The 72,089-nt window shown below is 42.4% G+C and overlaps 3 protein-coding genes across 6 annotated transcripts; 2 read left to right on the forward strand and 1 right to left on the reverse strand.

The window, feature by feature from the left end:
- Positions 1-318: 318 nt before the first annotated feature.
- On the reverse strand, positions 319-17,623 carry G3BP1 (G3BP stress granule assembly factor 1). 2 transcript variants are annotated; one of them, XM_072145544.1, is made up of 12 exons: positions 17,483-17,623; positions 4,984-5,097; positions 4,772-4,853; positions 4,515-4,688; positions 4,334-4,424; positions 3,906-3,999; positions 2,793-3,006; positions 2,596-2,697; positions 2,159-2,273; positions 1,461-1,586; positions 1,262-1,371; positions 319-1,126 (listed from the first exon to the last, which is right to left on the reverse strand). In XM_072145544.1, exons 1-12 carry the CDS (start codon positions 17,560-17,562, stop codon positions 917-919), a joined length of 1,512 nt encoding a protein of 503 aa, XP_072001645.1. In that variant the 5' UTR covers positions 17,563-17,623; the 3' UTR covers positions 319-916. The 2 variants fall into 2 exon arrangements, with proteins under 2 accessions (XP_072001645.1, XP_072001644.1); XM_072145543.1 differs by lacking the exon at positions 17,483-17,623 and adding an exon at positions 9,788-9,940.
- ATOX1 (antioxidant 1 copper chaperone) lies at positions 17,542-32,297 on the forward strand. 2 transcript variants are annotated; one of them, XM_072145545.1, is made up of 4 exons: positions 17,542-17,705; positions 23,994-24,069; positions 29,546-29,708; positions 32,032-32,297. In XM_072145545.1, the coding sequence occupies exons 1-3, from the start codon at positions 17,547-17,549 to the stop codon at positions 29,671-29,673; spliced, it is 363 nt and encodes a 120-aa protein (XP_072001646.1). In that variant the 5' UTR covers positions 17,542-17,546; the 3' UTR covers positions 29,674-29,708; positions 32,032-32,297. The 2 variants fall into 2 exon arrangements, with proteins under 2 accessions (XP_072001646.1, XP_072001647.1); XM_072145546.1 differs by lacking the exon at positions 17,542-17,705 and adding an exon at positions 18,979-19,060.
- A 22,068-nt stretch (positions 32,298-54,365) lies between these two features.
- Positions 54,366-70,658, forward strand: SPARC (secreted protein acidic and cysteine rich). 2 transcript variants are annotated; one of them, XM_072145547.1, is made up of 10 exons: positions 54,366-54,491; positions 63,283-63,352; positions 63,982-64,038; positions 64,119-64,215; positions 65,058-65,179; positions 65,823-65,943; positions 68,349-68,482; positions 69,042-69,190; positions 69,272-69,420; positions 69,861-70,658. In XM_072145547.1, exons 2-10 carry the CDS (start codon positions 63,296-63,298, stop codon positions 69,887-69,889), a joined length of 915 nt encoding a protein of 304 aa, XP_072001648.1. In that variant the 5' UTR covers positions 54,366-54,491; positions 63,283-63,295; the 3' UTR covers positions 69,890-70,658. The 2 variants fall into 2 exon arrangements, with proteins under 2 accessions (XP_072001648.1, XP_072001649.1); XM_072145548.1 differs by having other exon boundaries at positions 63,985-64,038.
- The last annotated feature ends 1,431 nt before the right edge of the window (positions 70,659-72,089 follow it).

Genomic DNA, 72,089 nt, shown 5'->3' on the forward strand with positions numbered 1-72,089 from the left:
TTTGCCGAGACTGGAATGAGAGATAAATAGAAGGCACAACAATTTTGCTCTTTTTTGAAAAGTTTTGTTTTTTTACAAATACAAACTAAAAACCATGAAAAAGGGAAAAAAAAAAATTCCCTATGGAAGAAAAAAAAAAAATATTTCACAAATCCAAAATTTGTTTTAAAGTCAAATAGATAGACAATTAAAACTTATCCCAAAATTTGAAAATTTGAGTGGTAAAAACCAGTAGTTTCCATAATTTACTATGTTCTCGTTTCCATGATGGCGCCGTATTTATATTCATAAAAAAAAAAAAAATTTGTTGTTAGTATGGAAATTCCAATGAACACCCTTTATTCTTATGAAGTAAAACAGCAAGGATGGAGAGCGGAGGCAGCTGCTCTGAGCCACTCGAGTCTTCATCACTACTCACAGCTTGGAAGGATATTTACTACTCATAATACCTGAATACTGTGCCAATGGGCTACTGCCTTTTTCTACAAAGGGCATCGAGTCAATTGTCAATTTTATTCCCCCATCATTCAGAAACCCAGATGCTAGACCCAGCGTTCGTGATTACACCGGAGGATTTGCCTAAAAATCAGGTAAATGTTCCATTGTATCTGACTCCCGAAAACAGGAATATGTTTAAATCCCCTAAAAAGAAATTGTCCAACAAATGCCGGATTCTGGAATAGAGGATCAAGGGGGCGGCGGAGGGAAGAGGGGGAAAAAAAAAAAAAAAAAATCTGTAAAATTACAACATATTTGGGATGGGACAGGTGAAGTGTAGCAGTCCGTCAGGTTGGGACAATAGGCCAGACATCCGAGACCCAAGTTTCAGAAGGCTGCAGGACAGGAGAGGGCTGTACCCAAAATTTTGATGTTAGAAGCCACTCAAAAGAAAAAACAAAAATAATAAAGAACAAAATCACTGGCGTGGACCTTGAACACCTCTTCCAGCCCCAAAACCAGGTTTCTGTGACATTGCACCACGTGGCGGTCCTCTCAGACCACCTCCGAGACCTCCACGTGGTCCTCCAGGGCCACGGGTCCTCTCTCCACGACGGTCGCCCTCTCTAGCTGCACGAGTTTTCTTTTCTTCCACATTGAGGCGGACGTCCCCACGGAACATGATTGGCTGTGGAAAACATTTAGAGAATTCAGAACTAACGTCAGATTTATACAACCATTTTAAATCTACCTCAAAATATAGTTTTAACCTCAAAAAACAAAACTTCAGATTGTTGAGTGAAAAGGGACCCAAAATACTTACTCGGCTGCTGAGGATTTTCTGGACCGGTTCTGCATCATCAAATACCACAAAGCCAAAGTTGGGAAGTTTTCCGCCGCTGTTTATACGTAGCTCAACAACATTGCCGTAAGCTGAAGAACAGAAAAATGGAAGATTAACATCGCTGCACTTCACTACCACTAGAATTACTGCACAGTGTGTACAGGACACAGACACTTACTCTGGAAGAACTCCTTCAGCTCGTTTTTGTCCACGTCGTGGGGCAGATTGCCTACAAACAACTGGTGGCTGTCTGGGTATCTGTTTATGCGTCGTGTTTCCAATTCTCCTTGTTCACCTTCTCGCACTAAAAGGGGGGAATAGAAAACCACATACACATCAGTATATAAAATTTTTTTAATATGGGACATAATAAGTCACCAAATTCAAGTGTGAAGAAAGTCTTAGCTCATTGATAGCGATCAGTACAGTTACTGCTAAAGCGAACCTATGAGGGGGAAACTTACTGCACCAATAACACCCACCACCATAACTACTCTGTACTGTGCCAAATATGAGGGTGACAAGGCCGATCCCATGATCCAGCATGATAAAGGTCTAGAACAGTGGTTCTCAACCTTTGGTTCGAGACCCCAGCGGGGGTCAAATGACCAAAACCGGGGGTCGCCTAAAGCCATCGGAGCTGCAATTTTACTGTGTTTTTACTGCGAGTTGCATGGTTTGGGGTCACCACAGCATGAGGAACTGTATTGCGGGGTCACAGCATTAGAAAGGTTGAGAACCACTGGTCTAGAAAGATGCAAGGAAAGGAATCATTTGAGAAAAGGAAGGCGCTGTTCCTGTGAATTGTCATAGCCCTACTGTAGAATAAGGGGCAAGTCCATATGACATGGGTAAACATGACAATATTACACTCACCAGGTCTTGGCCCACTTCGAGGAGGAGCTGTTGTAGTCCTCTGTTCTCTGATCCGTGGATCTCTCTGTGGTGGTCTCTGTGAGGTCTGGTTTTCAGATTTAATTTCGGGCCGGGGCTAAAAAAAGGTAAGAAGTGCACTCAATACTTGAAGCTTAGAAAAGCAATTGTTTTAAGCAATTATACTCAAAGCCAGCAATGTCAGAACATTTTATAAAAAGGATAACTTAACACATCGGAACATACAATTCTGAAGTAATGTTTGGATTGCAATATATTCGATCAAGGTCATTTTCCTTTACAGAGGGAAAGTGATGTCAACCCAATGCACGCATACCATTTACAATACTACACTTTTATTAACTAAAGGTTTAGATAAAATTGCAATTCGGCACCAGCTGTCTGGACTGTGCTGAGAGCATGAGATTTACACTACTTACCTGTGATGGTTGAACTTTGACAACATGTGGTGGGATTCCTGACACTGGGACAGCTCCGCTGGGAGGAAGATTTTTGCTGGTTACAGACGCCCATGAGAACGCCTATATGTATGTAAATAAATGGGATATCGTTAGAGACTCCAGCAAATAACATGACGGCAGCTCCAATATCTTACATTCATTAGAAGACTACTCACCCTTGAGTCTTCTTGTACGGCTGGTGCAGGATCTGCAGGGAGGGGAGAAGGGCTTTTTTCCACAGGCTCTTCCTCTTCTGGAGCAGGTTCCTCAGACACAGGTTCACATTTTTCATCAGTTACTTCGGGCTCAGGCTCCTGCTCTGGTTCAGGTTCTGGCTCGGGTTCAGGCTCTACAATCTGCTCTTCCAGTGGTTCATCCAAGTCATTATTACTAAAACAAAAAAAAAAGTGATCAATTGAACAATAAGAATTAACGGCCCCAGTTATAGAAGATCTGTCACCAGATTTTGGCCACCCTGACTAACAATGCCTACTGATAAAAGGGTTACAATTACTCCGCATATCACCCAAAATTAGCAACCAGTGAGGCCCTGTACCTTACACATTCTTCTGATATGCAAATTAGTTTTTCTGACTCATGCCTGGTAGCTGTGAACCTTCTCTCCCCCAGGCTGGCAGTGAGCCACACCCCATTATTGGGACTGACAGCTCTGTCTCTTTAAATCCCTGCTCTGCCTCCTTGTACTTAGGGACTGTCTGCTAATATTCATCTACAGACATATAAAGCTCTATGTACAGATGGGAAATATGTGTGTTTTTTTTGTTTTTTTTTAACAGTGTCTTGTGTTACATTCATGACATTGCAGGTCCTTTAGCCTTCTAAAAATAGCAAACTGTGCACCATGTATGCGATTACATGAAATCACAGCAACCTCCATGGAGGATGGAGAGGAGTAGAAGTTCATGGAGGCTGCTGACTTCATGTGGTCAGACACACGCATGGTGGTGCAGCTTGCTATTGTTATGAGGCTAATGGATCCGAGATTATGTCACTGTGGTAACATCACATGAACTGTGACCAGAAAGGAGGCATAAGGCATGGGGAGTACAAGGTGGGAGGGGCTGGATGAAGAGGACTCGTCCCCCTCTGATGCCAGGGAATATAAGATAAAAGGCGATTTGTGGATGCAAGCGAAAATTTTTAGCTAAAAGAAGGCTGTCAGTTAGTGAATAGGGCTCTATAGAAACCTGTCAGTGCTTGTATATGTGCAGCTGGGGTGACAGGTTCCCTTGAAGCCGAATGACTACAGAAAAGAGAACCACACTTACTTGCCAGTTTGGTCGTAGTACGCGCCGTCATCGGTGGCAACTACTTCTGGAGTTTGCTGCCTCTCTTCAGGTTCATCTACTTCCTCATCTGATTCTGCAAAAGAAAATATAGAATTGAAATACCTCAACCACCACATGTACAATTGAAGAAATATCTTAGCCTCAAAATCCGTTAACAGTCTCACAATACAATGAAAGCAGCAGAGGACGACATATGGCAACGCAAGGCGAGTCTACAACTCAAACCAAGGCACTACATGGACAATCTGTTCTTATAATGTTGTGTCTGCTGAAGAGGAAGAGTATTGCAGCCATAACTCTCATGCATTATTTCTGGAATGGCTTATGATACTGGAAACCAGAAAAATAGAGTCCCCTCAAGGTGAAAGCATTTAACCTATGTACACATGGAAGACGTATATACATACCTTCAGGAGGTTCTGTGTCAGAGTCACCAAAAACTTCATCCTGGTAACGGAATATGTCATTGTGGACATAAAACTTGTTTGCCACAGATCCCTGAAACAAAAGAGTTTACATATTAAATCTCACATCTTAGAAGCATCGAGAAGATTCATTCATTCATTCCAACAGAAGCAATAAACTTACCTCCGGTGCCAACACAAAGGTCTGCATGAAGCGCCGCATGGGTTGCCTGTTGTTGGAAAGCTCACCCATAACTTGTACCACAACCCCATCGTTCAGAGTGGCATGGGCATCGACGTGCCGGATTTTTGTCCGGCAATCCTTGAAGTTCAAGGACATTACTTTCTTATGGATGTCCTGGAGGAGAAGACACATTTTAATCTTCTGTGTTTCAAAAAGCAACAAAGAGCAAATGTGCAAAACACTGAGTAAAAACTTACAGTTTGCCCATAGACAGCATCTTCAGGTTTTCCATTGCTGTCCAAGCCACCGTGAACATAGGAAGAACTTTTGCCATAGAACCTGAGAAAAGAAAAATGAAGTCCATGAAATACGACACATTTACTAGGATCAGAAAGTCATCAATTAAACCTTACACTCTGCAGCAGTACTAGGATCAAACAGATCACAATAGGACATTACGCCCCCTTACCTGTGCAGAAAGTCTGGTGCCTGGTTGAGCAGGGTGTAATACTGCCTCACAAACTCCCGCCCGACAAGCAGGGGACTTGGCTTCTCCATCACCATTTCTTTGGTCAACTGAAATCTAAGATAAAAAAAAAAAACAAAGAAAACCAGATTAGACTAAAGAATAACATTCACTTGTGATCAAGTGTAACAGCCTGTGAAGCTGCAGCACAGAGTAACAACCCCAGAAGCCTTTTTTGTCTCATTAGCATCATTTTAAAAGTTTATTTTATAAGGAAGGAGGCCATGGATAACAAATACAAGAAGAATAACACAGTCACAGTTCCTGAATATAGAGTCACTGGTTTATCATGATGGTAGAGTTCATTGAAAGGAGTTAATCCCCTAATAAAAGGCTCAAATTTATTCCCACAGAACAAGAATGTACCCCGTGACCGGAGCATGGTTGGACTGCCCCATGTCACTGGTAGGAGAGGTGTGCAGATATATTAAGCAGAATTTATTACCACCTGACTGGCCATCGCAGAAAAACACAGAAATGTGGTGGTAGGGTAAAGTTTACCAGGGTACAGGGACCATATTAGGGAATTGTTCATGTTCTGATAAACTTTGTAGAACTTGTGGCCAACCCCTTTAAACAGTCAAACAATTGTTACCCCCCCCCCCTCACCCATTTCACTTGGTATTAGAGGGGCAGCTATATTTGACAGAGGTTTTTACCAAACGAAAGCCCATCCCGCTATCCAGACAAAATCCACTTTCTCCAAAGACTATTGTCTGAATGCCAATTGGTGTGGATGTCTTATTACTGCAAGTAATATGTGCTGTGCCATGCGACCATTGGTTCAGCCAGAAAGATGACACTAAATCCCAAACGCATCATCGTCCACAAACTGCTTGGAGAATCTATTCAACATTCACATACGGAATATGTAGAGAATTCTACACGGGGAAGACACCAGTCATTTCTCTATGATTCAAGCAGAAGATTAATCTTTCCTCACGTCTACATCTCGGTCTTAGAAGACAGGACATAGATGCCCATCTGCTCTAAGGCTGCACCTGCTCTAGCACTTGCCATCTGTTCTTCCTCCGGAGAGCTGGCACCTTTTAACCCCGGAGTAGGCCGAGCTCCTGGTAATCAAAGTGGCTGGATTTAGAAGGTGACATTCTTTCGGTTTGTAACGTTTATATTCGCAACCACCTCTACACACCCAGAGTCCAAAACACAGCGGCTGCTAAGCAACACTTCGAGGGCACGTACATGGGAAACAATGCTGGAGGAGAGGAATAGTCTAAAGCACAAGAAATACAGGAGCAGGATACAACCAGCAGCCACTCATATAAATGGTGTCCAGTGTAATATTCATCAGATATCATTCCTGAGCCTTGTATCAGCCCATGTCCCAGAATAGAAACTAAGAAGACAACATCAATAAAGTGAAACCTGAAAACCTCCCCCAGGGGGGTCAAAGCAGAACAAGAAACAACATTTGCATTTACATCAGCAGGTAAGCGCATGGTTATTATCATGCAAATGCCATCACACCAGCAGGAGGAGAGGAAACCGGTCATAAAAAGCAAAACCTGTTTAATATGGGAGGATAACGGGGCGACCATTACACACCCCGCTCACCCAACTTTCCCGGTCCCTTTGCAAAAAACGATCAGGAATCTAGGGAAGATGAGTGACCCCCCGTATTGAAACGATAAAGTGAATTTGTAAGCGACAACCATTGATCATATAAATAGTAGCACGAGCCGTCTATAGAGACTAGCAAGTGGCTGCTGGTGGGGCTTCATTTTCAGCTGCGGCTATTTATGGCAACTGGAAATAACTTGTACTCACGTTACTTAAGCCGCTCCTCTACTCACAGCAACGAGAGAGCGAGGACCGGACGCGACGTTCACGTGGAAGCCGTGGCAGGACGAGAGGGAGGAAGAAGTGATAGCCACGGCCCTAGTGCCCAATAACAGACTTATGTTCCAGCAACACAACAGAGACGCGTCCTCAGAAACCACTGCTGCCGTATCTAGGAAGAACCAATAGAGCCTTCCCCCACCCTCACAGGGGGCACCCTACATTATGACACCCAAAACACTTATTCTGGCCAAATTTTGTAAATAGATCTGTATCCACCAAATCTTTATGCAAATGAGCTCCACAGAGCGCTAGGGGAGTGGCCATGACTACCAGTGCACCTGCTTTATTATACTAACGGCACCGAAACGCAACATTTTCTCTAAAATGGGAAAGACAAAAGGTTTGTGTTTGAGAAACTTGTGAAGTGTCCTACATAAAGCAGTTTTACTTGTGAGACAACCAAGGAGCTTCTAGATGCATCTAAAGATCCAGTTTAGGTCTTTTTCACACTGACATATATAGCCTAAAATGTGAACCGGATGTGAACCTGATCGGACACCATCACAAGTTATATATACGATGCTACAAGTCCTTTCAACATCCCACAAGACATAGCGCCACACTGTAGCGGTGCCTTTGCGAATACAGTACCCTAGTAAAGGGATGAAGGGACCAGTAGCTCCATAGTTTATGGTCGCCACAATGATGATTTCATTAGAAAACAATGGGGTCCCATTGCTTCACACTGGTGTCTTGAGTTTCTTTGCATCTGGAATTGGGATGTGGTTTTCTTTCTTAAAGGAAATCTACCACCAGGATGAAGGATTGTAAACCAAGTACACTTACACGCGGGTGTGTGCCCCCCTCTGTCAGGATCCGCTATTTTAGCTTTTATGCCCTTGTTCTTACACAATAAAATAAAAATATATGCAAATGAGCCTCAGGGGCTCCACTAACATCTATGGAACCAGGAGCCTATTGGGCTCATTTGCATTTTTTTTTCTTTTTTTTATAAAACCAGGGTATAAGAAGCCAAAAGGAAAGCGTATCCTGCCAGAGGCGGCACACACCAGTATGCAAGTGTGCTTGGTTAACAATCCTTCATCCTGGTGGTCCTTTAAATGCACAACACATCCAACCAGATAGTATCAGGGCTTCATTCACAGGCCATGACGCCGGGCTTAAGAGAGGGTAAGCCATTTTTTTTTTTTTAATATTTGTAACATCACATAGGCATATAAGATGTGGGTTCCGCATCCATCCCGAGAACAATGGTAGGGGAAGGAGGGGGGCAGAACGTCATTTAGGTGCAGACTATATGCTGGGCATCCCCACAGACCATGGTCAGCGGGCCCTAATTCTTAAGAGCAAGTCATCCTTTTGGCGAGCATAACCCTACAAGTCTCTATAAAAAAAAAACTAACGCACAGGGTACCACCCAGTTTCTATACCATTGTTTTGTGAGGTCCGTGTATACACCGATGACCATAGAAAAGGACTCATGGTCCGGACAATTGGCTTAGGCACTGATCCATGAAAACTAGAACCCTGCATATGAGCCCATATAGAGGCATTCGTTCTCACACTAGCTACTGAATCAAAATATAGACGTAGAGAAGCTCTACGTTTATTGTGTGTAGTCATTAGGACACCCTAAGGTTCCTAGCGCTACAGGTTACAGAACCCGGATCCCGCTTTAACAGTCACATACACGTCCACCATCTACGGGACATTCCCATTCAGTTTGGGATTCACAGTGTTACTTCAGCCGCTCCCACACTTACCCTAAGCGTGCGTTCACACTTTCAGTTTTTAAGGCCAAAAATAGGTGTGGACCATAAATGGTTAAGAACCTACCATTGAGGAGAGTTACTCTTTTGTTCACTCCACTCATGCTTTGAATATCAAAAACTGCATCCAAAAAAAAACCTGAACGTGTGAATGCAACCTCTAGGCCAGTGATGGCGAACCTTTTAGAGACCGAGCGCCCAAACTTCAACAAAGTCCCGCTTATTTATCGCAAAGTGCCAACACAGAAATGTAATTTGTGATTTATACTCCCTTCTCTGTCACAGTTTTCATTGATACCAGCACCTGAGGCACCAATAAAGCAGAAAATAGTCCCAGGTACAGCTGTCACTTTAAAATACCTCTTTGCACAGCAAGTCCTGGGGTATCTGGGACTGCAGGAAGATACCTGGAGTCATCTCTGGTGATGGCCTGAGTGCCCACAGAAAGGGCTCCGAGTGCCACCTCTGGCACCAGTGCCATAGGTTAGCCATCACTGCTCTAGGCCATGTACACACTTGCACTCTGAAACACATTGCATAAACTACTCCCCAAATACGAGCTTCGTCCAAAATGAATACAACTGATTGGAGGTGCGCGTATCCCCCCCACCCCCCAATTAAAACATGTTGCAACTTAACAGACGACTATGGGGGGGATAACAAAAGTGTGAACGCGGCTCTAGCTCACAGGTTGCTGCATACAGAGGCTCTAGGTAGCAGCCACTATACATAATCTCACCTATAGGTCGCCATTAATTTGGTTTCTATGAAACCTACAATTACTACAAGAGGACGGGACTAAAAAAACCTGATACATTGTAGCAGAGCTGCTCCTCATACATATAATTAAAGGGGTCGACTAGATTTTCTAGTCACTTTGTCTCAATTAAAGGGGAGGCCGATACTGAGCTCCCACAGCAGCCGCCGGGCAAAGAGACAAAGCCGGGGAGGATCTATAAGCCGCGGCCATGTCCTCCCCGACGCCGCACGTAAAGCGAGGCGCGCCGGGGGATAATGGCGTAGGCCGCACGCAGCCGGGTAAAAGCGCGGACGCTCAAGGAGAAAGAGGATGCGGCCGAGAGACCGAGACTAAAGCCCGCGCTTTTTTCTGACCGGGATGAGAGAGATGTAAGAAGACTAGAGCGGGGTCTTACCTGCTGAAGGTCCGGCTTGGGGCGGGCTCTGCGCTCCGGAGCAGCCTTGGTTTACCACACACAGTATCGGCACAAGCAACGGCGTGCTCAGCTGCCGGGTACATATACTAAGCATACAACCTACCCCACTACTCCACTTTGACCAATCTCTAAGGCCGATTCTACAGCTCGCAAACCCCATTGGACGCTAGACGTCTAGTAGGCGGGCTAATGAGATGACCGACGGCTTTACCAACTAATGAGACTCGAGAATGATTTCCGTGAAACGCAACGGGTAGCCTATGGAGATTGAGGACACATCGCTGTGGGCGGGGGCACAGAGCGAGGCCTATAACAAAGGAAAAAGCTTGGTCGTGGTTGGCGTAGTTTACACCAAGCTAGTGTGGTTGTAGGGAAATAGAGGCCCCTGTGATATTGGGCGGTAAACCCTGTGCGATCATAAAGAGAGGCGGGGGAAAAGCAAACGCTGGCCAATTAGAAGGAGAAAGTGGAATGATTGACAGGACAGGACAGTGGGGAAAATATGGCCGGAATCTTAAAGCTATAGCACCCTATTAGTGGTCATACAGCAGTGTGGTGCCTCCCCCCCCCACTGGAGATAGAGGAAGGGGCGAGGGTGTCAATATTTTCCTATTAGAAAGTGATATAAACTAAACCCTCAATTATCACCTCAGTAATAATGTTCTGAGGTAAAAAGTGAAGTAAACAATGGAAAAATTAGCAATAATGAACATAAGTGTCACGTAACACAGAAATATTTCATCAAAATAAAATCTGTAAACGTAAAAAACCTATATTACATGCGTAAAAGGGTTTATTCACATGATGAGCGCACATACAAAAAAACCTGTTTTAAAACAAAAAAAATGGGTATTTTTTGGCGCACAATAGCAATAATGTGGTAAAAACACACAATTTTGGTTGTTGGCTACTTAGCCGCATGGTGGTTTTCAAATGTTTGCTTGCGTTTATAAAAACGCAACGCTTGATGTGCTTAATTGCATGCAGTCGTGTCTTCTAAAAACGCAGCGATCTTCTCCCTGCTATTTGTGCATGTAATCACATGGGTTTCTAAACGCAGACCACAAACGCATGCATTTTCAAAAGCGCAAACGCTTTGAAAAAAAATTACAAGAGGTGCCCTCAAGGCACCCTGCTAATTACAACCTGCTACTAAAGCCCCCCAACATGTTTCGCCGAGTACACGGCTTCATCAGGGGTAATGGGTCATTTTTGAAAATAGCCTGCCAAGTAGAGATCCCCCTTTTTTATTTTCCGCTTTGAAAAACACACCTCAAAAAATGCAGACAAAAAAACGCAGGGGAGAAAATGCCAAGTTAAGACACTATAACCTGAGGGCGCGTTCACACGTTGCGTTTTGGTTGCGTTTTCATTGCGTTTGAAACGCATATACAACAGCTGATGTGAGGCAATTTGCCTAATTACATTACCGTTTACGTTTGTAAACGCAATGTTAACGCATGCGTTAACAAAACGCATGCGTTAACGCTTTGTTAACGCATGCGTTAACATCGCGTTTACGATGCGTTTTGTAAACGGAAGCGTTAACAGTGATGTAATTAGGCAAATCACCTCTCCTCAGCTGTTGTATATGCGTTTCAAACGCAATGAAAACGCAGGTCAAAACGCAACGTGTGAACGCGCCCTGAGGGCGCGTTCACACGTTCCGCTATCATAACGCGACGCTAGCGCACAGTGGGTGGGGCTCGGGATCGATTAATAACCCGATCGCATGCGTTTCTCTGGAAACTAATATGCGATCGCCCCAAACTCCGCCCCCTGTGCGCTAGCGTCGCGTTATGAACCTGCGTTTTCATCGCGTTTGAAACGCATATACAGCAGCTGAGGAGAGGTGATTTGCCTAATTATATCACTGTTAACATTTCCATTTACAAAACGCATGCGTTAACATTGCGTTAAGAAACGTAAACGGTTATGTAATTGGGCAAATTACCTCTCATCAGCTGTTGTATATGTGTTTCAAATGCAATGAAAACGCGACCAAAACGCAACGTGTAAACGCGCCCTAAAACCCATTGAAAAAGCCAATATGAAAATGATTTCAAGGATGCAAAAACGCAATGAGAAAAAGGCAGCAGTCCGTTAAAAAACACATGCGTTTTTTGAAAAAGCATCCTTTTTGACCAGTTTTAATTAAGATAATTGGTAAAACCTGTCAAAAACGTATGCGTTTTTTAACGTATGCGTTTTTAAATGGACTGCTTAAAAACGAACCAAAAACGGGTTAAAACGTGATGTGTGGCATCACCCTTATAGCTCCAGCTGCTAGCCTTTATATGTAGAGAGGAGGGTCGAGCAGCGCTCACCTCTCTCTTGCATCAGGCTGTGCATGATGCCTCAGGGCGCGTTCACACGTTGCGTTTTGGTCGCGTTTTCATTGCGTTTGAAACGCATATACAACAGCTGATGTGAGGTAATTTGCCTAATTACATTACCGTTTACGTTTGTAAACGCAATGTTAACGCATGCGTTAACAAAACGCATGTGTTAACGCATTGTTAACACATGCGTTAACATCGCGTTTACGATGCGTTTTGTAAACGGAAATGTTAGCAGCGATGTAATTAGGCAAATCACCTCTCCTCAGCTGTTGTGTATGCGTTTCAAACGCAATGAAAACACGACCAAAACGCAACGTATGAACGCGCCCTCAGGGCGCGTTCACACGTTCCGCTAGCGCGCGTTTGGGGCCATCGCATATGCGTTTCCAGAGAAACGCATGCGATTGGGTTATTAATTGCATGCGTTTCCCGGGAAACGCATATGCGATCGGCCCGAGCCCCGCCCACTGTGCGCTAGCGTCGCTCTATGAACGCGCCGATAGCGGAACGTGTGAACGCGCCCATAGGGTGCGTTTACACGTTCCGCTGGCGACGCGTTCATAATGCGACGCTAGCGCAATAGGGGCAAGGCCCGGGCCGATCACATATGCGTTTCCTGGGAAACGCATGCGATTGATAAGCCGATCGCATGTGTTTCTCTGGAAACACATATGCGAACGCCGCAAGCCCCGCCCCCTGTACGTTAGCGCCGCGTTATGAACACGTCACTAGCGGAATGTGTGTAGCGCCCTCAAGGCACGTTCACATAAACACATCCAAAACGCAAGTGGGAGGGGGTTGGCGCAGACGCATATGCGTTTCCACTGAAACGCATGCGTTTTGGAATCAGCAACACATATTTTGCATGTCAGGAATTTAAAACATAAGTCTTCCGCTATGGGTCTTCAGTTTTGCGGATTGCTCTCCGGTTATCGGTTTTTCCAGGAATTGCAGACAGGAATTCTGTTCTGAGAAAACCAATGACACATGGAAGACACAAGGGCCTTTTTCACAGAGATTGGCTGCGAAATAAGGCCGGTGCCACACGTAGCGCTTTGTCTGCGCTTGCAAACGCAAAAGCAGACAAAGCTGCGCCAACCGGGGCGGGCCACGGCCCGATCGCATCGGCGTTTCTGCGGAAACACCTGCGATCGGGAACAAGCCGCCGGTGTTTTGCATTATATTAACACTAAGGTTGATGACACATGTAGCGCTTTGTCTGCGCACGCAAACGCAGACAAAGCCGCGCCCACCGGGGCGGGCCTCAGCCCGATCGCATCGGCGTTTCCATAGAAACGCCTGTGATCGTGAACGAGCCGGTGGTCTTTTGCGTTAATTTAATGCCAGCGATCGGGAACGAGCTGCCGGTGTTTTGCGTTAATTTAACGCGAAACACCGGCGGCTCGTTCCCGATTGCAGGCGTTTCCATAGAAGCGCCGATGCGATCGGGCCGAGGCCCGCCCCGGTGGGCGCGACTTTGTCTGCGTTTGCGTTTGCAAGCGCAGACAAAAGCGCCACGTGTGGCGCCGGCCTAAGGCCGCAGTCACACGTACCGCTAGGCGTCCGTCATAACGCGACGCTAGTGCACAGGGGGAGGTCCTCGGCCCGAACGCACATGCGTTTCCAGGGAAACGCATGCGGTTGTTAAGCCGATCGCATGTGTTTCTCTGGAAACGCATGTGCGTTCGGGCCGAGGACCTCCCCCTGTGCGCTAGCGTCGCGTTATGAACAGACGCCTAGCGGTACGTGTGACCGCGGCCTCAGGCTATATTCACACTGGCGTTGCCCGCCCGTACCGTACCGGGCAACGGCAGTGCATGGGGAGAGGAGGAGGAGGTGAGCGCAGCTCACCCCCGCCCCTCTCCATAGGAATTAATGGCGCACGGCGCCGTACTACGGAGAAAGATAGGACATGTCCTATCTTTTTCCGGGGTACGGAGCGGTACGGTGCCACATGTGTGCTGCACCGTACCGCTCCCGTAGGGCGCCGTGCGCCCATTGCTGTCTATGAGGAACGTATATTGGCCGTATATACGTCCCCCATACGGTAGTGTGAATGTAGCCTAAGGGCGCGTTCACACGTTGCGTTTTGACCTGCGTTTTCATTGCGTCTGAAACGCATATACAACAGCTGAGGAGAGGTGATTTGCATAACTACATCACTGTTAACATTTCCGTTTACAAAACGCATTGTAAACGTGATGTTAACACATGCATTAACAAAGCGTTAACACATCGTTTTGTTAATGCATGCGTTAACATTGCGTTTACAAATGTAAACGTTAATGTAATTAGGCAAATCACCTCTCATCAGCTGTTGTATATGTGTTTCAAACGCAATGAAAACGCAACTTGTGAATGCGCCCTAAGGCTGCATTCACACGCACTGTTTACATTGGGTTTGGAGGAGGAGGAGCTTTGCGTGATGGCAGATGTATTTACAATGAAACGCTTGTGATAGGCAATAAACAAAACGTTTTGCATTGTTTACATGGAAAGTAGCAAGAGGCATAAACAATCAGAGCCGGTGTGATGTGACCACTGGGTCTAAAGGGGTTAATCAGAGCTGCCAGGACCCAGTACAGCTCTGACCAACATCAGCAGTCACAGGGGGTCGTTTCGCTCTTATAGATGCCCCAGTTACAGGATAAAAACATGTAAGGGTGCGTTCACACGTTGCGTTTTGACCTGCGTTTTTATTGCGTTTAAAATGCATATACAACAGCTGAGGAGAGGTGATTTGCCTAATTACATCACTGTTAACATTTCCGTTTACAAAACGCATCGTAAACGTGATGTTAACGCATGCGCTAACAACGCGTTTACAAACGTAAACGGTAATGTAATTAGGCAAATCACCTCTCATCAGCTGTTGTATATGCGTTTCAAACGCAATGAAAACGCGACCAAAACGCAACGCGTGAACGCGCCCTCAGGGTGATGCCACACGTTGGCGTTTTTGGTTCCTTTTTTAAGCATGCGTTTTTGACCGTTTACCATGCATTTGGCTGCTTTCAACCGGTTTATCTATTAAGGGCGCGTTCACACGTTGCGTTTTGACCTGCGTTTTCATTGCGTTTGAAACGCATATACAACAGCTGAGGAGAGGTGATTTGCCTAATTACATCACTGTTAACGCTTCCGTTTACAAAACGCATCGTAAACGCGATGTTAACGCATGCGTTAACAAAGCGTTAACGCATGCGTTTTGTTAACGCATGCGTTAACATTGCGTTTACAAACGTAAACGGTAATGTAATTAGGCAAATTGCCTCACATCAGCTGTTGTATATGCGTTTCAAACGCAATGAAAACGCAACCAAAACGCAACGTGTGAACGCGCCCTAAGGGTGCTGTCACACGTCGCGTTTACTGCATGCGTTTAAAAACGCATTGCTACAGCTGAAGGGATATTTCCCTAATTAAACAGCTGTTAACGCTTGCGTTTACAAAACGCATGCGTTAACATCGCGGTTAACGCATGCGTTAACATCCGCATGCGTTAACCGCGATGTTAACGCATGCGTTAACGCTTGCGTTTTGTAAACGCAAGCGTTAACAGCTGTTTAATTAGGGAAATACCCCTTCAGCTGTAGCAATGCGTTTTTAAACGCACGCAGTAAACGCGACGTGTGACCGCACCCTAAGATTAAGCAAAACGCATGGTAAGGGTGCGGTCACACGAGGCGTTTTGAACCAGTTTGCGTTTTTGACCAGATTTCCCAATTATCTTAATCAAAACCATTTAAAAACTGATGCGTTTTCAAAAATTCGAATTAGAATATACAGAGCGTCGCAACAAACCCGGGCGCGTAACGGTGGTGAAAAACATCACAACACAAGTTTTCTTTTCATTAGGCAATGATTTACCGTAATTTTCCTATGACAAGATAAACCCAAAACCATATTATTTCCATACATTGAGGGCGCGTTCACACGTTGCGTTTTGGTTGCGTTTTGATTGCGTTTGAAACGCATATACAACAGCTGATGTGAGATAATTTGCCTAATTACATTACCGTTTGCGTTTGTAAATGCAATGTTAACTCATGTGTTAACACTTTGTTAACACATACGTTAACATCACGTTTACGATCACCTCTCCTCAGCTGTTGTATATGCATTTCAAACGCAATGAAAACGCAGGTCAAAACGTAACGTGTGAACGCGCCCTCAGTCACAAAGTACAAATCGTCCAGGAACACTACCCCCCTCTTCCCCAATCTACCCTCTCCCCTCTGCTCACTACTTTGTGGATCCTCTGGACTCCTCAGCCAGTCATTGCTGTCTCCTGTGACCCACCCCAGCCAAAAAGTGGGAGTGATCCATGACATGTCATTTATTATTTTAATTTATTTTTTACGATTATAATTCATTTTTAATAATCAATTTAATTTATTAAATATTTTAGATTTTACATGACAAATTTTTAATTTATTGTATATTTTATACTCACATTTTATATATTTTTGCATACATCTTATTTTTTATGTATATTATATATATTACATATTTTATGATTATATTTAGATTTATTATTTATTTTATATGTATTATACTTTATATGATTATTTAGATTTAGTATACATTTTATGCGTTGTATATTCCTTTTATATATGTAGCTTTATTATATTTTTTGTGTATTATATATATTTTTTTAAGCTTTTAAGATGATATTTTATATGATTTTTTTTTTTTTTAGATTTATTATATATTTTATGTGACACAGTTTTTAGATTTTTATACGTATGATATATTTTATTTTTTGGATAATTAGGTGTAATATTCATATTCATTATACATGTAAAAATTATAAAATATATATTAAATCTTTTGCAAGCTGCCAAAAAAAAAAATAAAAAAACTTTCCACCCTCTGGAAAACCCACTTTAATTTTGTGATCTGCAACTAGATGATAGTTCAGGGGGATCTAAAAGTGATCTATGCGAGTCCTGGGTCTTAGTTTAGGGTTACAGTCTGGGGGGGGCTAGTATTTTGGCTATGCCCCGCCCATTAGTGCTGCCACCTCCTGCTCCTGTGAACTTTGGGCTGTTGACAACAAGTTGTACAGTCATGTATAGGAAGTCAGCCATGATCCTATACACTACAGGGCTACTACAGGGTGTATGGCGGCTCCTTATACACAGCCCATGTTACTGTACATGTATGTCACACACATTATTAACCCCTCACTCCCCAGCTCTGGAAGAGTTTACAGCAGCCATGCCCAAAGAAAGTTAGGTGTGCCACAAGTCACCGGACAGCAGGAAGGGCTGAGCTGCTGACAGTGCCCCTACCCCAGCAGGACAGGATCAGGGTGGGGGGTACATACTTTGTGCCGGGTTCTCCCATGATGAGAACTGTGTTGTCCTCACTTTGACCATGTACACCAGAAGATGGCAGCAGCATCATGTCCTATGTGCGCCCAGACCTGGAGAGGAAAGGAGGAGGAGGAGGAGGAGGGACAGGAAGCAGGGCCGGGCCTCAGCATTGCTTCCCTTCCAGGAGCTGAGCTGTCACACACCCTGTCAGCAGCCCTGCACACAGCCATGCCGGTAAGTCACCTCCCTGTACTCACCTGAGCCCTGCACACAGCCATGCCGGTAAGTCACCTCCCTGTACTCACCTGAGCCCTGCACACAGCCATGCCGGTAAGTCACCTCCCTGTACTCACCTGAGCCCTGCACACAGCCATGCCGGTAAGTCACCTCCCTGTACTCACCTGAGCCCTGCACACAGCCATGCCGGTAAGTCACCTCCCTGTACTCACCTGAGCCCTGCACACTGCCATGCCGGTAAGTTACCTCTCTGTACTCACCTGAGCCCTGCACACAGCCATGCCGGTAAGTCCCCTCCCTGTACTCACCTGAGCCCTGCACACAGCCATGCCGGTAAGTCACCTCCCTGTACTCACCTGAGCCCTGCACACTGCCATGCCGGTAAGTCACCTCCCTGTACTCACCTGAGCCCTGCACACAGCCATGCCGGTAAGTCACCTCCCTGTACTCACCTGAGCCCTGCACACAGCCATGCCGGTAAGTTACCTCCCTGTACTCACCTGAGCCCTGCACACAGCCATGCCGGTAAGTTACCTCCCTGTACTCACCTGAGCCCTGCACACAGCCATGCCGGTAAGGGCGCGTTCACACGTTGCGTTTTGACCTGCGTTTTCATTGCGTTTGAAACGCATATACAACAGCTGAGGAGAGGTGATTTGCCTAATTTCATCACTGTTAACGCATGCGTTAACAAAACGCATCGTAAACGCAATGTTAACGCATGCGTTAACAAAGCGTTAACGCATGCGTTTTGTTAACGCATGCGTTAACATTGCGTTTACAAACGTAAGGGTGCTGTCACACGTCGCGTTTACCGCATGCGTTTAAAAACGCATTGCAATAGCTGGAGAGTGATTTGCCTAATTAAACAGCTGCTAACACCTGTGTTTACAAAACGCAACCGTTAACGCATTGTTAACGCATGCGTTAACATCGCGGTTAACGCATGCGGTTGTTAACGCATGGTTAACGCATGCGTTAACATCGCGGTTAACGCATGCGTTTTGTAAACACAAGTGTTAAGAGGTGTTTAATTAGGCAAATCACTCTCCAGCTATTCCAATGCGTTTTTAAACGCATGCGGTAAACGCGACGTGTGACCGCACCCTAAACGGTAATGTAATTAGGCAAATTACCTCACATCAGCTGTTGTATATGCGTTCCAAACGCAATGAAAACGCAACCAAAACGCAACGTGTGAACGCGCCCTCAGTCACCTCCCTGTACTCACCTGAGCCCTGCACACAGCCATGCCGGTAAGTCACCTCCCTGTACTCACCTGAGCCCTGCACACAGCCATGCCGGTAAGTCACCTCCCTGTACTCACCTGAGCCCTGCACACAGCCATGCCGGTAAGTCCCCTCACTGTACTCACCTGAGCCCTGCATGCTGACACATAACTCTCTGTTACACAGTGTATCATTGTGCTCAGCTCTGCTACATATGTATAGTATAAATGGTGACAGTTCTGTAACAGAACACATTGTAGCAGATGACATTCCGCCCGTTTAGTCTCTCCCCTGTGCGTTTCGCCTGTATATTGGGCTGCGTTCACATGTCACGTTTTCAATTAAATACGCAACAGGCAAATCCTGGAGCCCAAATGACTCCGGGGGATCACAGTGATATGATACAAGGATCCCCTTCTTCACTGCTGACTGTTATCGGAATTACAGTTTGGCGCCGCTGTTGTGTGGAAAACACACAACACAAATGAAGGTGCACTTCCACAGAAATTCCTGCGATTGGTAATGAGGACTGCGTTATTACATGGTGTCGCATGCATTTAGGGATCAGGTGCCTCTCCGGAATTGCGTTTGAGTGTGAACGCAGCCTCTGGTTCTCTCACTTCATCAATAGCTACATTCCAAAAAATGTAACATATGCTCATATCCGAAAGCTGAGTTTACACACCGCAGCGTCGGTATAATCTCACCTGGATAAATTGGGGGAAATTTTCTATGCCTTCTCCATCTCTGACGTTTCTGAGCCTTTTACGTCCCGCGCCACTTCCTGTCTACATTCGGCATTTGGGTTTGCACCGGACTTATTGCTGGATTGGCGGCCGAACAGCCAATTGGCAAATGAACACTCCTAGATACAAGCCATAGTTATGATTAGGCCGGGAGACCCCACCCTCACGTTTTCCCTCCTCTAATCGCCATAGCTATAAAGTTGATTGATAATGAAGGGTTAGTTTGAGGACCCGTTCACACGTTGCGTATTGAGCTTGAAACACATATACAACAGCTGAAGAGAGGTGATTTGCCTAATTACATTACTGTTAACATTTGTGTTCACAAAACACATTTTTTTTTAACAAATGCGTTAACAAATGTAAACAGTAATTTAAATAGAAAAATCACCTCAGCTGTTGTAATGCGTTTCAAACGCAATGAAACCGCAGGCCAAATACGCAACGTGTCAAATCGCCCCAAATGTGCTGTCATACGGTGCGTTCTTGGACCGTTTTTAAACAGACTGAAAGCGCATGCGTTTTTGTATGTTAACCATGCCTTTGGTTGGCTTCTAGAAGTGTAGGCTGCTGTGAAACTGACGGCACCCTAAGGCTAGAAGCACACAGCTGTAGTTGGCCCGTAAATCACAGAGCGTCCACTAGCCAGATTTCATGAAGCAACCATGTGCCCAGGATGGGACTCCGAGCATCATAGTGATACAAGGAGCCCCTTCTTCACTGCTGACTGTTATCGTAATTGCAGTTTGCCGCTGCTGTTTTGTGGAAAACAAGGGAGTCCTTTCATCGTATAACACTATGTCCCGTCCTCTGTACTGTGGTTGGTCGGTGAATCTGGCCTGTGTGTTGTCTGTCATTCATGGTGTCAGGGTGCTGGGTGTCAAGGACATTAACCCCATTGCCTTCGGAGCAGCAGGGATATCCAGTACCTTGTTTGGATTGTCAGAACCTGTCACATTTCTCATAAAAGAAAGCGGTTTAAGTTTTTATGAGAAAGTTAGACAAACAGCCATAAAGATGTGTATATATTACCGCACCATAACTGCTGTGCCTACAGGCTTCACAGCCCTCTCCATTCATACTTGGGCGCGTTCACGTGAAGCGTTGCGTCACGTTTTTTGGTGCGTTTTTGACTCATTCCAAAAGCTTCGGCCTGGATCACATGCTGAGGTAACATTGCGTTTCCATTGCATTTGCTAAAACACAATGGGGCACATTTACTTACCCGTTCCCGTCGCGATCCAGCGTGGCGTTGTCCAACGAGGATTCGGGTCTGCCGGCATTCACTAAGATCGCGCACCCGATATCCAGCAGGTGTCGCTGCTGCGCCCAAGTCCGCCGGAGTTCACCTTCTTCTTCCTGGTGCATGTAAGCGCTGATCTTGCAACACAAATCGCTTTTTAAATTCCGCAGTTTTTCCGAATCTGTCGGGTTGTCCGATGGCCATGCCCCCAGATTTCTGTTTCGTGAAAGCCGGCGCTGATGCGCCACAATCCCATCGCGTGCACCAAAATCCCGGGGGAATTTGGCGCAAATCGGAAATATTCAGGAAAACCCGACGAAGGTGCGGCATTCGTACCCTTAGTAAATGAGCCCCTATGTTACTTAAGCCTGTGATCAAGGCTGAAGTCTTCCGAATGTGTCAAAAATGCATCATGTGAACGCACCCTCATACATAGACATTGTAAAACCTCCTTCTATCACCCTCGATGTAAGAGCAGAGGTTCCCTTTCACCCCCTAGTGAATACTTGACAAAGTTCATGTAATCTGTAATCATTTAGTTACATTACATGTTTAGGTAGGGAAAGGTCAGGACACCTAAAGTCTAAGTTATCTATATTTGCTGAGTAGTTAAAAATAAGCAATTGTGCTCGGCTATCGGCCATATCAGCCTGACCCTCGCCCCATAATGACTATTTTATTTTACAGATCTTTAGAAATACAAATTCAGATAAAAGTTCCTATTTTTAGAAATCTGATTGAACTGTAATTTATAATACAGTAAAGAATTATACTAAACCCCAACAAACCAAGTGTGCTCTATGGTTGTTCTGTGTAGGAGAGGGTTAATAACATAAACATTAGTTCATGTTATTCCTTTTCAAAATTTAGCTAGTGGGGGGGGGGGGTGATTTGTGCTGGACAGGACTATAACTTTGGATCCCTGGAACCTAATAACAGAAATTTAAACTGTTAAAGTGTCATTGAGAGTGATTTATGTATATAAAAATCACACAAAATTGTCACTTCATATGTGAATATCACATATCCTTATCCATATCCTGCTATTTAGAAACACATTTTAGATTTACTGTATATACTCGAGTATAAGCCGACCCAAGTATAAGCCGAGGCCCCTAATTTTATCACAAAAACCTGGTAAAACCTATATTTTTTTTTACTCGATTAAGAGCTGAGTTTGGGGTTTCAGCCCATTTTTTTTTTGTGCTGAAAAACTAGGCTTATACTCGAGTATATATGGTATAGGAAAACTGAACTTTATAGGAAAACTGAAAATTCTAGGTGCCAGGAATCCAAAGTGACAACCCAGGACGGATCTTATATGTGGTGCCACCTTGTGAGGACATATGAGATACCTCATTGGCAGGGAAAGTATTTAAATTAACCCCTATCTACAGGATAAGGGATAACAAGCTAATTTCTGGGACCCCATCGATCACAAGGATGGAACCACAAACTCTGTGCTTGGCAATTTCCAACAATCCCAAACAATTGAATGGAGAGGCAGGACACTTGTTTGTCCTGCCGTCCCACTTAGTAGTGAGAATGGACCCGCTGCTTATCCGAATTATAATAATAATCTTTGTTCATATAGCGCCATCAAATTCCGCAGCTTTTCATGATTGGTTCAGGTCCAAGTAGTCGAACCTCCGCCTGATATACCCTATCCTATGGATAGAGGATAACTTAAATAGTTGGTACAACCCCTTTAAGTAACACAGATGAGATTGGATCCTTTTTTTTCGAAACAACCTCTTGTTATGAACGTTGTAAGTTTCCTAAGAGAATGTAACATGACAATTACAACACTCATAAGACTTTTTAAAAGGTCTGCAACTTTAAGCCGTAAAATAATAAGTGTTGCCCTTTGTAGAAGTCCATAAATTACCATATATACTCGAGTATAAGCCTAGTTTTTCAGCACAAAAAAAATGTGCTGAAAACCCAAATTCGGCTTTTATTCGAGTAAAAAAAAAGTTTTACCAGGTTTTTGTGGTAAAATTTGGGGCCTCGGCTTATACTTGGGTCGGCTTATACTCGAGTATATACGGTAAGTTTTTTTTTATGGGTGTGTTGTTTCTTCTGTTTTAAGAAGCAGACATTAAAGGGACGGATTTGGTATTTTTGGAGTCCAAAGCAAAGTTCTGTCTGGGGACCCTATAGCATAGTTTCACTCTGAATGGCAGAGCAAGGAGTCGCTCGCTCCCGACTCTGCCATTGCTTTTCACCGTATTGGCATCCTGGATACCTCTGCTCGGCCCCCTGACTCTTTGGGCCCTAAAGAACAGCTATGGCGGCATAATGAGTAAATCCACCACTGGAAGCCATTGTAATAGGATATGAAGCTATGATTCTGTCAAAGAGTCACCCAATTTGTATCTAAGACCAGTCACCATTGTGGCCCGTGGTTGACTGGGGATTTATTGCACTTTGTTTTTCGACCATAGCTGGACACACATGGACCTTTGTATCTGGATTCAGAACTTTGGACTTTCCAGTGATAAGGGGACATTAGTTAAATATCAATACATGACACATATTAAGGGCATTAGGCACTAGGTAGATGGTTTTGTTAGCTTGGTAGGTGGAGAATGGCAGTGCCCTATGAATATGAATAGACCAGGTCTACAGAACAATGCCGGCAGTGAAAACACAAACCTGAAAGATTGCTGTAGAGGTTTGCACTGAAAATCAATTTATCATAGTTGGCTAGGATTTCTGTAAATCTCATCAAATTAGTGGAACTGAATTATAATCTGCTACATGTCAATGCACATAAACTGGTATAAAGACATTGCAATAGCTGGCACCAAACCAAGTAATAAAACTGACAGCCTGCAGCCACCACTAGGGGGAGCTCAGTGCATAGGAATTAATTGTAAAATGTAAGTTGTAAAATGTCTTTGTACTGAGCTCCCCCTAGAGGTGGCTACATTAAAGTGCAGAAAATCAGGACATTCCTCCCCCCCCCCCCCCCCCCAAGGGTGGATGGCCAGTGGACAATAGAATTTCCTTAAATCCCATCCACTTTACCTCGGCTATTATTTTTTCTTGTTGTTTTTTTCAGAAGGAAGAGTTTTTCGTGGACATGACCTGTGAGGGTTGTTCTAATGCCGTGACCCGTGTACTATCTCGGCTTGGAGGTAATGCTGCTCATTTTTCTGGCATCCTGTTTCTAGGTGTCTAGAAATTCACCCCAAATGTAACGGAGAACCCCATTTAAGGCAATCCGCTTTGATCACAGGTTCTCTCAGGTTTCGGCAGTCACATATACTGCTCTCTTAATGCTACTTAATAATATCATGCAAAAGTTTTTTTTAACTGGATAGTATGGGTAATAAATTGTTGCACCGCTACCAATTTTCAGGATAAAATAAACTCTAAACACAACATTTTTTAAAAAGCCTGTACACATCTTGTACAGTATTTTCAAAAACAAATTATTTTTTTTTTTGTCCTGAAACTTTTGCCTCTCCAAATGCTGCATAAGCAGCTCCTTCTATCTCCCTCAGCGGGAAGTCTCAGCACAATCTGAAACAACAATCGGTAAGTTTGTGACGGGGAGCCAATCTGATTTTACACATCTTGTAAACTAAGTGGCAATCACTGATTTTTCACTAATTGTTGTGGCCGCTCTTCATTTTCAAAACATTTCATTCCAAAAAGATGAAAAACCGCAATACTTGTTTCAATTCAACGCGACATGGGGTAACTTTGATGATTATCTAGACCGAAATTGTGTAGGACAGGCACTACCAAGGTATACGAATGTATGTAAGCCAACACACCCCAATAGCTATACAATCCGAACAAAACAAGAAAAAGGTGGGATGCGTACACAAGGCTAGACAGAAATAACAAAAAATGTTTATTGGATAAGTAACAATTTTAAACACAATCAAGACGGGACAACAATAAATATAAAAACACTTAAAAAGTACACCAGAGGGGTGTACAAAGCTGCCAAGTTGCCCTAAAACCCCCTACTACAGTCTGCCAAGAGTAGAACTACAGTAACCATAAGGACCTGAATATGAATAACCATATAGAGCTAAAGTGCAAAAAATGATGGATGAAAAGTGCAATTTGACCAATGTAACAAAGCTCTGATGCATTGATCCCTACATGCCCAACATATACAATACCATGTTGTAGGCCTTGCCTTTGTAACTTTGATGATTATTACTATTGATGAGTAGACTCGATTAAAATTCGGGTTTGGCCAAGTCCAGCTATTATAGCCTACTCATTGTTGACCGTGCTTACCCTAGCAGCTCACTTTTGGCCTGGTTGTCCATGAACAAGCAAGTTCGGTCCAAAAAAAAACACTTTGTGCTTTGCTGAAATTCTCCCAGACTAAACCTCTCACTGCTGGACTGAATGTCTGTGATATGAGGATTGGTCCAGGAAATCCCACCAATGCGCGGAGTGTTTTCTTGGCCTTCAATTGGCTTAGTCTATCCTGTCCCTAGGATAGCTTGTCAACTTCAGATTGATGAGGTCTGAACCAGAACATTCCACCAGATGACACTCCAGAGAGTTGCGATTCCTTTTTACATCCATTGGTCATTCAATATGATATAGGCCGTACACTTGTACAGAGTATTGTTTCAAGTGTCGCAGTAACATCTACATGAGTGCCAGCCAGAACATCACAATGTCTCTGCCAGCTATTCTTCTTCCCCCAGGGTATCCTGCCACTATATTTACTTCAGGTAACTAAAGCAAACATACAGCTATATACACATGATGAAATACAACACAAGTAAACAGGAATCCATCTACCATTGCACCCTGGTGCAGTCCTAGTGCCTGGACGTCCGTGGTTGGTGCTTGTGGTTGCAGACAGGGGTTATTCTTCTCTTACATGGTAGATGTGAGTCCCCCCTCTGGAACCCAAACCTATCCCGATAACGGGGGTCTGCTGGCCGAATACAGAGGGATATTTATCGCATGGTGATCCGTCATAGCCCTGATTGGAGAGCGGACGAGTCACCTCCCTTCATCCCAGACCTTGGGGAAGGGCGTCATCCGACCTCTGTTCTTGAGATAGAAGCAGTTCCTACCACAGGAACCTACATCTATGATGTATTTTTTACTTATCCTGTAAATACTAAAGCTGAATATACCCCTTTAACATGGGGCCTTTGATCAGTCCTTGCATTGTGTGTCCTGACCTTGTTCTATCTTTGTACCAGATGGACTTGCCATGACTCCGCAGACACATTCTTCAGCCTAATTTCATCACTTTTTGTGCCATATGTTTTATGACACGTCCGTTGGATTCCTGAATTGTCCTTACCACGTATGGCACAGACGTATCCCACTGTATGATTATACATCACCCGGGGACCCCCCCACTCCCTCCTGAATGTAGGAGGAGAAGTGACCAATTACTGGCTGCTGCCGATAAACGGGGTGTTTCCCACATGATGTCATTGCCTTAAATAGACAGTGACATCATCGGATCCCCCCTACTCCAGCGAGGCTCTGGATACAATACATCCGCTCCCCATAGCCTTCTATTACCTCCGCTGAGCATATATGTCTCCCAGGAGAAGGGTGCTGGATGGAACGACGTAGCTTGCTATGTATTTCCATCCTGTCTTTTTTACAGTATACATCATATACTCCGACAGAGGCAAAACTCTGCCTCCATCTACCACTATATGTCAATGTGTATGCTCAGCGTATACAAAAAACGTGTATGAATCCAGCCTAAAGCCCTTTGTACGCAGTGGGTGCGTCAATAAGTTATCTTCACTTTGCACCACAACTCGTTCCAACATCTGGGAACTTCCCAAAAGACCTGGAGAGTCTTGGCCAAAGTCGTTTAAGTTTGTCCCTTGTCATCGTCTCTCAGATCCTTACACTCGCCTAATTTCACATTACCTGGAGTCACTTGTCATTGACTTCACCTCTCTGCAGGTTTATCGTTATAGCTGACAGTTTTATAGTTTATGGACCATTATGTAAAACACAATGCAGCTCCGCGCTCCCTGCCAATAGCTAGATGAAAGGACGGCCTGGAAATGACCCTCCACCCATTGTCCCGTAATGATAAAATTATAAGAAAATGGTTTCAGTGTTTTATTAAGCAGAAGAGCGGAAAGTAAAAAAAAAATATATGCATATATCCAACCACTAATGAAAAAGTAGCAACTAGCTATAGAGAATGTTGGGGATACATTAAAGGAAGAATGCAAATAAGTTTCCCAAGGTGTTAAATGGAAAACAATACCTCCTTTTACTACCTTGAAAGGCAGCCCCCTTAACACCAAGTATGACCTACAAGAAGTCCAAAAATATGATGTGGGATTAAGCCAAACCAGTATATCTATTCCATAAGGAACAGACTCCCAGCTGTAGACAGCGCTGTTTCAACCTGATTGGGTCTCCTCAGTACAGTGTAGGGAACTGATTTGGCTATGTGAGAGGCTATTGACTAGGGTCAGACAGTAGGTGTTCTCCTTAAGGAGATACATTAAACAGAGAGGAAGCATCTAGGAAATGTACATATGTCATTGACAAGAAAAAAGGATTATCCTTATGTCCCTTTTAAGTACAGGAAAATTTCATAAAGGGGTTTTTCACAAATCCTAGAAAACCCTGTAGGAGGAGTAGCAACCCCGCCCCCCCCAAAAAAAAAAAAAAAGCGTTTGTACCTACCCTATTCCACTCCCTCGTCACTCTGGTCTGGATATTCCAGAGGGTTACTCGACCCGCTTCAGACATAAGTCCAAGGAGGCCACTTATTGGCCAAAGCCGGTTCCATGCCCCCCTGGAACTTTTGTCTTGACATGAAGACGGAAGCACCAGAGATGAGTTGGAATGGGAAGCAGAAGCAGTGTAAGTACACTTCCGAGAATTCCTGGGAAACCCCTACATGAAAGCAGGGGCTGAAACGGTTTTCCAGTTACCGATATTTATGTCCTCTACAAAGGAGATGAGTTTCAGTTGAATGAAACTGTTCTTCTGACTCCATTCTCGGTGTTGATACTGACACTAGGAGCCGCCGCCATCGGCTAATCGTGGGGATCCCTAATGTTCCTGTTCATCTTTCATTTTCAGTTGGTTTTGGGTCTTTGTTATTCTGGATATGATGCAAAGAGAAGATGATCCTGGCACAACCAAGTTGTCTATGCTCAGAGGGGGCATAACTAATGTACTGCATTGTATTATCTCTTTCTGAGCTTTAAAGGGCATCTACCACCAGGATGAAGGATTGTAAACCAAGCACACTGACATACTGGTTTGTGCCCCCTCTAGCAGGATCTCCTCTTCTTTTAGCTTTTTGTGCCCTGGTTACTAAGAAAAAAGAGCTTTAAAATGATGCAAATGAGCCTGAGGGGCTCCGGGCGCCATAGCTGTTAATGGAGCCCATGAGGCTGATGTGTGCATCATTTTTAAACCCTTTTTTCTTTTTAAATAAGGGCATGAGGAGCTAAAAGATGAGCAGGTCCTGCCAAAGGGGGCACACACCAGTATTTAAGTGGGTTTGGTTTACACATGTTAGATATCCTTTAAATGGGTATTTGGGTCCGATACTTGGCAGTGCTGCGGATCTGGTATTGGAAAAGCCACAGTGCCCTGGAACTAGTAATGATCTGAGAATTTGGGGAAAGGTACTGCAAAGTAAGTCCACTCACACGTGTCCAACTTGCAGCGTGTGCTGGTAGGAACGTCCGGCCCGAACACTGAGCAAACAGAACTGAATTGATATGCTGAGTTCAGTTCCTCTTGGTCAACATTCGGGGCGGATGTTCCAACCAGCACACAATGCAGGCTTCGCCCACTCTCGGGTATACACTGCCTTGTTCCTATTCTAGCAGTAGTACCAGGAGTCTGACCATCTCGGGTCTGGTATCGGCATTTTGCTCCACTTGTCTGGCCATGTAACTTAGCTTTTAGCTCAGGGCTGTTATTCAGGTAATAATAATAATTTATTGTCCCCGAAAGGGGGGAAAAGAAGATGTCACAACCAGTTTGACCAACACAAATTATATATAAAATACAATACAATAAAAGACATTTTGAAAGTGGGGAGGGAAAAATGGAAACGCAAAAAAGAACAAGGGCCTAGTCGTAAAGGGGTTAAACATTCCCATAGACTTATATGGGGATTACGGAACGGAAATACGGGAGAAAATGGGACAATCCCCATTATTTTTTACATAACACTCACGGCACAGTGCGGTCCAGTGAGCAATAGGGGCCGTTTAAATGGGCGACCATATTGCTCATTGTAGTAAATGTGGGTGTGTGAAAATGGTACGGTATGGGTAGCACAAGAGCGTTTTAATACATTTGTGTCAAAGGGCTGAAGTCCTATCCTGCTGTTTGTTGACTATATATTTCATATAGATATGGGGGGGAGATTTATCAGAAGTTTCTGAGGTAAAATTATTCTAGTTACCCATGGCAACCAATCAGAGCTCAGCTTTCATTTAATAAACCGCTGTGGGGAAATGCAAGCTGAGCTCTGATTGTTCGCCATGGGCAACTAGAACAGTTCACCTCTCGGACACTTCTGATGAAGATCCCCTATAAATAATTGTTGCTGTTTGTTCAATGTCTATTGTAAAACGAAATGATTGATCTCTATGGTTTCTCCGTCAGATGTTCAGTATGAGATCGATCTGCCAAACAAGAAGGTGGTGATCCAGTCTGATAGTCATTCTGTGGACCAACTACTGGAGACCCTGAGGAAGACTGGAAAAGAAGCCAAACACTTATGTACTAAATAATGTCCTATATAGAAGGAACGCTATAGAAAGAGATGGTAAATAAATACTGTGCTCTATATATGAATAGATTATATGGTTCCGTTCTTCCCAAATTTTTCCATGTGTAGAACTTCTGCTTCCTTTTGCCATATTTGTGCTCCCGTTATGCATATGATCTTGTATAAGGTCCTGTATGGACTATGACCCTTGGCAGGTAGACCGGGCTACATTTCCAGAGTCCTTTATAGTACCAGTTTCTGCATTTAGTCCTCGAGCAGCCACATCAACCACATAGAGCATGTGAGGCAGTCTCTTCTGCTAGGCCGATTCTTACATGAGGGTCTCTCTGGCTGCAAGAATGACAGTGGGAAAAAAAACTATAGTATAAATGTCGGACATCTAAAAGACCCCTCGCTGTGATCGTGCACGTGCACCCGACTTACATGATTGGATGTTTTTCCAAGACTATGTTCACTTTTATAGGACTTTCACGACAACTATTTACTGTAGTTCAGTAGAAGTGAATGGAGCACTGGTCAAGTATCATGTGGTAATTATATGGAGCACTCGGGGACACAATTGATTAGGTACCATCAGTCAGACCCCCAGTGATCCCCTACACCCTTTTGCGTTTGTATAGGGGATAACTTCTCATTTTGGGAAAACCCCTTTTAAAGGGGTATTCCCACTTCGGCAAATTAATGTTATTCTTAAAATAATACAATTTTCCAATCTACTTTCTGTATCAATTCCTCATGGTTCTTTTTAGATCTCTGCTTGCTGTCATTCTATATGAAGCTTCATTATTTACTTCCAGTGGACAGAAATCTGACCATGGTCACACAGGTGCACGGCTCGTTATATCACACAGCTCTGATTTCTCTGTGACATAACCATCTTTGCACCTGTGTGACATCACATGACCATGGTCACACAGGTGCACGGCTCGTTAGTATCATAGAGAGTAATCGGAGCTGTGTGATATAACGAGCCGTGCACCTGTGTGACCATGGTCATGTGATGTCACACAGGTGCACAGATGGTTATGTCACAGAGTAATCAGAGCTGTGTGATATAACGAGCCGTGCACCTGTGTGACCATGGTCAGATTTCTGTCCACTGGAAATAAACAATGAAGCTTTCTATAGAAGGACAGCAAGCAGAGATCTAGAAAACAGTGAGGAAATGATACAGAAGGTATATTGGAAATTTGTGTAATTACACAAATAATATCAATTAATATCAATTACTTGTTGGGACAACCCCTTTAAGGTTATATTTGAAATTGTTTTAAATACATTACCTTGAAACATTCAAGCCACCAATGGGAAATGCTGTAAAGCGTTCAGTTTTTTGGGCTGAGGGCCACACAGCCATACTGTTAAACTTCACGGTGTCCACAAAAGAGACCGCAACTACCACAGTGCAGCACAGCACAAAATATCATCCTAGAAATTTTAAATTATGCAGCGAAGCACTGAATATTGCTGAGAAACAACTATAAAAACAGATCCCAGACCTATAAAATACATAACCAATTCAGACCCCAGACCAAACATTGAGTAACACATTCCCAGATCAAATATTTTACAATTTACAGTCCCCGGAAGAGAGACAGAACTATAAGAGACTTTCCATTAGGAAATAATTACAGATACCAGACCAAACGGTGAAGAATATTGTCCCCAGACCAAATATTGAATGATACATCCTCAGACCAGATAAAAATGAATAATGCAGACCTCACATCACTTTAAGAGACTTTCCATCAGGAAGTAACTACAGACCCAAGACCATAAAGTGAATGATAATATAGACCACCAGACGAAATATTTGAATAATAATATAGACCCCTCCCCAGACCAAATATTGAATAATATAAACTCCCCAGACCAAAAATGGAATAATATAGACCCTACCCAAACCAAATATTGAATAATAATACAGATGCCCCCACTCTAAATATTGGATAATACAGACTCCCCAGACCAAATATTGGATAATATAGATTCCCTAGACAAAATATTGGATAATATAGATTCCCTAGACAAAATATTGGATAATGTAGACCCCGCAGACCAAATATTCAATAATATAGACCCCCCCGATCAAATATTCAATAATATAGTAAACCCCCCACCCCCCCCCCCCCGACCAAATATTCAATAATAATATAGACCCCCAAAAAATATCCAAACAAAAGTGCAGACAGATTCATTGCTCCTTTGTTCTGAGTCCTGATGCTGGCAAATATCCCCAGCTTCAGGACTGTACCCGGCAGGACACATTAGTACTTACCTCCCCGTGGTCCTCTTCTTCCGCTGAGTGTGTCCATCAGTGATGGAAGGAAACTAAACTATTTTTTTTTTCTCCTTTCAGATCTGAGTGTGACCTTCCCTCCAGTAGCTCTAGGACACTATCGTCCCAATCCTAATGAAGAGGTGGTGGGCATGAGCCGGGGACCTACCTGTAGTTATATCCTATATCAGGATTCTAGATAATCTCATTATATTAGTGCCATTGCGTCATTGGATTTGCTAAGTGCCTCTGTTTTCTGTCTTTGATATTTGTCTCCCAGTTAATAAAATGTACATGTACAATACACCCAGCGCCTGATGTCTGCAGTAATAAAGGTATATAGTATACGTGCTGTGTATGTGTCATATGTTCCTGGAAGGCGGACATCGGGTGGGTTTACTAATTCTGGCGCAAGCACGTCTGTCAGCATCGGAGATCAGTCTTCGGAAAGCACAGCCCGATGTATTAAAGTGGTAGATGGAAATAATCAGTCGTGCGCCTTAAAAATGCTGACATCAGTGAGATGTGCGCCAAAATCTTACATGGACTGTGCCTTAATTTTGCTCTCAGACCATTTTTTTCCTGGTCTATCGTGCGCCAGAATTTGCACCTAAAAATGCCGACAAAATATGCATAAATGTGACGGATAATGTGGAAAAGTTAGGCCACGCCCACTTGTGCCAAAAAAGATGGTGGAGTCGGCATAGTCGTAAAAACATCTGTTCTTTCTGGCGCAAACTCATTATAAATAATCCGCAACAATTCTGCGCCAAAAAAAAAGAAAGATCCCGGCGTTTTTTAGGTTGCAGAGACGATAATACATGTCCCCCATTGTGTTGATGGGAACAGATAGACGTAGTGATCTCCGGTTACATATTTCATAACGTACAGTGCAATGTATGAATCGGTGTCATTGTATACATATATACATAATCCAAACTTTAGTATTGAAGAAAGAGGGACAGAAACATTTTGTATGCCCTAACTCAGCACCATTGTATAATCCCCCCATCCCCCTTCCTTAATAATGAAACTTCCTGTGGTCCCCAGTGTATAATATTCCCCTGTGGACCTTTTGTAATGTGGCACACTTACTAATAACGTCCCCTTCCTTAAGACCCCTCTCATATAATGCACCCTTAGGCCCAGGGTAACTACAGGGGTAGCAGCCATAGCAACCGCTATGGGGCCCACAGTGTCAGGGGGCCCCAGCATCCGACCTAACACACTAATATATCCATATTATGCTGCACATTGTACATCATAATATGTATATAACAAATATGTGATGCATATATGCTTCATCTGTGATGTGTATACGGTGTATGGCGTCTGCATATACTGTATGTGTGTATATATGCTGTGTGTTTGTAAATTTCACTGTATGTGTGTGTATATGCTCTATATGAGTTTAAAAATGTGTGATTGTAACTTGCATGTGTGCGTATGCAAATATGGATAATTTTCAAGTGGGAAGGGGGGCCCCATGCCGAAGCCTGCTACAGGGCCCTCTCCTCCTAGTTATGCCACTGCTTAGGCCCCTCCCATATAATGCACCTTTAGGCCCCTTACACACTTGCAGCTTGTGCTTGCTGGAACGTCAGGCCCAATCTCTGACAACCAGAACTCAGCTGTCAACTTTTGCAAGTTCCAGCTCCGCACATGCTGCAAGTGTGATGCTCATCGGAAGTGTCACACTTGTACGGGACTTCACCAATGTCTTTTTTTTCTACAGCCCCCATATCTATAGTCCCCCAATTTGTGTAGACACCTCCTTACAATACCCCCCTTGTCTGCTGGTAATGATGTGACTTTTCTTTTGCATTGAAGTCTATGGGAATGTGAAAATCGGCATCGAATCTGCATCACGATGCCAATTTGATGCAGATTTTTGCTTAAAATGGCATCAGCTAAAGTAAATACGTATGTGAATCTACGTCAAAAGCGCAACACAAATAACAAAACTCCAATTCCATATAAAACCGCAGATACAAAACTCGTGTTTTTGATACGGATTAACAGACCCCATTGGATAGGGTCATAAATGCACAATTATTAAAATTAATGTAACCATTATTGTGATGTGTAATAAAATGTATTAGAAATAAAACACATGATTCCACAATTACAATAGCCACATAGCAGGGGAGTCACACAAATAAAATGGTATGAGGTCACCAAGTTAATGCAAAGTTTAGTAAGTTTATATAATACAGGGGAGGTAAATACCTCGCACAATATGGGGCAGACTTGTAACTTTTAAGCTGCCGTTCCCACCCCCACTGCTCTCTCCTTCCCTCTGCCTGTATAATCCAGCTACAGCTACAGGTGCAGAGAGGGAGACCTGCTCTGCTCATTGTCACAGCCGATGAAGCTAAACGCTGAGGGGCTCTGGTAATACCCCTTCCTCCCCAGAGCTATTCATGCTTATTAGAATAATTATAAAAGCTGATTTTAGAAGGAAGGAACCATGGAAAACTCTTATAAGAAGATTACCACCTTCACGGTGCCTGGATCTATGAGTAAGTGTCCCTGATTTATCATGATGGATTCTGATGGAAGATTTCCTTTAAGGTCCATTAGGTGGTTTAGTTTCAACCGCGTGGACATTAAGGGGGTTAGCTTTAAAATTGATGATCTATTTTAAAGGACATCTACCAACATATGGTGTTGGACAATATGTCCTTTAAGGAAAGGATTTTAATATTTGATCATGGTGGGGGGACAGGCCCGCCAGAGCTCTGTGTAGTGGCCATAACTGCGGAGAATGAGAACTGACCCTACAACTACAGTGCTCGGGGATTACACTACAGTAACATCATTTTCACGAAAACAACTATTACACAGTAATTTTTTATTATAATTGTTTTCGAAGATGGAAAAGTGCTCTAACTTTCAGGTTGGAAGCACACATGAAGTTTTACTGTGTTTTATGCAGTATCGGAACCAGCATTTAGAGCCTTAGCTATTGCTTAAAATATCTTTAGTAGTTGTGGACAGCTGCTTCTAATTCTCTATAAAGCCTTTATATACTGGGAAACTGCACAGGAATTTCATATAATTACCACTAGTGTAAAAATCTGCAGGAAAAAACTTCTTTAAGAGCATTTTCTAAAACAGCCACCAGGTGGCGCTCATATATAAGTGGTAAAACCGTAATCGTTCTGCTTGTGACTTTGGGATTGTGTTTGTGTTGTCTCTCATCACATTGGGCCACATTTATTAACCCCTTCGCGTCACAGCCTTTTTTCATTAATTTTTTGTTCCCCACCTTCAAAAATCTGTCACTTTTTTTCTTTTTTTCATGTACAAAGCTGTGTAAAATTGTCAAAAAAACTTTTCTTGCGGTCTTATTTTTTACGACTTTCATTGTGCGCTCCAAATTATGCATCATCTTTATTCTTTGGTTCGGTATGATCGCAGTGACACCAAATTTATAAAGGTTTTATTGTGTTTTAATACAAATTTTAACAATGTGTACGAAAAAAAAGTTTCACTAAGAACTTTTTCATACTTTAATCACTTTTTATACAATTTTTTATATGGTGTAAAATGGCGTAAAAGTGGCATTTTAGACATTTGGGCTCTATGGGCACATTTCTCAACCAGGAATAACCGTTTTTATATATTGCCGCTGGCGGCAATCTAAGTGTTGACACCCGTGATCGGTAATGAAAGTGGGAGGGGGTCTCCCCGAAACGCCTGAGTTTCCAATGAAACGGATGCGTTTCATTGCAAACGCATATGCGTTTTGCCCAAACCCCCTCCCACTTTAGTTTTTTGGATGAGTTTAAAAACACGAGAAAAACGCCACGTGGGAAGGCGCCCTCAGTGTATATATACAAAGCCCCAATCCACTCCCAATGTCTATATAGAGTCCTACCCAGGGTCCAAATACAGCCTCCCCTTACCCTCAGGCCGCGGTCACACGTACCGCTAGGCGTCCGTTCATAACGCGACGCTAGCGCACAGGGGGAGGTCCTCGGCCCGAACGCACATGCGTTTCCAGAGAAGCGCATGCGATCGGCTTAACAATCGCATGCGTTTCCGAGGACCTTCCCCTGTGCGCTAGCGTCGCGTTATGACGGACGCCTGGCGGTACGTGTGACCGCGGCCTCAGCGTCTATACACGGGCCCCGATTGTCCAGCAATTAACTTTCGGTAAAATGGACATCACTTTGAAAAGTACCCAAAAATTTTCATTTAACTATTTGAGACCTATAACATGCAGGATTTTTATAGACATAGATTTCCTTTAGACCCAGATGAGAGATGCATCAGACGTGAGGTTACTGGTAGCGGCCATTGAGGCCTATTTATAACAATGGACCCACCCAGTAATTCAGCAGCTGCCCACATCCATGCCAACAATAGCCAAGCAGGGCACACAGGGCCACAGAGCAACCAGCAGGGCAGCGCCACAATGCTTGTTTATGAGACAAGGATACTCCGCTCCTAGTACTTATTTCTATGAAATGTCTGGAGATACATAGGTCTGATTCCTGCTTCACTGTATAGTACAACCTTCTGACAACCTCCTGATATAACAAGAAAACCTACTGGAATTAGGTACAAAAGCTGAGCAGATTGTACATAGTGTCCTATCTGCAGGAAGCATGTAATAGAGCAGGAGGAGCTGAGCAGATTGTGCATAGTGTCCTATCTGCAGGCAGCAAGTTATAGAGCAGGTGGAGCTGAGCAGGTTGTACATAGTGTCCTATCTGCAGGCAGCATGTTATAGAGCAGGAGTATCTGAGCAGGTTGTACATAGTGTCCTATCTGCAGGCAGCATGTTATAGAGCAGGAGGAGTTGAGCAGATTGTACATAGTACCAATCTGCAGGCAGCATGTTATAGAGCAGGAGTAGCTGAGCAGGTTGTACATAGTGTCCTATCTGCAGGCAGCATGTTATAGAGCAGGAGTATCTGAGCAGGTTGTACATAGTGTCCTATCTGCAGGCAGCATGTTATAGAGCAGGAGGAGCTGAGCAGATTGTACATAGTGTCCTATCTGCAGGCAGCATGTTATAGAGCAGGAGGAGCTGAGCAGATTGTACATAGTGTCCTATCTGCAGGCAGCATGTTATAGAGCAAGAGGAGGAGCTGAGCAGGTTGTACATAGTGTCCTATCTGCAGGCAGCATATTATAGAGCAGGAATATCTCAGAGGATTGTACATAGTGTTTACGTAGATTGTACGTACTATCCTATCTACAGGGAGCATGTCATAGAGCAAGTGCAGTTAAGTAGAATATACTTAGTCCTATCTAAACAGTTTTTTATTTTAAAAAACATATCTACCATAACTGAGAATGCCCTGCAGAGGGTGTAGAGCCGCCTTTGTTTTCTGAAATGTTAAGTGGACTTACCCCTCTTTTTTTATAATTAAATAATGAATTATTGGAAAATAAAAAAAAAAAATCTGTACCCTTCCCGAGCTATCATGCGTCATTTATAATACTAGTCACATCTTAAGTGGCGGAGAGGCCTGTGGGACACTGGGCCTGGATGTGACATCTACCTAGCTATGACCCCTGCCTGTTTATGTACTGCTCTGTTTGCTCAATCACAACCCCCATACTGCCGGCTAACAGACTTGTGTTTTCCTTCTTTTCAGAGGAAAACACGCATTGTATAGTGGAATTAGGAATGCCTGGTATTTGGACAGCTGTTCCTGCAATGTGTGTGTATGGAGGGTGCGCGGTGCACCATGTGGAAGAACTATCTGGATCATGAAGGTCTCATTAATACTTAACTCTCACAAATAAAACTCCCTAAAAAAAACACCTATGTCCCAAATCTTGCAGAACTGGGTTGTGATTGCAAGTACAACCTATGAACAGGAGTGGCGCTCTTTCACATGTTTCTAATTCTAGTCAATTCCTTTAAAAGCACAATGATAGGTTATTCTAAAGTTTTATCAAATTATAAAAAAAAACGGTCTGTTTTATGTATAGGGGGTGTTACTGTACTTGTTGGTCATGACCCTTTCCCAATCCTTACCACATGTATAATGTCTCATCTTGACAAAAAAATTTAGATATTTTTGCTAATTTATTAACCAATAAAAACTGAAATATTACATGGTGATAAGTATTCGGCCCCTGGTGATAGGTATTCGGCCCCTTTGCTCAGTGTTGAGTAGAAGCTTTGGAGTTGGTGCAGCCAGGAGTCTTCATGGGAAGATGCTACAAGTTTCTCAGCCCTGGATTTGGGGATCCTCAGCCCCTTCCTTGTAGATCCTTTCTAGTTCCCTCAGGTTGGATGGTGAACGTTAGTGGAAGCCATCTTCAAGTTTCTCCAGAGATTCTCAATTGGGTTTAGGTCCGGGCTCTGGCTGGGTCAGTCAGGAATGGTCACAGAGATGTTCTGAAGCCTCTGCTGTGTTATTAGTTGTGTGCATAGGCTCATTGTCTTGTTGGAAGGTTCGGCCCAGTCTGAGGTCCAGAGCACTCTGGAAGAGTCTCTATATTTGGCCGCATTCAGTTTTTGTTTCCATTACAACCAGTGATCCTGTCCCTGCCCCCATAGCCTGATGCTGCCCCCACCATGTGTCACTGTTGGGATTGTATTTGACAGGTGATGAGCGGTGCCTGGTTTTCTCCACCGCTTAGAATTATCACCATAAAGTTCAATCTTCGTCTCATCAGACCAAAGAATCTTATTTCTCATAGTCTGGGAGTCCTTCATGCGTTTTGCACACTGTATGCGGCTTTCATGTCTGAGGAGAGGCTTCCCCAACTAGTGGAGGCCGCAGTGATAGGTGACTTTGTGCAACTTTCTGCCTACTGCATCTCTGGAGCTCAGCCACAGTGATCTTGGGGGTTTTCTTTCTTCAGTCTTATCAGCATAATTTTAAGAATTGATTTTAGAAGAAGGAGGCCATGGATAACACATATAAGAAGATAAGTGTCCATTGTTCATTATGTTTAATAGTGATAGTAGAATTTATTTAAAGTGGTTGTACCAAGTTTGGTATCTATAGGATAGAAGATAAGAATCTGATTGGTGGGTTTGGACTGTTGATCACTAGAACTGATGAAGCAGCGGGTCCAGCATCCTTACTGCCGCTCCATACAATACTATGGGATACTGCTCAGCGTAGACCATGTATTCACATTATTACCCGCAATCCCCCGAGATTTTACACTGCAGTCCTATGGCAGATGTTTGATTATTCCGGCATTGTAGGAACTTGTTCCCAGCTCGATGTGCTGAGACGACGTTGCTAGGAGAGCCCCGCATTGCTGCTGCGTTATGTTGCTGCGGGGGGTATGTTTTCAGCTTGTGGCTGGGAATTCGTTGTCTGCTCAGCAACGTGTCACATCAGCGGCGGAGGAACGCCCAGAAGCCATGCTGTAATGTAATGGATCGTACAGCTGGCAGACAACTCCTAGCCTGCAGTATAACCCAGCACAAAGCTAAATTATTCTGCGCTCATTAACCCATTGGGTGGGGACTGGCAGAATGCTATGACCTAATATCCCATACAACCTACAGTAATTGTCTTCACTGTAAACTTCTTAAAGAGATTATGTCCAGTAGCCAAAAAAGTTACCCCGCTCCTCCCTACTTGGCTTCTCTCTTGCCCCCTGATGTGACAGAGTCGTTTAAGCGGAGTCCGCCAGTGGTTTGAACGATATAAAGCTGCAGACAATGTCCTGGAGATCTGTGTAATCATACCTTTGTGTATGCAGCAGGGATGTATAGATAAATAGATTTATATTCCAGGATTGTAGCTGGATCTGGTGCACTCCTGATCAGCTAGACTTGGTGCACACAGTCCCTCCCCTATGCTCTAAGATCAGTAGGAGGCTTCTGGTTAGGTATTACAGCAGAGGGGAGGGACTGGAAGGTTTGGGCCTCAGGATAGCGCCCAAACTGTCTATATTATAATCCACTACTAACCTACGGACAACACCTTTAAGGCATCATCCTGGTGCACTCCTGGGCAGCTAGACTTGTTGCACTTCTGGGTGAGATCTCATAGCACAGCCCCTCCGTCTGCTCTGAGTAAGCGCAATAAGGCAGACAAAGGGAGGGGGAGTGCTGGGGGAGCAGAGAAGAGAAGGGGAAAGTGAAAGCAGTATGTGAATTTGCAGTACAGTGGAACTCTGGTAACACAACTAGGAATCCTTCAGTCTTATCAGCATAATTTTAAGAGTTGATTTTAGAAAGAAGGAGGCCATGGATAACACATATAAGAAGATAAGTGTCCATTGTTCATTATGTTTAATAGTGATAGTAGATTTTATTTAAAGGGGTTGTACCAAGTTTGGTATGGCTTCTATATATATAGCAGGCTTCTGGTTAGATATTACAGCAGAGGGGAGGGACTGTAAAGTAATTTGAATGTGGAGGACACTCCCTCAGTGCTCCAAGTTCGGTTGCAATCCTGGAATATAAATGCATTTCCTACAGTCCTTCTGCTACTAACAATGCACACATATGTATTATTACACAAATCACTAGGGACAATACCTAATACGGTAAAAACTGTTGATACACACCCTTAAAAGGCCTTTTAAGTATAAAATTTGGTGGGTGGTTTGGGTGGCCATGGGACCCCTAGAAGGCTTGGGCCCTGGGCTACCTCGCAAACTGTATATATTCTAATCTATATCTATAGATTATACCTATAATCTATACCCATGGTCTACATATATAATGTCTATATATAAACTACTAGCCTACGGACAACACCTTTAAGGCACCATCCTGGTGCACTCCTGGGCAGCTGGACTTGTTGTACTTCTGGGTGAGATCTTATAGCACAGCCCCTCTCTCTGCTCTGAGTAAGAGCAATAGCAGGCTTCTGGTTAGATATTACAGAAGAGGGGAGGGACTGTAGAGTAATTTGAATGTGGAGGACACTCCTTCAGTGCTCCGAGTTCAGTTGCAATCCTGGAATATAAATGCATTTCCTACAGTCCTTCTGCTACGGTACTAACAATGCACACATATGTATGATTACACAAATCACCCGGGACAATACCTAACACTATTCGCAACTTTGTATGGTAAAACTCTAGATACAAAAGGTTTGGGCCCATGGCTACTGCCCAAACTGTCTATATTATAATCCACTAATAACCTCTGGACAACCCCTTTAAGGCATCATCCTATATTATTATCTGTACCTGTATGACAGAACACTATATGAAGGGAATCTATCAGCAGTTACTGCACTGAGCACCATCCAACCTAATGCTGACCTGGCTCTTGAAGGACATCTACTATCAGTTTACTAATGGTAGATGTGTCCTAATAAGAAGTTCCTGAGACATCCAGGGTAATTAGCATAACTTTTATAACTCTATATTTCCGTGATCGTGGGATATAGAGTTCTAATAAATGATGTTCCTCAGGAACTTCTTATTAGGACGCATCTTCCATCAGTAAACCTATTGTAGATGTCCATTAAAGATAGTGATATAGCAAAATAGAAATGGATCGTAACATTTTCAGATATTTATCACCCACAATTCTATAACTTCTGCAATTCAGTAAGAAAAAAAATTCTATGAAATGTGGACAGAACAAAATGAATTCATGTAATGCATTCCTACAAAATGACTCACGACACAGTCGGAAACTCTTTCTACTTCGGCCACGTCACAAAGGCAGAACTCACAGAACAACTTCACGTAGACTTTATAGATTTATCCGTGATGATAAGATCCAATGTAGACCAAACATGCAATCTAAAGAGAGAGCAGTGGCACGCCATACTTACTGGTGCATTGTCTTGCGACACAATTTGAAAGTTGCGGTCAGTCCGAATCAGTCGGATCATCCAACGGAACGCCACTCCGATTTCTGTCGATGAAAGCCAGCGCAGCTGCGCCAAAATCCGATCGCATGCGACACAATCCCTGAGCAGACACCTGTTAAAAACCTGTCAAAGCCATGCAAATCCCGAAAACGTCGGAAAGCCAGACGAAAGTGCGCACACGGATCCTTAGTAAATAAGCCCCATTGTGTTTCCAGTTTTGCACACATACGTTTTTTTTCCACATCCTTTGTGCTTCCGCTGTTTGTTTGTTTTTTACACCTGCAAAAAAATGAACTGAAGGTTTCACATTGGACACAAAGTAAAGCACCTGATTCCACAGCGTCATCAGAAAAAATAAAATGACTGTCATTTTTTTTGTGGACCCATAGGAGCTCATTTACTTACCCGGTCCAGTCGCGATTCTGCGGTGCGTTGTCCGACGCTGATTCGGGTCTGCCGGGATTCACTAAAATCATGCGCCCGATATCCAGCAGGTATCTCTGCTGCGCCGAGGAGTTCACCTTCTTCTTCCTGGTGCATGTGAGTGCTGACCTTGTGACACAAATTCTTTTTTAAATTCTGCATTTTTTCCGAATCCGACGGGTTGTCTGACGGCCACGCCCCCCCATTTCTGTTGCATGAAAAGCCAGCGCCGATGCGACCCAATGCGATCGCGTGCACCAAAATCCCGGGGCAATTCGGCACAAACCGAAATATTCGGGAAACCTGGCGAAAGTGCGGTGATCCGACCCTTAGTAAATGAGCCCCACAGACTTCTATTGCCTTCTGTGATCCACAAGTGGGAAAAAAATAGGATAGGCACTAAAATTTTTTGACAGACAATGGATCACATAAAAACAATAGAAAAGAATTATTTAGTAATAGAGATGAGGACCTGAACTTTATTTAGGTTTTTGCGCCCTCCGTTCGGCAGATCCACATAACCTGCACATGCTGTTTGATGGGAAGGCAGCTTTACACCCCTAGCAACTAGGCATGGCTGTAATTGACCAAGTGTGTCCACCAGGTATCCACCTGGTCAATCACAGACATGGCTAGTTGCTAGAAGCGTAAAGCCACCTGATTGGCTGCTCTGCCCACGAAGCAGCATGTTTGAGTTACGCAGAGCTGCTGAACAGAGGGTGCTGGACCTAAAGTTCGGGTCCACTCATCTCTATTCAGTAAGCCTTCAGTGAAACATGGAAGTGTGAAAAAAACAGACGTGTGAATAAGCCCTTATTTTTGCAAACAATACTTTGGTTACAGAAAATTCTTAGACCACTGAAGAAGGCCCCAGTGAGCACCAATGGGGCCAAACCTGGAAGAGGACAGAATATCATTTTACATAAACCGCCCACGATCAGATGCTCCCTGCAAGATTTCGGACATTTTCTTATTCAAATACATTTTTATATTTTGATAGAAACCCAAGATGTTTATTCGTTTATTTTTCTATTCTAGGGAAAGAGGGGCAATTTAAACTTTTGGTTTTATAATTTTTTTTGTTATTTTAAACTTTATTTGTACTCATTTTTTAGACCCAATGAGCTGTGTGTGATCCCTCGTGCAATATACTACGATACTACTGTATTAGGCTACATTCACACACATGTATGGGGGACATATATACGGCCGATACACGTCCCCCATACACGTCTATGTGCTAACGGCACCATACGGGAGTGGTATGGTGCAGCACACGTGCGGCACCGTACCACTCCGTAGCCCGTAGAAAGATAGGACATGTCCTATCCTTCTACGTAATACGGCACCGTGCGCTGTATATGCCTATGGAGAGGGGCGGGGCTGAGCTGTGCTCATCCCCTGCTCCTCTCTGCAGCGCCTTAGGCTACATTCACATGACCGTATGATTTCTGCAGTCCCATATTTATGGGCCGTATGAGCCCGTGTATACGTGACGTTTTTCATCCGCATGCAGCACGTATGTAACCTGTATTTTATAGACCTCTAGGGCATACGGAACTGAAATACAGGAGAAAATAGGACATGCTCTATATTTTTATATGGCTAGCATACGGTACGGTGCGCTACGGTGTCAAAAACAGCAATATAAATGGTTGGACATATTGGGGCAGATTTATCAAGTGTCTGAAAGTCAGAATATTTCTAGTTGCCCATGGAAACCAATCACAGCTCAGCTTTCATTTTATCAGTGCTCATGAATATTTTAAAGGAGAGCTGTGATTGGTTGCCATGGACAACTAGAAATATTCTGACTTTCAGACACTTGATAAATCTGCCCCATTGTCCATTGAAAACTCACCAGATTTCCAAAGTCATATGCGCTGAGAAGAATCAGGTTTTGCCTGAGATGAGTCAATTTTAGCAGTTGGAAGGAAAGAATCGCTCAGATCTTGGGCTCTATCACAGCGTAAACTATGGTTCTGCTCTCATCGTAAAGGTAAAAATCTTATCTTACAAAACACATTGGAATAGTGGCTATGTGTGATATGCAACTGGAGACAGGGGCGTAACTACAGGGGCAGCAGCCATAGCAGCTTCTATGGGACCCACAGTATTAAGGGGGCCGGCATCTGTCTTATTGGGTGTTTATATGCTTTATGTGTGTGTGGCGTATATGCTGTGGGGAAGATTTATCATTGGTCTCTTAGAGCAGAACTCTTCTAGTTGGCCAAGACAACCAATCAAAGCTTAGCTTACAATTTCCCACAGCTGTTTATAAAATGAAAGCTGAGCTCTGATTGGTCTCCATTGGCAACTAGAACAGTTTTACCTCAGAAACTTGATGATAAATCTCCCCCATTATGTCTGTATATTGTATTTTACTGTATGTATATGTGTGTATATGTCATGTGTATATGCTGTATGCCTGTGTATAAGCTGCATGGGTGTATATGGTAGTGTATGTATGTGTATATATGCTGTATGTATACATATGTATATAAATGTGTGTATATATACGAGTGTACAAATGTGTGTGATTGTAACTGCATAAATATGTATATATTTTTTAAGGGGGCGCCATTCAGAAGTTTGCTATGGGGCCGAGCCTCTCCTAGATACACCCTTGACTGGAGATACAGACAGTAGTGGATTATATTTTAGGCAGTTTAGGCAGTAGCCCGGGGCCCAAGCCTTCTAAGGGGCCCATGGCCACCCAATCAACCCATCAAATTTGTACTGAGAAAGTTCCTTGTTAAATCTTGTAAATCTGTTCCTGCTCCCAATACACATGTACACAAGAGCCATTTCAGGACCTTTGAAGGTCCTCCAAAGGTCCTGAAACTGCAGATTAAAAACAGGCAGAAAGGACATAGCCTCCATTCTCTAAGAATCTTGATTCTAGTACCAGATGTAGTAGGTGATCCCAGGGATTATGATATTCATACAGCCCAGGGTCCATGCAGTTCTTAATCCACCAATGGATACAGGTCATTGGATTTGGGGGGGGGGGGGGCTGGTTGCTGAACAAATCAGATTTCACTTTGCAGTGAAGGGTTAAAATAAGCTGCACCAAAATCTGCGACAGTCTGAATAACTTGACATTTTTTTTTATTCTACTACCATGCACTTTGTAAAACTACTTTTAACCCTTTGGTATGTGCTCCGTTCCGACTTGTCAGATGTCGCTTTAAGCCGCGTCTGGATGATATAACTAGACTGAAGTGCCGGTCATTTTGTAAAGTGTATTTTGGAGAGCAATATAAATAGCAATTTTGTGGCAAGGACGCCACGTACATCAGTAATCCTCCCATCATGCACCCTGCCATTTGGTTCTGTTTAATGAAGGGGGGGGGTGGGTGCGCTTTGGGCCAGGGTTAGGAGGTTTTCCTCCTGCCACGTCTTCAGCCCAATGAGCGTTGTGTTATTTAGTGTGAGCCTCAGCCCAGATGTTTTCTGTCTTGTGGAGACTTGTCGGGGAGAGGCAGCTGCAGCTAGGATTGTACAGGGATCCGGATTGTACATGGAGAAGACTGGAATAATCCATCTCAGATTACACGGAGTAGAACCGCCTTATTACCACTGAAGAGTAGTGACATGTCCCAATAAAAATTGAAAAAACTCCTCCTTCAGATAGAAATAGTTTGTCTCTTTGATGTCAGTATCTCACATCTCCAACACTACAGGGTGAGCCAGGAGTCCCAGGACAGCCCTTCATTGCAGAAACGAAAGGAAAAATGACATATCTGGGACCCCAGAAAGTAATGGGTGAGGGGTACTACGTTTTAGGCTGTGGCTGCCATCTTGAAAGCCGCCATATTGGATCAAGGCTAAGTTTCTCCCATGGGATGATGGTCATAGAGCAGATCAAAAAATCAGATTAGCAATACAGGCCGGCCCCTACTTAAGAACACTCGACATACATACGACCCCTAGTTACAAACGGACCCCTGGATATTGGTAATTTATTGTACTTTAGTCCTAGGCTACAATGATGAGCTGTCACAGTTATCACAGGTGTCTGTAATGAAGCTTTAGTGTTAATATTGATTCTTATGACAACCCAACATTTTTAAAATCCAATTGTCACAGAGACCAAAAAAGTTCCGGCTGGGATTACAATGATAAAATTTACAGTTCTGACTTACATACAAACTCAACTTAAGAACAAACCTACAGACCCTATCTTGTATGTAACTCGGGGACTGCCTGTATTTCTGTTTGTTTAATTATAATGGACGTACCATGAAATGCTATAATCATTGCGTGGATATAATTTCCATATAGTATATATCACCCTGTGCAATGGTAGAGCGACAGACATAAATCTCGATGGGAAGAAACATTTTATAGCATATAATAGTCTCAGTGAACCCAAGGAAGTCATTGCCGGCCATAAATTCCCAGATAGACTTTACTGACAGCCGTAACTCCTGTGGAAACTTGATTTTAGTGTGAAAAAGGTCAAAGATCACGGTTGTGCTGCATATTTACACTACAGTTTCCTGTCTTCTCAAAAGTTTAGGTCTGAGGACCATCACCAAATTCTTCAGTAGAGAAGTTGATCACACAAAGCCTAAATTTCGAATTCTGTGCCCTGGAATAACCATAAATGATAGCTTATTGCTGGCACTTGCGACTATTTTACCTAATCTGCCACCTTCACGCCAGGGGGGCATGGAGGGGTGTGAAGGGTGGGGGCGCGGCCAGTGGGGAGTGGGCCAGTGCAGGGAGTTCCTGTGCCCACGCCTGCACATTCGCTGTAAGCGATTCGCTGGCGTATGATAAATAACCCCCATAGTATATATATATTTAGATTTTCAAATGAACTCAAAATGAACATTATAAATTAATTCCCTATTTTATGATGGTAGTTTTGATATACACAGGCGGTCCCCTACTTAAGAACACTCGACTTACATACGACCCCTAGTTACAACCGGACCTCTGGATATTGGTAATTTATTGTACTTTAGTCCTAGGCTACAATAATCAGCTGTAACAGTTATCACAGGTGTCTGTAATGAAGCTTTAGTGTTAATATTGATTCTTATGACAACCCAAAATTTTTAAAATCCAATTGTCACAGAGACCAAAAAAGTTCTGGCTGGGATTACAATGATAAAATATACAGTTCCGACTTACAAACAAATTCAACTTAAGAACAAACCTACAGACCCTATCTTGTATGTAACCCGGGGACTGCCTCTATATAATATGTAACGGGCAAACCATGGCAATGATTTTTATAGTGTAGCGGGGGATTTTTTCTATTTTATTGGGAAATATTCATGTCTGTCTTATGAATATTTTGTGCTTGTGTGTATTTTTACTTTATATATCCCCCATTTTGTCATTTTTTTTTTACTTTTACATGTTTTCCCCTCCGACTGTGGCGTCTATAAGAGGAAATGACCATCTGGGCAGATGACCGGGTCTCTTCAGACCCAGCAGCTCTGCTTAACCCTTGCAGAGCCAGTGGTCATGTGACTATAGAGCTGGCGGCACTACCGGCTCCAGCAGCATTTCCTGCCTTGAGAAACAAAAACTTTCCAAATGTGGGAGTTCCTGGGGCAGGGTCTGTCTTGGGTTTTATAGGGTCCATATCAAGTTGGTGTCATTCTTTGTTAAAGTGTGGCGGATCCATTTTTAACCCAAACCCCCTACCACAGTCACAGCACTAGAAATATGATGCGACATGTAGTCTTTTTAAATAAATAAATCATATGGAGGGAGGGAATTGGGATTTTCTAAAAATCTGCTCTTTTTTGGCCACTCATACCTCATGATATTTCTATAGTTAAAGAGGAACAATAGGAATAAAATTCCAAATCCTAAGCTATGGCCCTTATTCAACCCCTAAGATCCCACATCTAGTGTATTCGTATGCCCCCTAATGACCCCCAAACTGTATAAGTTGGTAGACTTGCTTTTTGTGGGTCTTATTATACACCAAAAATTACACAAAAAAAGTGCAAAAACTAGAGTTGCAGAATGGTTTTGGGATTCAATAGTTGTGTCCAAACTGAGATACAAAGAATAATTGTGTGAGTGTCAGAAAAATTTGGGTTTTTTTGTGGCGCCAACACATAATACAAAAAAAGAACAAGAAAGGTTTCCAGCATCAGAAAATATATACGTATGACTACAAGAGGTACTGTTTCTGGCTCACAAGTCCATTGCTATCAGTGGAAGAAATTGGTTAAACTGATGTTATCATATGAGAATTTAGTTATTAACATCATGGTTGGCCCAACAAATTCCAAAAGGTGTGGTGCTCCTGGTGCTCCTCGACCAGACCAGTTTTCATTTGGGTAATTTTTGTACCCTCTCTGTATTCTCTGTATTTTTATTGTCATGCATATATTTCTACCTGCAGTGTGACATACTTTGATAAACGTATACTTTTGCTCTCTTCCTGCCATTCAACAGGTTAGTTGGTTATTTGTTTTTGTTGGGGTGTGATTGTAAGGCCTATAGCCCTTCTTTTGGACTTTCGCTACTGGACTATAGGTGGGCCACTGTGGGCATGTTGGGGTGGAGAACGGGCATAGAGCGAGGAGGGTAAAGGGCGGGCCGGGGTGTGAACGGGTAGAGGGTAGTGGAAACTGGCAGAGGCTATAGTGAAAAGCTAAGCCAATTCCAATCTAGTCTACAGGTCGAAACTGGTGGAGTTTTGCCCATATCCTCTAGGAGGGTGAAGCCTTTTAGTGGATACGAGTGGCGAATGCCCATTTTCATATAATTTTTCTTACCTGTCAATATTTGTCATAAAGTACTGCATCTACTTCCTGGGCACAGATAAGGGGGGATATAATAGCTGTAAGCTTCCCTCTCCACTATTTGTCCTCTGCTGAGGCCAGCAGGCACGATGAGATGACGCCATCAGAAAGAGGAGGATGCAATAGTGAACCAGGGAGCCACAAGCTTCCCTCTCCACCATTTGGCGTCTACCTCCGCTGAGGCCAGCAGTTACGATGTGATGACACCATTGTGCCTGCCGGCTACAGAACTGGACACAGCTGTCTCGGTGAAATCAGGATGGTTGGAAAAGTTAAACTAGCCATCATATCATCCACCATGACACAATTCCACCTCTCAGGGAGCTCACCCCTTCTAGGAAGGTTGATAAGTATAGACTATGTAACCATGTAATATAGAGGTGTAGGTTGTGCTCCAATGATTGAGCTGCTTTTAATATTCCCATGTCCCTATGCCCTAATATAGCTTATAGGGACAATCAGGTACAATGGGGGAGATTTTTCAGAAGTCTCTAAGAGCAAAACTGTTCTAGTTGCCCATGGCAACCAATCAGAGCTCAGCTTTTGTTCCTCCACAGCTGTTTATAAAATTAAAGCTGAGCTCTGATTGGTTGCCATGGGCAACTAGAACAGTTTAATCTCAGAAACTTATGATAAAATCTCCCCCTATCTTTTTTATTAGGATCTTTTCAACACAACAAATCTCCATACAAGATCCTATAACTAGAGACAGCTTTATGTATTAATAATCCTCCTGTGTCCAACATTCACACTGTACAGCTGTGAGCACATTTATTTTGGCTGAGGGAAGTTCTGCTTTTCTTGAATGTTTGGGCACCGCCATGGAAAGAGAAATACACAGCGGATTTAAAGGAACTGGGTTTTTTAGATTGGTCCATAGGAGATGAATGACTACTAACCACATGCTTGCTCTTGGTAATGGCTCAAACCAAATATATAAATAAATGGCTATAGGGCTGTAGATTTTGTACCGCCAGGCAGGAGACATAAATCACAGAGCTGTCAGCTCACCTCTTTGAAGCAAGTATCTATTGAAAAGTCACATCCCAAAAATGAGACGTGTGTCAGGCATCAGTGAAGTCTGTAGGGACAAATTAGAAATAATTTATAGCTCCACCCATTTAAAGTCACATAAAAAGATTGTGCTGTAAGTCGAGTCGTCCATAGGTTGAAGGGTGCCCTGGGCTGAATCTACTGGTGGTGCCCTCACCTGTGATAAGAACAGATTGGGTGTAAAATATGAATGATAAGTTGAGGGCCGCTATTGACATGAACAACCCATCCAATCCACACATTAAACCCTAGGTTGGTGTAGTCTGTTGGGGAAGCAACATCTCAGCTAAGGAGAGGAACAGACTGGACAAACTGATTAGGAAAGCCAGCTCTGTCCTGGGGGGTCCACTTGAGGTCCTCTGCAGGTGGTAGCTGAGAGGAGGACACTGTGTCAGTTGAGATCTATTCTGTAGAATAGCTCCCATCCCTTGCATGAGACTGTGGTGGCCTTGGGTAGGACCTCCAGTGTCTGACTACTTCACCTCATATGTGTAGCGTCATCGGTAGTCATTCCTCCCCCCCGCTGCGATCAGGCTGTTCAATCAACAAGGCCCAAATGGAAGTAAACTGTGATCAGCACCTAAGCAGTCCCTGCAGGTCCAATCCATAAACTAGATATGAAACTGCTCTGATCATTGCTTGAATTTTTCTTTTCTTTTTATCATTCTTTTTCTTTTGTTCATTTATCTTTTAACTCCGTGCGAACCGTCCGCTTACATTAGATATCAGTGGGTGCAGGTCTCAAGTCTGCAACAACATTTTTAGACGTTTTCTCCTGCTCCTGCGCTAGCCACGGGAGCAGGACACGGTCTCCCCGTGTATCAGAAACAACCGAAGACCCTAGGGAGAAGGGAGATGTGGTTCGTTACTGCTTCTCCCCTCTCCACTCCTCTCAGCATTGCGCTGAAGTAGTGTGATGCACGGAGGAGCCGGGCCGGTGCCGGCTCCATAAATTTAGCGGTCACGTAACCGCCAGGTCTAAACGGGTTAATCAGAGCTGCTCGATCTAATTAGACCCAGGACAGCTCAGATCAGATCAGAATCCCCAGTCACTGGTGGTGGTTTTCATATAAAGTAAAAACACACATTCACAAAAAATATTCATAAATATCCATAAAAATACAATGACATTTCCCCAAATAATAATAAAAAAAAATCCTATCCCATTTGCTCGAGACTATACATATTACATATCAAAACAACCGAAACAAAATAGAGAATTCATTAATAACGTTCATTTTGAGTTAATTTGAAAATTTAAAAAAGTACTATAAATTACAAAAAAAAGCGCCTTTTTTTCCACTTTTAACCCTAAAATAAAAATGAAAACAATTTTTAACCTTTTATTACCTTTTTAACTAGCTCTATGGGGCACATTTACTTACTCGGTCCCTGCACGATCCCCGAGGTGTATTGTTCGACAAGGATGAAGTCTGCCGCAATTCATCAAGATCGTGCACCGGAGATCGCAGGGGGAAAGTTTTATTTTTCAATGGCATATTATGTTTATTTTGATCACAATTTTTAATTGAACCGTTTTTAACGTTTTACACACAAATACCCCCCTTTTCCCCTTTTCTACCTTCAGTGCTTTTATTTTTTTTGCAATTTTTTAAAGTTAATATATGTGCAGGAGGTGCTTTGCCAGTTATCCTCACAGGGAATTCTGGCCAATGAATTTACAGGCAGTCCCCGGGTTACGTACAAGATAGGGACTGTAGGTTTGTTCTTAAGTTGAATTTGTATGTAAGTCGAAACTGTATATTTTATCATTGTAGTTCCCGACAATTTTTTTTTTTTGCCCCAGTGACAATTGGAGTTTCAAATTTTTTTGCTGTAATAGGACCAAGAATTATCAATAAAGCTTCATTACAGACAATTTTAAGCTGATTATTGCAATCTGGGACTATTTTAAAGCATCCAGAGAGCTACACCAGAGGTCACAGTGGGCAGAGGGGTCCGTCTGTAACTATGGGTTGTCTGTAAGTCGGGTGTCCTTAAGTAGGGGACCGCCTGTACTAATGTACTTGGTACAATTTTAATTGTTTTTAATCTGTCTTTCTTGTCTGTGTTGGGATACCAATAAATTTCATGTTTGCCTTTTTGTTACTTCAATAAAGTGATTTTGTATATTGTCAGATGACACATCTCTTGCTCTTTTTGTATATATTGATTAAAGTTACTATACATAATTATTGTTGGGTCGATATGTATCTGGCCCTTTTCATACATATGCTGTTCTGTAAGATGCCACAGTATTCTTTTTAAACTATACAGGTAGCTCAGAGGGACCTGCGGTAGCCCCTTTTTATGAACACTGAGGCTACCAGAATGGATTCCGGTTTGGGCCTATCTCTAATAACACAGTGGAGAGCCACAAGGAATAAGCAGCTCATTATGAACACTATTGGTAATCCAGGCATCCCGTGAATAATGAGCCACAGCATATCTCTAGTCCTTTGTGTGGATCCTTTTCCAGGCTTAAAAGTACTCGGGTCACTACTACAAATGTAGTTCCAAATTTGGGATGGCTGGGATGGCTAGGTGACAATAATAAAGCATTCCCGCAATGTAATGCTTTATTCTCCATGTGAAGGCAATGCAGGGAAACTGAACACTTTCCCCGATGATTACAGATGATGTATAGAGCTAAAAGGAGCAGATAAACTGTAATCTTACTCAGATTTTTGTTTTTGGAACATATTGATAATCAAATATCAATAATTACTATACATTTATAAATTTTTTAAAGAATATATTGATATTTGATATCCATAAATCTTATTGTGAAACATACATCATGATCATTAAATGTATATTACTTAGTAAAGCTGATACATTTGTAGGGTACCCAATCAGCCTCAGGATTTTATCATGTCAAATTTGACCTTTGACATCCTATGGTGCAATGGAGATTATTCCTACAGATAAAATCAACATCACACTCATAGACTGCAAGCTCTTGTGTCTCCTCTTCATCCTCATATACTGTAAGCTCTTGTGTCTCCTCTTCATCCTCATAGACTGTAAGCTCTTGTGTCTCCTCTTCATCCTCATAGACTGTAAGCTCTTGTGTCACCCTCAATCCTCATAGACTGTAATCTCTTGTGTCACCCCCTCATCCTCATAGACTGTAAGCTCTTGTGTCACCTCCTCATCCTCATAGACTGTAAGCTCTTGTGTCACCCCCTCATCCTCATAGACTGTAAGCTCTTGTGTCACCCCCTCATCCTCATAGATTGTAAGCTCTTGTGTCACCCCCTCATCCTCATAGACTGTAAGCTCTTGTGTCACACCCTCATCTTCATAGACTGTAAGCTCTTGTGTCCCCCCCCTCGTCCTCATAGACTGTAAGCTCTTGTGTCACCCCCCTCATCCTCATAGACTGTAAGCTCTTGTGTCACCCCCCTCATCCTCATAGACTGTAAGCTCTTGTGTCACCTCCTCATCCTCATAGACTGTAAGCTCTTGTGTCACCCCCTCATCCTCATAGACTGTAAGCTCTTGTGTCACCCCTAATCCTCATAGACTGTAAGCTCTTGTGTCACCTCCTCATCCTCATAGACTGTAAGCTCTTGTGTCACCCCCTCATCCTCATAGACTGTAAGCTCTTGTGTCACCTCCTCATCCTCATAGATTGTAAGCTCTTGTGTCACCCCCTCGTCCTCATAGACTGTAAGCTCTTGTGTCACCCCCCTCATCCTCATAGACTGTAAGCTCTTGTGTCACCCCCTCATCCTCATAGACTGTAAGCTCTTGTGTCACCCCCTCATCCTCATAGACTGTAAGCTCTTGTGTCACCCCCCTCATCCTCATAGACTGTAAGCTCTTGTGTCACCCCCTCATCCTCATAGACTGTAAGCTCTTGTGTCACCTCCTCATCCTCATAGACTGTAAGCTCTTGTGTCACCCCCTCATCCTCATAGACTGTAAGCTCTTGTGATCAGGGCCTTCACTCCTATTGTTCCCTATGAATGTTTGTGCTCTGTAATGTAATATTATATTTGTATATGTCCCCTATGATTTGTAAAGCGCCACGTTATATGATGGCGATATATAAATAAAGATTATTATTATTAGTATTATAATAGGTTGCCCAAGATCAGATTTTGTATTGTGTTGTGTCGTCCATTTGTGTAACAAGCTGTTACTGACATATGCAGATATCTGGATACTTTTTATAGTGCATTTTTGGGTCAACAGGGTATTGTATTTAGGATCTTTAGCCAATGATATTGGAGCAGACGGGTCAGTAATTGGCATCCGTTTCCCAGCAGTAAGTTTGGAAGTCTCTGACGTTTTTTTTTTTTTTTACTTTTGGCTGCATCCCTAGAATAGGACTTGGAAAGGGGGGCAGGATGGGGCTAGTACAGCCTCCCAGGGAAGAATGAGCTAGACAGACAGCAAGGTCCCACCCACCCCATCCCTGCACCCTGCTAACTGATCCTGCACCCAGCAGATTTCTTCAGACTATCCCAGAGGCTGAAGCTCTCTCCTCTCTTGTCCCAAGGTATGGAATCACTGCACTACAATGTTGTTGCAATCTACCAGACAGGACCTGGATATCTGGGACTATATAGAAGTCCTAGAATTCTAGAATGTGTCAGTAGGTGTGTTACAGATGTAGCAGGGCTGAGTTTGTCATTTGCAACCATCATTGTTTCTAAGTTTTGTTTGTATATCAGAAACTTGATATTGACTTATACTCAGCTCTGATACATTTGTGCTTATGAACTACTATGTACCTAATGTTCTACTACAGATATTTTTATGTATCACTGACATATTCCGCAGCACAGTTTGCACAGCTTTATAGGAAAGTAGTTATAATGAAGGAGGCAATCTAATATACTGATATAATTCTGCATGGGCAGTGTAAGGGGTTAATGGGAGCCAGCTCTTAAAATTCCATAGTGATAAGGAAGAAAGTTTCCTGAAGATGAAGAGGAGGAATCTGAACCATTCACTTGAGTGCACTCCATGTGTGATAGCAGCGGCAATAGATGTGTTAGGAATGTAGATATAATATATACATAGGTAACAGGCTATCGCTATATGATTTACATAGGACTGCAGGAGAAATTACTCCTGTGTATTTTACCAAGAAATAAAGGGAGAAAAGACAAATCTAATTTTGCTACATTCGGCTCCATTGCATAAAAAATTGGCATCCAGAACTTTTGCATTATGTTAACCGTATTGTTACATTAATGTCTTTATTACAGTGCAGGGTGTAGAGATAGAAAGACCTGGAAATAAATGGATAGATAGATAAATAAATAATAGATAGATAGATAGATAGATAGATAGATAGATAGATAGATAGATAGATAGATAGACATGAGTTATGATAAAGTGACCTCTGTTTATCTATCTATCTATCTTTCCATCCATTCACTATATATCTATCTTCAGTATCTTTCTCCTATCATCTATATATGAAGCACCATATATCTATCTTTTTCTCTATCCATCCAATGTATGTCTATCTATAGTATCTATTGTATTGTTCTCCTATCTATCTATCTATCTATCTATCTATCTATCTATCTATCTATCTATCTAATATCACATGGCAATCCAGCAGGGTCACCTAATTGTCTAATCTAATGATCTATCTATTATATTATGTCATATCTGTCTTCTACATATCTCTATCTATCTATCTCATATCTATCCATCTATCTCATATATATCCATCTATCTCATATCTATCTATCTATCTCATATCTATCTATCTATCTATCTATCTATCTATCTATCTCATATCTATCTATCTATCTCATATCTATCCATCTATCTCATATCTATCCATCTATCTCATATCTATCTATCTATCTATCTATCTATCTATCTATCTTTCTATCTTCTATCTATCTATCCATCCATCCATCCATCTCATATCTATTATTCTTTCTATGACTGTTTCTAAGCCTTTACTTGTTGCCAATAGTTAAATACAACAATATACAATGTTGCATTTCATAAACTTCTGGGTCTTTAACAGAGAAAAAATAAATAACAAAACATAAAATGTAGCAGAGCTGAGCTCCTCCTGATACAACAATGTCTTATCTGTTGTGTTATAAAGAGCCACAGGTAACTCTACTCTATAGCAGCACACAAAGGAGGCGGCTTCAAAGGGTTACATGACAATCTCAGCTCTGCTACATTTAGTTTAGAACAACACATGTAAAGGCCTGGAGATGCAGCTGTTGACATAAATTGTGGTTGTCACTGCGTGGCAGGTTCTTGTATAGGGGGGAATGAGGGGTTAACACAAGCATTGTCTGCCACATAAGCAAAAAAGGGGGGATGGGAAGGATGGGAGAAAAGAAAGGAGGGGGGGGGGGGGTAGTACTGTTATGTGGGAGAGAGAATCAACTTTACAAAGTTTGCTGGAAGCTGAGCTCCACCCTACATGTCCCTCCTCTCACATTACTCAGGCTCTGAGGAATGCTCAGCACTATAGCAACACAGCCAGGTCCTCCTCTACTGGCTCATCACCCTCATCATAGTCTGGGATCATCAGAGTAGTAGGTCCGTCCCAGCACTTACCTTATGGTAGGTCTTCATTTGGGACCAATATCCTATAAAAGATATAATAAAATTAATTATCGGTTGATTTTTTTTACAAATTTTATGTTATATTATATATATGAATTTTAGCTTTTTGTGTTTTTTAGTTAATTACAAAATTTGAGAGTTTAAGAGATTGCAGGATTTTATTTTCCGTTACAAATGCCCCTTTAAGTCGTCTCCCATTTGCGACCAGTGTGTGATAAGTTAAGGTGTTGAGTGTCAGCTCCGGAGTAATACAGGACCTCACACTACCCTTTGCCAGAAATGTCTCATAACATAGATTTTCTACCACCAGGATGAAGGATTGTAAACCCAGCACACTGACATACTGGTGTGTGCCTTTTCTGGTTGGATCTGGTTCTTATGGCCTGTTTTTTTAACAATAAAAGGCTTTTAAAATTATGCAAATGAGCTAGAGAGGCTCCGGCTTCCATAAGTGTTAATGCCTCTATAGCCTCTCGAGCTCATTTGCATAACTTTTAAAACCTGTCTTTCTTGCAAACCAGAGCATAAGAAGATAAAAGAAGAGAAGATCCTGCCAAAGAGGGCACATAGCTGCATGCAAGTGTACTTGGTTTACTATCCTTGATTTTGCCCGTAGATTTCCTTTAAAAACGAGGAAGAGAAATTTAAAGAGAATTTTTAATCATATTTAAAAAAAAAATTCCCATGTTCATAAAAAGTACTTAACCATGCAATTCTTACTCTGACCAATAGGCTAAATAAAAGACTGGCATTTGACAGTTATTTAAAGGTTTTCTATACAGAAGTCACTTCATTTACATGTCATAGCTTGTCTACACCTCATTTAACTGAGCAGGCCCAGAAAACACACTATAGATCTCAACGTGTTAGTTCCTGCCTATGGCCATGAGGCTGCTGTAAAGCAGATCACTAAATGCTGTTACTAGAACTCAGGCAAAATGGATGCTCCTATAACCATGGACAGAAAATAGATGAAAAACATTTACAATATAGGAAATAAATACAAATTATAGACAGGATATATATTATATATATATACACATACATACATTCCCTTTAAGGCAGGATTCAGGTAGTCCATCTCATATTACAATAAAAACTGAGAAATTTACAAAGAAATCCGAAAGTGTCTCAGAATATTGGGCATGTCTCCCTTCCACTCCTCGCTGTCCTCTTTCTGGCTGTAAGACAATTGGCTGGAGCAGGAACCTGTTATGCCCTTTCTACAATAGGACAAAATATTGACAGGCCACACCCCCTCCATCAGGATATTAAATCCTTTGTGGTCTGCAGGATTTCTACAAGGCCGGTTTAGGGTAATACAGAAAACTCTGAAGGCTGAAAACAGTAAAGAAAGGTTATTTTTATATTTTTCCATAATTCTTTCGTATTTTAAGTCTTAATTCTCCTTAATTAATCAATTCTAAATATTTTCAGATTTATCTAAGTCTAACAGATCTGTTCAAATGTCCAATACACCATTTCCGTCATTATTGTTTTCGTGAAAAAGAAAAAATTCTTTAGAAATTATCTATATAATATATGAGTAAAGTGTATACCGATTTTGAGGACAATTGGATCAACATTGGTTTGGACCCAAATTGAATCTTCAAGGGTTATTCCCATGAATACAAGATTCTTAATATACTCAGGATAACAAAATAACACATTCTCTAATTCACTGTTATTAACAAAAATACAAAATTTCACAGATACAACTCTCTATCAGTACTGGTGTACAGAATTTTGGTTGTTCTTGGAAACAACTGTGAATCTCCTGACTATGGTCAGATTCTTGTCATGAATAGCTTCTCTTATCTGCACACTACAGTGCTCTCTGCCTCCTGCCCCTTCGCCCTGAATTACAAGACCAGCTCAGACACAGGCACTTCCTGCCAGCAAGCAGCAGTGTGCAGAGACTTACTGTACAAGCTACAGACAGATAGGATCTTTATATCAGAGCTGACTGTATGTTTATTGATTAGGTTAGGGAGTAGAGCTGAGTGTGTCGTTGCGTTTTATATCTAGCTCATAATTCTGATATCTCATCTCTCTTTTTCTATTTGTCAGATACTAGTAGAATGTTCAGAGGCTAAATACAAGTGTATATAAACCCTGTACCCTGATAATCAAAGCACATTGTCAACACACAGCATCTCACTAGAGGAGTCATGAAGTGTCTGCTTAGAGACTACCCACTCACACTCCGGAATTTTACAATAAGCTAAAACAGCAATAACACTTAGTAATATTGTAAAGTAAGGGGGTTAAAAATCATCTTTATTGTTTAATTAAATTTTGAGAACTTTCTTTCATGGGCATACCCCTTTAAGGAAAATTCTGCACAGCTTCAGTATAGTAAATGTTCAATGATGCATTCCTAGTTACTGGTAGTGGTATCACTATAGCAACATGTGATCAATTTTTGGTTTTATAAAGTGAGCAGACCCCAAATTTATGAAGTTAGCATGTACATAAGTGTAATTTAGTAGTACAACACAAGCATGAATGTTAATGAATAATATAGTAACACTACGTTCCTTCCTCATTGTCCCCATATTCAGAAAACTACTAGGAAGGCTTAGCTTGAAGCTACTAGGCCTCAATGGAAAATGTAGTCCAGGCTGCCCACCTCAAATGTATTATTTATGGTCCTGCTCTCCTTAGATGGAATAGTAATTACCTCATGAACCCACCAATGATCCTGGACCTTGGTTTATAGGTGGTCTTAAGGATATAGGTGGCAGTCATTGTTAAAATCAAGTAAAGATCTTTAAAAACACTTGTTAAGATGCTTATGTAACAAGCCTTATAGTAACATGTTATTTTGGTTAGGTTTCTCCTCAAGTCTGAGTTTACACAGATGTCACACTCCTCTCCTCCCCACTCCTTCATTTTATGTCTGACAGCGGCCAATGATGTTGCCGCGTTGATCCATATGTACACACAGGCCCAATTCCCAGGTGGACAGTATTCAGGCTTGAGACCAAGATAAATTTCCTGCTCCTTCATTCCTCAGCTCAAGATGTCCACACGTGGGAGAACATACGTCATTTTGCACTTACTTGTCTATAAAATATAGGGTTTTACACAAACAAATTTTTTTTCTGTGAAAAAAATATCTTCTAGCCGACCAAGAAACCTTCTGCATAATTAAATAATATATAGTCTATTATAAATAATTTCTGGAGCATCTTTTTTCGTATTTCTGTGCTGTCATTCCTCTTTTATTCCTCCTGGAACTGTAGCAATATCTGGGCATTACCATTCCCTAGAAAAAGAGATGTGTCCCAACACATTATTATACTCTTAACTTTGATTGGACTTTGCACAACCCTTCAACACCCAGTCAGTGGCGTAACTAGGGTAGGCAGGGCCCCATATCAGACTTCTGAATGGGGCCCCCCTTACCCCTTAAAAAATATACATATTTATGTGCTCACAAATGTGAGTTACAGTTGCGTGGTATACACAGTACATATATAGAGCATAATGCAGTATATATATACATCATACATTTTGTAGACATACAGTATATACACATCACAGATACAGCATATATACATCACAGATATAGCTTATATACATCACATATATGTTATATACATATTATGTTGTACAATGTATATGTATATAATGGTGTACATAATGGTGTCCATTCTTTTGTCAGGTTGGATGATGGGGCCCCCTGACACTGTGGGCCCCATAGCAGCTGCTATGGCTGCTACCACTGTAGTTATGCCCCTGCACCCAGTTGAACAAAGTATTTAGAATATCCTCTAAAAATAGTTTCAGATATATTGTATTGTCAACCAATTTACCTGATGTGAGAACCATATGAACTGGTATCTGACTCCTCTATATATGTCCTTGTTGGCAGAGGATTCATGTGTTCCTAATGAAGAGTAGGGAGATAGGGGACATCCTTCTGGGGAAGTCTTATGTCTCCTAAAAAGGGGAATCCATTAACATTCACTTTTCTGGGGCACACCCTTTATCAAATCTTATGAAAAGATCCTAGTATACTCCAATTTGAGTTGCCTTCTGATAGACCTCTGGGGTATAGTGTTGGGTTAGAGCCTGGTCCCACCAGAGACTCCTGTGATGCTCTGGTGGGCCAGTCCACTGGTTCCTAGCATGGTTGTTGTTATATGCTGTGGTCTGGGGGCCCAAAAACATCTGATGTATGAGGTCTTCAGAGAAGCTAGATCCTTATTTCCTTGATGTCTTCTCTTGGGATCCTTAGATCAAAGGATCAAAGGCAGCATATGATTCCCCTCCGCTAGATATTTTTACATTTTTTTTAGCCTTTTTTTCGACTAATATTAAAAATTGACCAAACTAGAGTCCATCTCTAAGTTCAGAGTCAGGGTAGTACCCAAATAATTGAGAACAGTTGTGAAGATTCCTGGATGAAAGTCTGAACTTGATGTTCAATATTAACTCATATATTCATATCCAAGAACATTACAGAACCGGAAAAAACTGTAAACTTCCTGAACAGATGCAAAACCTGTTAAGTAAACAGGTTAATGGTCACATTTTCTTCATCTTCCATGATGAATCCGGCCAATGAGTGTTTCTCTGTCCGTGAAGTGTACAAAGTGGAACCTTTCCAGACATAGAAGAAGTCTCTTTTCATAAACTTAGTTTACTCTTCTGAAATAAACTTGTTTTTTCCTTGCTCCGAGATCACGACGAGCTGAGGTTTGTTTGCTACGGAACACATTTCCAACCAAAATACATTCTGTACCTCTGTGTCCGTGAGTTTAACATATGAGAACTGTTTATTGAACTATTGGGTGCCAACCAAAAAGTAAGGGTCATTTCGGCTGGTTACCCATAGTGTTATGCAATAGGATTTTTTTCCCCAAAAAACTCTACTTGCATATAGCTGAAGTGAGAGTGTCACTTTGGACGTCAATATCTATAACAGCTAGAAACATTCCTTTGGTATCATTAAAGACTATTGTTATAGATTAATTAGAGATTCGATTTATTCAAGATTAGAATCTCATCATTTGAAAAGCATCAGTATTTTAGTTTAATATGATACCAAAGTCCTGGTTCTATGTGTTATAAAGGCAAAGATAGGGGGCCGTCTGAAGTAATGCCACATTCAGCCTCTAAAAGTGACTCATCTCTGGAAAAATATTACTCTGGAAATTTTTTTGAGATTTTTTTATATGTCTTGATATCTTTCTCCTTTCACATACATAAAGTAGTGCAATGTCCTCTACCAAATAATACTGCTCCTCTCTTATTTGAATTGATGATAGATAGGGAAACTCTGCTGTTATCTCTTCCCTGCTGTTGCTCTTGCTCTTCTGATCTGTGATCAAATAATCCCACTTATTTATGAGCTGCGGACATAAAGAATGTTCTCCCAGCATGTATGTAACCAGTGCCAGGAAATAGCCAAAAAAAAACAGGGTGCCCCCGGCCTGCCTCCAGGAGACAGCTGCCAAAAGTGGCAGTAATTTTCCAACCAGACACTCATAAAAGCCAAAAAAGCTGAACTGACCCCAACCTGAGACAGTGCACAGAGCGGGGGTCCGAGGCCAGAGAACATGGAATGAAAGGAAGTTTTTGGCGGGATCCAACTGACCACTTTACACAGTGTAAAGGGAATGAAAATGAACATTTGTAGGTCCATCTGTTTATAAGTCTCTGGTAATCTCCAAAATCCACAATCCTTATTTAATAGATGTCATTTAACATGAAGTGGTCAGGGAAGTGTTCGAAAAGTTAATCTTGAAAGTCTCTCCTAAATTAATAAGATTTATATTCCCGGATTGTAGCTTGATATATTGTAGGCGAGTCCTCACACTGCTGTTCTTTAATTTATACATTACACTGCTCTCCTCCCCTCTGCTGTAATATCTAACCAGAAGCCTGCTACTGTTTTTACTCAGAGCAGAGGGGAGGAGCCTTTCTGTATGATCTCACACACCAGTCTACTAAAGTGCTCCACAGTTACAACCCTGGAATATAAATGCATTTTTCACAATCCTGCTGCTACTTACACTACACAATGGTATGATTACATAGATCTCCATCAGATTTCATGGTCAAACATTAAAAATAATAATAAAATCTACTTTTGTTACTAGTTTTACATTATATCCCATGTTCCACTGCTGTTCTGCCCATCAATCAGCGTAACAAGTCATAAGCAGACTTTAACCTCAAGGTGACCTCCTTCTTCCCCATCATTATTCTTATGGACAGGTCTAAAAAATTCCAAATTCTCCTCCTGGAACTGTTGGGACTTGTTCCAGGCCCTAGGCTACATGTCTGTCTTGAATGTGTGATACATGTTTGTCTTTGACGTACAATCCGTAAACTCTAGAGAAAATCCCAAAATAAAAATTCAAAAATCACTTGTGACTATATTGACCCCGAGGAGCCCTCTCCCCTAATGTTACACTAACAGAGTTAGTTACACAGGATCCAAACAAAAAGGGGTAGGACCTGTGTCCTATAGTGTTATTGGGCCTTAAGAATACAACAGGCTCTACTGGTTATACATTATACAACCAAAGTTTAAAAAGCATAAAAATCTTTTGTGAAAAATGTTCAAAAATCAGAAGTTTTCCTTGAGTGATAAATGGGTTAACATAAGAGTTTTCCATAACCTCCATATAACGAACAAAATTTCTCATGGGTCCAAGTAATCAATTTTGCGTTTCCTTCAACAATTGACTTTAGAATTCTGATTTTTGTTTTTTCAGATCTGGTTGCACAATGAGAGTCTGGATCTTCTTCGTCTTGTGCCTGGCTGGCAAAGCACTAGCTGCACCTGTAAGTTATATCTTCCGATACCCCCCCCCCCTATATGCATTGCCCAAACTTACTTCAACAACCACCATCTGTAATGGACCACAGTCATGGATGATTGACCACCATAATTTGACCTACGACCATCTAACGTGTATGGCTGTTAGATGAATGGAAGATAGGGCTTAGCTTAAAGAGGGTTTCCATGATTTTTTGTGGTTGGTCTATCCTCAGTAGAGAATGGTAGGGGACTGACACCCAGCCAGATATTCGGTCATGGCATGGTACCATGAATGGAACACTTTGTGGTGGCTCTGAGCACCTTCTGTAGGTTCTACTCCCATTGTATTGAAATATCACTACACAGAGAAACATTTTGGTTTTACACACTATATTCTCTTGGGGCCAGGGGTTGGACCACCAATCAGATATTGATGACCTAGTCAAAAAATGGTGGTCTTAAGCTCATTATGTCTCCAATTAAGACATGATTGGTCTACTACTGAACTTGGATTCAGGTACAAGATCCCACAGGGAGAAACTATCCCGTTCCCAATGTGTCACATACACGATGCCCATGGCCGTCTTATTTTATGATCTTATATAATGGTCATACTTCTGGTGTTCACTAAAGGAGTTGTCCTCTCTTTAAGCAGCAACAGGATGCTTTGCCAGAAGAGGACGAGGTGATAGAAGATGTCGTGACTGAGGTGAGATTTTTTACTTTTCTTACCTTGATTGTCCAAGACCTTCGCAGGATCTGTCTCATCTCTGTTCTTTACATTTAAAGGAGACAGTAGTGGGATCAAACCCAGTGCAAGTAGAGGTTGGAGAGTTTGATGAAGCATTTGAGGAGGAGGAAGAAGAGGAACCTACCACACCTGAAAGTAAGGACTGCTTCCAGTCACTACTAAGACCGCTATGTAATATTCCATATCTGTAGACAATGATATTGGAGCAGGAAATAAATTATTGATTCATTCCCATTCAGGTGCCAAAAAGTTGTGCAGCTTCTACTAACATCTACACTAGTTGCAATTACCCTAAACCCCTCAATTGCTAAAAATATTTTTGTTAGAACCCATCAAATCTGTCATGACCAGCTAACTTAAAGGGAACCTGTCATCAGAAATTGACCTAATAAAACACTACTCGTATGTTGTCAAGCAGCTGAACACTCATGTTTCTTTCTAGGTCTAGGTCTTTCTAGGTGTTGTGGCATCATCCAAAAAAAGTTTAAAATAAGATGTAAATTGGTTGTATAAAGTCATGTAGGCAGAGAGTTTAACACTGAAGTCAAGCTCTCCCTGTCTCAAAATGCTCCCTTTACTGTAATTGATGCTGCATGATGTCAAACACAGTGGAGGAGGTGTTCCGAGGCCGGGAGAGCTTGACTTCAGTGTTAAACTCTCCAAGACCTTGACTTTATAAAACCAATTTAGATCTCACTTGAAATTAGATTTTCTGTATGATGCCACCACACTGGTCATGTTTTATTAGGTCAATTTCGGATGACAGGTTCCCTTTAAATATGGGTTTATCCAATATCCTCTCATGAGATGATTTTGTCTTGCTCAAGCCTCTGCAAAAAGTTTGACCCCTCTGCATTGATATATACTGATGGGCACCTTTATCTTAACCTCTGTAAGATACTATATAACAAACTGTATGAGAAACCTGAATAGACATAAGACCAAGAATCATCTTGATGTATCACTGTTTCCTATAGACCCCTGCCTGAACCATCACTGCAAACACGGCAAAGTGTGTGAAGTAGATGAGAGCAACACTCCAATGTGTGTGTGCCAGGACCCATCCACCTGCCCCGCAAGTGTGGGCGAGTTCGAGAAGGTAAGTCTTATTGTAGATCATGATGGGCCCATCAGACAATCCGAGAATCCTCCAACTGACGCAGGATCTAACACATTACTTGACCCCAGAGACACAGTAGAAGGCAATCTAGTTTGGAGACTAGGGTAGGGTCTATTTTGTAGGGTATGATACAGGGTGGGCCCCCCGTTCAATGCTGCATGCTTACACAAATCCCAATGCTACGCAAAAAACTAAAACAACGATTTTAGGACAAACCCCATTTACCTCATTCAAGCCAGTGCATCCCATATCGAAATTAGTATTGCATTTGGAAGGTCCTCTGTATGGGAAATTTTAAGAAAGTAAAGTCTATTAAGAAAAAAACTAAGAAATTCTAACAAGTTCTCCAGTTGTTAGATTCCGGTTTGGGCCTGAAGCGACATATTTGGAGTATTTGCACATTCCACACTACAGGTTGTCTTATTAGGAATGAGTGAAGAGTTTAGGGACAAGCTGATACACATCATTCGAAGGAGCAAACACTAGGAAATTGAGAAATGTATTTGTAGAAAAACTTTTGGAAACTTCATTGACATCTGTGTAACCGCCATTATGTAGAATTCCTTAAACCCTCGTAATGGAAAGATTCCACCAAACTGTTCTGTTGACCTGTCTCTCATAGGTCTGTGGTACAGACAATAAGACCTACGACTCTTCCTGCCACTTCTTTGCCACCAAATGTACCCTGGAAGGAACAAAGAAAGGACACAAACTGCACTTGGATTACATTGGACCATGCAAATGTAAGTTCTAAGATCTTTGTCCTCTGCTTGCAGGAACCTAATTTTAGATTTTTATTCTGCCTTCAATTTTGGATGGGTGGGGACAATTGACAGCAGTGATCAGGGCCGGCGCCAGCACTGGGCATTCCAGGGCAAGGGCCGGGGACCCAGAGCCGCTGGGGGGCCCATATAAGGCTGTACATAAGGAATCCATAGGGAGTGAGAGGGGCTTTCTATAAAATAACAATGAGGGGGCTGTTTGGTATGATAAACTAGGGAATATTTTAGGGAACATGACTGTTTTAGTTTAGTTTTTGTATTTTTAATGCCTCCATGTGAGTTCATTGCTCTGCTGGATCTACATTGGATCTACTGAGGATCTGTCGCCCAGGGGTCTAATGAAATCTGGAGCCGACCCTGGCAGTGATATAAAGCACTACAACAAAATATTTGTAGTCTGCCCATTAAAGTCAATGTATGACATGTGAGGGCCATGTGAACAGGAAACAAACCAGTCAATGTTGCAATCATGTTAATATTTCGGATCAGGTCCACTGATCTACAGAGAAATAGGATGTGTCTCTATCCAAAAAGTAATTTGCCAATGACTTGACTTAAAAAAACAGCGGTTTTGAGAACGACTAAAAATTCATGCAACTAATTTGACATAAACTATAAATAACGTTATATTAAGAACATCTTCTTGACTTTTAAGTTGAGATTTTCCACTGTGCGGCCCCCGGGGTCATTTCATTTTGGGTTGCCGGTTAGAGCATGTGCAGTTCCCATGAGGAAGGTTGTCTTCTACAGCTGCGGGGAGTCAAATGTCTACAACCCGCTAACTCAGCGATATCAATGATCGCAGCCAATGAACATCATTGTATGCCCTAGGGAATCATTCCTAAGGTGCGCAGATGTGTTGGAACCTGCAATGAAATGTTTTATATGGAACATTCTCCTCATTGTGTGATAATAAAACTATTGTTAACTTTCTTTAACCTTCTTCAATTCAAGCTCATCTCAGAACATTTGTGTTAAGAGGTGTAGAAGTTAAATCTTAAAATATTGCCACCTAGTGGTCCAGACTTCATGGAAAATTCTGCATTAGTGCATAAAATGGAGTTGCCCTTACGTGAAATATTTGTTTTTAACTGAGGGATGGGTTGTTTCAATATTTACACCCATTAGCAAGTTCATTCTTAAGAACTGGTCCATCGGTGATGATGTTTTTTGGTGGGGCATTTGCAAATTAGAGACTTCCTAATGTTAGAAGAGGTCGGATTGTCTAGTTTCCCAAAAAGGACAAAAACAATGCCCCTCTCATTCTATGACGGTGCTTAGTATTACATTCTCCTGAACAGAACGGTGTAAGTTTTACCTTCATAAACAATATTGTCCTTTGAAGAAAGACGTAGTGTTCTCACACTTGTTGACGACTCCGAAAAGTTACCACTCCACGAGTAAAAGAAAAGACTTTACTTGTGTTGTTTAAGAAAGAACTTCCCAGTGAAAGACTCACTTTTGAAAAAGATACTTCCCCTATAAGTATGTCAGTGACAACAGGCGGGATAATAGACATTCTTGGTCGGACAAAGAAACCTCTATCAAGTGTGAGAACCCTGGGCCCGTCGACTTTACTACAACAAAGACTGCCCTGTATAGTGGTCTTTCAGGCAGACTGTGAGCACAAGATCATTGCCAAAAATTTATCTGGGCAAAGTGAATGGTGTCCGTCGCTCTACTGGTGCTTTTACTTCATTGTGTTGCTCAAAAAATGGAGGATTTGGATGAAGGTACATGAATTTCCTCAACTGTTCATTGTCCATTTGTTGGGCTGCATGTAGGCTTATCCAAGTAGTTGACTCTATGCCAATATCTGGTTCGTGGTGAAACCCTTTGCCTAAGCATCATACTCTTCATTAGCTTTCTAGATCAAATAGGTTTTTTGCTAGTCAACCCCTGATAAATTGCCCTGGTGGAAAGTAGTTGGCTCTAAAGTCAGCTCATAAAAGAGGTGTCACCTGCTGGACCATTGGATCTCATTTTGTCTGAACCTGGGCCTTCTGGAACTTTAGTGGGCCAAATCATTGCTTACAATGTAAAGGTGTTTGCCAGCGATTCTGGAAGACCCAGTTGGTACAAGGGTGCTAAAAGTAAATGTAGAAGATTGTGTATTTCCCCTGCTCCAACTCTTTTATCATACCAGTACTTCCGATCTTTGACACCTCCACCTGGTTGGAAGTTTCAGGGGTTAGCTGACTTGTGTCAGTCAACCAGTGGCCTTCTCAGACCATCACTTGTGACATTATAGGAAGTGACCTTTGGTCAGTCTGAGGAGATCACCTTTGCCCCCTGAGGTACCTCTTCAGAAGACAGGAAGTTCTTGGTAAACACTATTTTATATCAATTTTATTGCTCTTTTGCAGACATTCCTCCCTGTGTGGACTCTGAGCTGAACGAATTCCCTCTCCGCATGCGTGACTGGCTCAAGAACGTCCTGGTCAGCCTATATGAGCGTGATGAGAACAACAACCTGCTCAATGAGAAGCAGAAATTGAGGGTAAGGAATCAAAAGTGTTCCATTCCTACCCATCTTCTAAACCTTTAACCAATCATATCCCACGTAATTAAAAAGTTGAGCTGCAAATGTATGATATTTCCCAGACTGTATTTCTACTTATTGACTCCACTTAGTGGACACTGGGAAGTTACGGGTTGAAGAAGTTTTTGGATCCAGTTTCTATGTAATAGGTAAATATTGAAAGGTGTAGATGTCACTTAGCTGGTCTTCTTCTTATGGACCAAGTTCTCTTTTTATTCTATTTAGAGTAATTGTATATCCTTTAAGAGAGAGGTTAGAGTAGAGTAGAGCATAGTGGAGGGCTTTGGCCACTCCACTGCCATACCCTTAACTAACAAGTCAGAAGGGTAGAATACTTCAGATTCTCCTAATGTTTCAGGAATGGAAACCCTATTGATGGCCAGCCCACTGATCTCGGTGGGACTGGTGACCATCTACTGTCTATGTAGGTTTCCAAATTTGCATATATAAAACGCATAACACATCTTTATATATGTATATATTTATATATTTGTCTCATCTGCGATCTAATATTCAGGTCAAGAAAATCCATGAGAACGAGAAACGTCTTGAAGCTGGAGACCACTCCATGGAGCTGCTGGCACGTGACTTTGAGAAGAACTACAACATGTACATCTTCCCCGTCCACTGGCAATTTGGACAGCTGGACCAGCACCCCATTGATGGGTATGTGTTATTTTTGTGATGTGAGACATTTTGTGCTCATATAACCATACAATTCACACATTCCATATTCTTCTTCCACAGATACCTCTCCCACACTGAGCTGTCTCCTCTCCGTGCTCCTCTGATCCCAATGGAGCACTGCACCACCCGTTTCTTTGACGAATGCGATCTCGACAATGACAAATACATTGCTTTGGATGAATGGGGCAAATGCTTTGGAATCAAGGACCGTAAGTACAACTTTGCACTATAAAGTTGCCCTATAGCTCGATCCAATGCCTGAATTCTTGCCTAGGCAACAAAAATTTTTGGGTAATCCATCTGATGCACTATTACATTTGCTGGGCATCATATGTGTGTGGCACTGTTCAGGGTGCAAGCGCTTCTCTATGTCTCGTCCAAGCACATGTCTCATAGACTGCAAACTTGAAGTTCTAGTTTTCTTGAAGATCTCAACTTGCTCCACTGACTTTTCTATGCTCTTAATGAAGGCTGTTACAGTCTCCCGGTTAAACGCTACAGCAGTTACTCAGAGCAGAGGGGAGGGGCTGTGAAGTGGCCCTGAAGACTCAGGTCTCCAGGGCCACAACCTAACACTGTCTGCATGAGCATGGATGAACACTGTCGTAACATAAACTAACGTCTTCTATTTTGTCTTTGTCTCTTGCAGAGGATGTGGATCAGAACTTGATTGTCTAAACGACATCAATGGATTTTTGTCTCATCTGAAAATATTTGTATAATATTTTATTTTGTATCTCCTCTTTCACATCCTAGTTTGTAATATTTGTCTCTCGGGGGGGTTGGGCGGCAAAACACAAAAAAAATGGTGCTAACTTTAGAACAGATTCTATTAACGGTGCTGAGACCAACACAACGCAAGCAGACGCCTTAGCGCGTGGAGGAGAGGACAACGCGTCACCACTAGCTCGGAAATCCATTGTTTGACCAGATTGAATTTCTATCTTTTGCTCTTTTCTCATGTTTCCATCTGTCCATCTCTTGGCTTCCAACTTTTTTTTTTTTCCCTAAGCACAAAGACGAATAGAGCGGCTTTCAATGCTAGATTCAAACCTCTTGTTGCCTATGTTCTCATTCTATTCCATGGCTACACCCGAAAAAAATCAAGGAGTGTTAAAGCAGGACTTTAACCCCTTCTCTGCTGGAGTAGCCCCCCAGGTTTTGCCGAGAGACTCTAGCAATGAAGGGGTTAACCCCTGACTGGTATGCAGGGGTGGGCGGGTGGTGGGATTTCATGTGCCACGGGGCATACCTCCATGTAGTTATCTCTTGGGAGGTTCTCCTGGAATGTCAATGTTGATTTAGAGAGTTTGGCGTAACAATCGATAACTGAGGCTCCTTAAAGAATAAAATATTGAAAAGTATCTCCTTATACTTTGCCTTCACTGAAACTGCTTCTTGTCACCTGCTTTAATGTGTAGATTGAAATAAAACATCATCATTATGATTATTCTTACCCATAATCCTGTAGTGCAGTGTCGGACTGGTCCCAGAGGATCCTCCGCCGGGCCTGAGCTCTAATACTGGACCTCATAAATACAGCAGATAATGTGATGTAGATCCAGGGACTGCCATATTGGATCGGAAAGGAATGTTTACCAAAATTGGGCAAGTGGGCATCTTCGTTGTAGAGGTTTTTTCCTTTCCTCTTGACTTATAGGTCGGACTATCATGAAACTATAAGACAACCTAATTTGGGGGCTGGTAGGGTCTATTTGGAACATGATGTAGGGTTGACCCCAGAATCCTTTTATCAAGGAACCCTAGTCCGACACTGCTGGAGTGTCAGGATTGTACCCTACATAGTGAACATCATATAAGCCAATTTCCACTATTACCCTTTTTGGGTCCTTGAGTCCTTTACCTTTCCTTATAACAATGAAAGATTATAACAAAAGACTAGTTCCAAGGAAAATTATGGAGGCCAAAATGGCCAACACTCCTACATGACACTTGATCCCTTATTGGTACCTTGTATCAGCTACATGAATCCACAGGACTTGGTCGGCTAGTTGTCTTAGACCAGCAGGGCAAAATATGTTTTTTAAAAAACTTAACAGCATACTGAGTGGTGTATTTACATTCACATCTTCTAGCTGTATACTCTATGTGTAGTGAGCGCCCCCTAGCAGCAGCTAAGGATAGCCAGAAAGTTATCCCTTACCCTTGAGGACGAACTTTGCTGATGTTTGACCACTGTTGATGGTTGAAAGTGGAGCAGCCTAATCTTTGAATGGTTATTTACACATTACTCCCGTCCTGAGTACATATAATAATCATAATAATCTTTATTTATATAGCGCCATTAAATTACATAGCGCTTTACAGATTATGGGGGACATATACAAATAAAAATATGACAGAGCAATAACATAGTTATATGAAACATTAGGAATGAGGGTCCTGCTCACAGTCTATGAGAATTTATTCTTTATCACCCAACAGAGAGAGTTGACATCACAAAAAGATACAAAAACACATAATTAAAAAACTGGAAAATGGAGAAAATCTGTGGTCCTATAAATTGGAACTGCCCAAGTTCCTACATTTTAAGCTCCACCTCTTCAGATAAGCCCCACCCTCTACATTTGTCTGTGGTGGAAATGTTCCCGAGGGATGTTCTTTTTATTACATTTTTGGGCGATAATTTGTAGATGTACACGTAGATGTACCTTCTTTTTATTAGTTGGAGTTCCAGATGAGGGTTATTTTTAAAAAAATTGGAATTTTTCTATTTGATATACTGGCAGTTTTCGACCTTCAATGATGATAGAAATGCAGATACAGGGCGGCCTTAGGTTACAATTGAATGTAAGTACATATATAATGAAACCTCTTTGAACAGACCAGGGGTCGTCTGCTCATTGGGAGGCAGATT

The sequence above is a fragment of the Engystomops pustulosus genome, chromosome 4, assembly GCF_040894005.1.
Source record: "Engystomops pustulosus chromosome 4, aEngPut4.maternal, whole genome shotgun sequence".
Classification (NCBI taxonomy): domain Eukaryota; kingdom Metazoa; phylum Chordata; class Amphibia; order Anura; family Leptodactylidae; genus Engystomops; species Engystomops pustulosus.

Coding starts and splice junctions, on each gene's coding strand:
- G3BP1 (XM_072145543.1), bottom strand. CDS start 9,891: ATGTACCCGGCAGCTGAGCACGCCGTTGCTTGTGCCGATACTGTGTGT. Junction 5,098..9,787: donor CCAAGCCGGACCTTCAGCAG/GTAAGACCCCGC, acceptor TTTTTATCTTAG/ATTTCAGTTGACCAAAGAAA. Junction 1,127..1,261: donor AGAAAATCCTCAGCAGCCGA/GTAAGTATTTTG, acceptor TGTTTTCCACAG/CCAATCATGTTCCGTGGGGA.
- ATOX1 (XM_072145545.1), top strand. CDS start 17,547: ATGGCAGCAGCATCATGTCCTATGTGCGCCCAGACCTGGAGAGGAAAG. Junction 17,706..23,993: donor CCCTGCACACAGCCATGCCG/GTAAGTCACCTC, acceptor TGTTTTTTTCAG/AAGGAAGAGTTTTTCGTGGA. Junction 24,070..29,545: donor TGTACTATCTCGGCTTGGAG/GTAATGCTGCTC, acceptor TTTCTCCGTCAG/ATGTTCAGTATGAGATCGAT.
- SPARC (XM_072145547.1), top strand. CDS start 63,296: ATGAGAGTCTGGATCTTCTTCGTCTTGTGCCTGGCTGGCAAAGCACTA. Junction 63,353..63,981: donor GCAAAGCACTAGCTGCACCT/GTAAGTTATATC, acceptor CCTCTCTTTAAG/CAGCAACAGGATGCTTTGCC. Junction 65,180..65,822: donor GTGTGGGCGAGTTCGAGAAG/GTAAGTCTTATT, acceptor TGTCTCTCATAG/GTCTGTGGTACAGACAATAA.